Source organism: Podarcis vaucheri, assembly GCF_965113315.1.
Source record: "Podarcis vaucheri genome assembly, chromosome: 3".
NCBI classification, from domain to species: Eukaryota; Metazoa; Chordata; class Lepidosauria; order Squamata; family Lacertidae; genus Podarcis; species Podarcis vaucheri.
This window is the reverse complement of record NC_138761.1, coordinates 33364104-33435452: the sequence shown is the minus strand read 5'-3', so window position 1 is coordinate 33435452 and position 71349 is coordinate 33364104. Positions and strand designations below refer to the sequence as shown.

Genomic DNA, 71349 nt, shown 5'->3' with positions numbered 1-71349 from the left:
CTTTCCCCTATGTTCCCTCTTAAACTGGCCCAATTCCCCAAGCAATTGGGGGGGGGGGAACCTGCCTTGAAATTCATCAGCCCGCCCCCCCCCCAAGCGAGGGGAAAAACCTCGAAGGTGGCTCCATGAGGGGGTCTCCTCAGGCCTCACAGAAAGGGGCACTGCAGCCTTCCCTCTACCATCTCCATGTCCTTAGAGAGGAAGAGGCCTCCCTCCCGCCATATTTGCTTCTCCCTGGGCGGTTTCCCTCCCCTCGAACAAAATGCCGCGAGGGGCCTCATTCATTCGCCAGAAGGAGAACGCTGACCCCCAGCCAGGAAGAGGACGCGACCCCGAGACCCAGCCGGGAGGGAGCTCCCAGAAGGCCCCGCAGGCGACACTAGGCCTGGGTGGGAGCCGCCTTGCGATGGAGGCGGGCCGATCGCGGAAGGAGAGCGGGCGCCACGAGGGAAGTGAGAAGGCGAGGCCGGGGGAGAGGAGCAGCGCCCCCCTGGAAGCTCTTCAGCCCTGCTCGCCTCGGCCAAGGAAGGTCCCCCGGGGGAGTTTCCCTTGCCCGTCGAGCAAAGGGACGGGGTCGCCCCAGTGGCGTAGCGTGGGGGGTGCAGGGGGGCCGGCCGCACCGGGCGCAACATCTGGGGGTTAGGGTTAGGGGGCGCAAATCCACGGGTTAGGGGGCGCAAATTACTTGCCTTGCCCCGGGTGCTGACAACCCACGCTACGCCACTGGGTCGCCCAAGAAAAGCGCCCAGGCTCGAGGGGGTACAAGAGGAAGGGAGCTCCCGATCGGTTCTCCTCCTGTGCCCCAATCCCTACCCGACGTCCTCCCGTCTCGCCTTTCTTCCTGGCAGAATCGGGACCATCTCTCCCCCCACAACTCACCCGGATGCGATCCTCGGGGATGTCAGTGAGGCAGGCCAGCAACATCACCTTATAGTGTCCAGGCTTCGGTCGCTCCTTGAAGGTGGTTTCCAGAACATCCAGCTGGAAGTCTGAAAACTCAAACCTCGGCCTCCGGTCCGAAGAGCGAAGACGGCGGCGCGTCCTCCTGATCCCTGCAGAGGAGAAAAGCGGGGCGATAAGCAGGCTGCGCTTTCCCTAAACTGCCCCCTGCCCCCAATCTGACGCCGCTCTGGGCCTCGAAGCTGAGATACTTACTGGAGCCGGAGGAAGAGGAGGGAAGAGGAGCAGGTGGCTGCTGCGAAGCGATGGGAAGGTCGTTCTGAAAGGCGCGGAAAGCCATCTCCTGCCGCTCTCGTCGGATGGTGCGGGTGAAGTGTGGGCGCAGGGTTTGCGGGTGGTCCTTTTCTAGGCCGCCGAAAGGGCGTCGGCGGGATCTCCCAGTTCAGCCATTGGTCCTCCTCCCTGGGGAGAGGGGCGGAGACAAGGTGCCCCCTGGAGCGGAAGGAGAGCCCCCGCCCCCCTAAGGAACTCGGAGAGATCTCCTCTCCCCCCCCCCCAAGTTTTTCCTCCTTATTTTCGAGTTTATCTTGTGTATATTTTGGAATCGCTGTTGGTCGAGCGGGCCTGATCAGCATCGAAAATAGCAATCGAGAAATGTAATAAATAGCAAGGATCGCGCACACACATCCCTATATATCGCACGGACGCAAAAGCTAGGCTGTTGTTGTTGTTTAGTCGGGTCCGACTCTTCGTGACCCCATGGACCAGAGCACGCCAGGCACTCCTGTCTTCCACTGCCTCCCGCAGTTTGGTCAAACTCATGTAGCTGTAAACAAGGTGCAGCCTCGCGATTGTGCTGACAAAAGCGCCATCTGGATTGCAACGGAATGCTAAGCGAGGTTCATGAAGCCGAGCAGAAACTGTTGAATGGGGAGTTTTTATTTCCCACACACACACACACACACACGCAAACGGAGAATCCGGACTTTGTCCTTTCACTTGATGCGCCCCCGGAGTCCCAACCTGGAAGGGGGGGGTAGGACGCAGAGAACAACCCCAGGAGCCCGGATCACTCTTTCTAGGGGGTGGCGGGGCAGCCCGTGGCAGGGATGCGGAGAGGGGGCTCTCCAGGCGTGGTTGGACTAGAATTCCCATCGGGACCAGCCAGCATGACCTGTGGTCAGAGGCAATGAAGTCCCACACATCTTCAGGGCTCCAGCTTCGCCCCCTCTTCCTTAGGGATTGGAAGGGGGGAAGCCTGAGTTAAGGTTTAAATGGGGGGGGGGTTACATTCTGTGTAAAAGACGCCGTGCCTTTGACTCTCAGTTTGCTGGGAGTTGCAGGTGTGGAGAGCACGTAGTTTCTAGCTCTCTATGGGCCCCTGACTGGCCCCAGTGAGAAGAGGATATTGTTGGCCTCGATGGGTCTTTGTTATGAGGGCAGTAAGGTGTTTTTATATACCTGTCCAGGTTGGGTCAACTACTTTTGTACTTTATTCACACACTATTTAATTGCTTTGGTAAAGGTTTGAGGAGCAGCAGCTCAAAAGTTTTGAAAGTTTTCCTGCTCCAGTAAAGACCAAGGCAGCAACTGTGGGTAAAATAAGGCAGGGCAGGGCGAGGATGAGTTTTGAAGCAAGCATTCTGCCAATACTCCCACATTTGCATTATATTCCCGCTTCCCCACCACCACCACCAAAAGGAGCTAAAAATGGTTCTTCCTTCTGCCGTTTTATCCTCACAACAACATTGTGCGGTACATATAAGTGGACCTTCAGGGTAATCCTTCTACGGCATTGCTGCAAAAGTCCTCCTATACTGTATCCCCAAATTTCAGCAAGGTACAGTACAAGTTATCATTTTCCTCTTGGAAACAAACAACGCACATTGGACAGAAAATGCCCTCGAAATGCATATTGAGGTGTGTTTATTGAGAAGGCCAGTGAAAGTTCAAGGATGGCACAAACCACATAATGTTGTTTCGGGAAAGTCTTCTAAGTCACCCAGGGAACTAGTTACAGGTAGGTAGCCGGGTTGATCTGCCGTAGCCCAAACAAACAAACAAACAAACAAAAAATCCTTCCAGTAGCACCTTAGAGACCAACTAAGTTTGTTATTGGTATGAGCTTTCGTGTCTGAAGAAGTGTGCATACACACGAAAGCTCATACCAATAACAAACTTGGTTGGTCTCTAAGGTGCTGCTGGAAGAAATTTATTTATTTTTTATTTTGTTTCCACCCAGGGAAGTTCACTAACCAATAATACATTTCTTGCAGGTTTTTAAAAATGTGAATGGTAGTTTCGTTAGTTATCAGTTGTAATAAAGCTTTGTCTTATTCAATCCTGGTTTTCTGGTGTTAAAATGGCGTCGGGGGTGGGGAATATTGCCGAATCGGCTGTAGGGCAAGGCGATGGAAAAAGCAGCGGAAACAACTCAAAAAACTTAAAATCACTATTCTAAATAGGTTTCTAAAAAAGAAAAAAGCTCAACAGCCTTTTGAAATATGGCAACCCTAACTTACCTTACAAAATATTATAACTTAAATATATAGTTTCTGTTCTTGGTAATTTAAAACAAAACAATCGCTTATTAAAGGGATATAAATTGGGTTGTTTCCTTAGTATGCTGAAGCAAACGTTTACTACACAAACTTAAGCGTCTCGTCTTTTACCCCAAACAGATTTATATGGGGTCTATAATCTATATTCTAATCAGCCTCCCATATACAGGAACTATAGTGTGTGTTCTTCCCCCAGCTCCCCTCGATATTGGATGAAGGTTAAGATACTGAATAGGTATTTTGTTTTAATTTTTTGTTTAATAGATATTAACTACAAAAAAATCAAGAGTGGAATGGAGTAGGAGAGACAACTGCCCTTTTGAATTTCTGCCTATCATCCAGGAGAGAACTTCCATTTGTGGGGTGTGGATATTGTTCGGAGGTTTGCAGCCATTTGCAATGCAGTCTGCTGTTTTAAAACCACAGTTAATTGGAAGAATATCCCAAGTAGACCTCGCTGGAACTGCAAAGCGAGCGTGTTCAAGATGGTTTTGAAGAATCACGTTTCTCTTAGAAGTTCTCTACCTAGCCCAGAAAAATAACTTGCTCTTATCTATTGCATTTGGCATCCCTTATCCCATCACGGATCTAGATAAGACCCATCGCCATCAGTTCCATAGCCATGCAGATTTGGAAGATGATATGTGTTGCAGTGAGGAGTTATTCAAGTACTAATTAGCAATCAGCTGCTGAGGCTTGGCAACGGGTTGCCGGCCATTCTGATTTGATTAGTGCAGTCTTCCTCAATGAAGAGATAACAGGAGTAAACCCCTTTCTCACGTGCTCCAAATATTCATTGACACCTTTGATGTAGAGCTGGCTGAAATCTCTCCGGATAGACTCGCCCAAGCCAAGTTCATATTCAGGGCCTAGAGGGAGCAGCCTAGGGCGAGAGCCCTCAAAGGAGCACACAAAGATCTTTGAGGAGCGCAATTTTATATAGATTGGTTTTTGTTAGATCTTATAAATTTCTGACAATGTTTTACTTTTATATAAATAGCTCGAAGGCTTCGAAAGTCTATGCTGCCACAAGGCAGACTTCTCACACTTTCAATTGGCAAGTGGTGAGCGCAGTTATTCAGAGCTCAAACTTGTAAAAACTTACATACGCTCAACAATGTTACAAAAGAGGCTGATTGGCTTGGCAACCATATTAATGGAACGTGCCTGAGCATATGAACTTGAAGGAATTTTTTTTTAATTAAAAATTTTAAAATTTGGTTACAAAAATAGTGCGTTGTTCCTTTTTAAGTTGTGTTTTCTACAGTTCAGCTTCATTTGTTGTGAGACATTACTGTTGCATACAGTGTTATGTTAGGAAAAGAATAAAAAACAGGGGGAAAGAGGAGGAGGGGGGGCTACGCTTCTATTCTTCTTACTGTATGTGTGGGGTTTTGTGTCAGCGTTACTTGTATGGGTTCTTTTACTATTTGCTTGTTGTATTTCCTTGGCGGCGAGAGAGGTTGCGGGTGGCTTAGGGTGTGGTTGGTTGTCTTTGGTTGGCTTGAAGGAATCGCTGACCACATGTGCAACGGAAAAGAAAACACGCAAAGAGGTTTTGATATGCTTAGTAGTGACAGATTTAAGAGACTTGAATTTTAACATCACAACCCACACGATTATTTGAAATTATTCGTGCGCTAATACATGTTCTTTTATATTTGAGAAGTCAAATATAATCATGATCAAAGATTGTCGTATTATGCATTATTGCAATTTAAAATACATTTAGCAGTTTCAAGTTTTGTGCTTTGCATTTTTTCTGCAAGACCACTGTTTCTGAGAATTAAATTTATAATTTTTTTTGGGGGGGCAGGGTGCAAGTAGTTAACTTTGCCTAGGGCGTAAAATAGTCTGGCATCGGCATTGAGTAACCTTCCACCCTTCCTACGAAGGGACGGCGCAAACCTCAGCATTGTTACTCCGAAGTAAGTCTGCTTGAGTTCCATGAGACTTACTCTCAGGTAAGTGCGCCTTGGGTGGCGCTGCAACCTTGACTCCTGTGCTTGTCTCCTGGTTCCTGGGGGGTCGTTTTCCCTGAGGTTAAAAGGGGACGCTTTAAATGGAGATGAAGGAAGCCTTTGGGGGAGCCCTTTCTGAAGGCAGGAGGCTTTCCTTTCAGGTGAGGGAATTTGGGTCCCCAAGTGAGGAAAATGTCAGAAGGACAGCAGTATGAACCTGAAATGTCTGGCATTTGGGACAAAATGGATTTCAAGCACAGCGAGATCCAGAATTGGGGTGCAACTTATAGAGTGATCCGGTTTAAAGAAACAGAGACGGCAATTACTATTCTAAATTATTATTAGTTAACAAATTTATAAGCTGCTACCTAGCATCAAGCCATCGCAGCGACGTACAAGATAAAGAGAGAAAGGAACATAAAAAACATAAGCTCTAAAAACAATAAAACCTTTTATTTGGCTATGCCCTTAATATTCCACAAATGCTGGCATTTAAGAGAGAAGGGGGTTCTTTCTCCTTTTTAAAAAAGAGTTATCAAAAGATTTAATTGGGTAACAAAAGTACACACTGCGTCTCTGTTTTGAAATTGGTTTTCAAGCAAAGTGAGATCGAGAATTGGTAGCGGTTATTATTTTAAATTATTGTCACTTAACCAATTTATAAGCTGTTTTGTAGTGTGAAGCCATCAAAGGGGCGTACAAGTTAAAAACATAAGCTCTAAATATGATAACATTGTTTCAACAAACACATTTTCTCTGGCCATGCCTTTAATATTCCATAAATGACTGGGCCACATCGCAGGGAACGATTCCTGAAACATGAACGCAGGACCCAGGCGCCTGTCTCATTTCCGTGGGTAACTCGTTGATAAAAGGACAAAATTCTGCACACTTCTTATTGACATTGAACCTGTGGCAGCCACCTTTTCCAGCACAGTGCAGTGGCGCTCAGAGAGTCCTGCTAGGCGTGCGTCTTAGTGGTTTGAAAACATGGAACTGGGGAGAACCATCAACTTCACTGGCTGATATGGGACCATTCCTACTCTTTCAGCCAACCCGAACTTACAGGGTCGTTGAGACTCCCTGCTTAAGGGAAGGGCGAAGGACACCCCCCTACACACACACACACCCCACACCCCAATTTCTCTCTATCGCTCCCGACCCTCATTAAAACTCCTGGGGAAATGCTACAAAGCGTTTCCAATATAGAAAGATGGCAGCAGCCATCTTTCCTAGCACAATGCTGTCACCCTCAGAATGTCCTCCTGAGTTTATTTCATTTTCCTCCCGGGAGCTCAAGGAGCTGTATATTTTTTATCCATGCACCAACCTTGCAAAGGTAGGTTAGGCTGAGACACAGTGACTGGCCCTGGTTCACCCAGCGGGCTTCACGGCTTGGTGGGTGGATTTGAACCCAGTTCCTAGTCCAAGCACGCTAATCGCTACCCCACTCTGTCGCAGGGGGACTGACTGCTAGGTAAAAAAAAGGATCATATTGCAGCCTTAGTGGTTTGCTAAAGGGGAACTGGATAGAATTATAGATAAGTAGCCGTGTTGGTATGCCATAGTCAAAATAAAAAAATTCCTTCCAGTAGCACCTTAAAGACCAACTAAATTAGTTCTTGGTATGAGCTTTCGTGTGCATGCACACTTCTTCAGATGGATAGAATTATGAACCTCATAGCCTGGTCTTGACCCATTCCTGCTCTTTCAGCCAAGCTCACCTTACAGGACTCGACAATAAAATATTTGAAGGGGCTGCCCCCGCCCCAAGTTGATGGGCATTGCCATTCAAATGGAGTGCGTGTACTGTGTCATGTGATCGATTATGCGGCGCGGGGCTTACCTTGGTCCCCCAATATTTTATTCAGTTTGACATCCCTGGTGCTCCCCCACTACTCTGAATAGAGCACTGCAATCAGAGGTGCCAACTTGAATAAAATATTGGGGGGCTCAGGTAAGCCCCGCCCCGCATAATCAATCACTTGACAAGGTGCACACACACTAGTTGAATAGCAATGCCCATCAATTTTATTGGGAGGGACCGGCCCCCTCAAATATTTCTTTCTGGGCAGCGCAAACCTCTTGACCCCTAGGAGTTGGCTCCCATGACAGAAATAATTGACCCAAACTGGACAGGTATATAGAAGACGCCTGTAGAAGAAGTTGCAGTCATGGACCTTCCTGCCTTCACAGCAATCCTGCCAAGTAGTCCAGTGCCATTTTGCAGATTGTAATGAGGAAGAGAGAGGCATGGCCTGGGTCAGATAGAGAAACGTGGGGGTGCACTTTCGACTACGACCCTAAGCCTGATTAGTCAGCAGTTAATTCCAGGAAGTTCAACAGACTTTGCTTCTCACCTGTGGAAACTAGGATGCTAGACGCGCTTACGCGGGAGGAAGGAAGCCCCTGCGGCCACACCTTCAATAAACCCCTTTGGGCTGCCAAAAAGACACACCTGGGTGCAAAGACTGCAGGGAGGCGTCCAGGCCCTTTTTCATGGATTGTATGCACAACATCCCCTTAAAGCGCCCCCCGCCCCAGTCCGGGCACTCGGAGCTCTCGCAGGGGTCACCTGCCGCTTTATCTGCGTCCCCTAGAAAACTGAGGCGTCTCCTTCCTTGTCTGCTGCGGGAGGGAGCCTCTCCCGGAACACACCGGGATCCAATTTGGGTTAATCCGGTTCATCTGGACCTAATTGGGGCCAATCCGGTTCAGCCCTTTATATTCTCCAGGGTAGAAAGCTGCAGACTCAACCGGTCCTCGGTTTGCGAAGAGGCTGCTGTTGGGGCGTCTAGGTTGCTGAGTCCATCGCGAGGATCCGCAGTAAGTGTTGGTTTTTTCTCCCCGTGCTCTGCAATGGAAATGCTATAGTTGCCCTTAACATTCTGAATTGTTCTGCTTTTTGTTTCTAAAGGAATTAATTCCTCTAATCTCCAGCCCAGTCAAACTGTGATGTGATAAGGAATGTCTGTCTTTCTTTGGGGAAACGCATTGAAATGAATGGGGATGGATGATTTAGCTTTGCTAGTTGCAAAGGGTCTAGTATTGGAATACAACCTGCGTGTTTTCCCCAAGAACACTGTGGCTTCTGACCAAAAGTTGGAGTCGACAGGAGTTAGCTGTTTGTTGGGTTGGTATGGAAAGAGAGTGATTGACTTCTCCTGCTCTAGTGTTATGTGATGAGCTTGGATCCCAGAACAATATTGTTGTTTAGGCAGGTAGGATTCTAGAATGCAGTAACTTGATTGGCTCCTAGGAGCCGTCCAATCCGGCTCCAGGAGGGAAGTTTGAATCAGCCTATCAGGCGTGACTGATGGTGTCAATGAAATATATATAGCCTGGGGTTTGGGAGGGGCACGACGGACTCCTACTGGATGATTGACTGTTTTTTACTAAGAGTTGAACTAAACACAAGGAAACCGATGGCTCTACACTGAGTTTATTCCATCTAGTGTACAGCCCGTCACTCTTTAAATTCCCACTTTCCCCCATGGGCTCAGTGGCGGTGCCAAGGGGGTGAGAGGAGTGGGGACGGGAGAAAGGGGAGCTGCATATGAGACTGGGGTATTCTGGTTCATGAAGGCAGTTGTAAGCGTGTGAGAAGGGCGTGGGGGTGTTTTAGGGAAAGTGGGAATGTGTGTATCGTGGTCTGTAAACAAGGGCAGTGAGTGAGTGAGAGCAGGAGGGGAGGATGAGGGTCTGGCGTTCCAGGTTTCACTCGTGTGAGGAAAGAGGCGTGGGTTGGGGGCAAAATATAGACCCTATATTGGCATAATGAGCCCTGGACTGAGGATCTGTTAGTGGAGGAAGGGGTCCCAGGAATGAAAGAGGGCTGAGGGAGTTAACAAAAGTGCCAGAACACCTTGAGTCAATACAGAAACCTGTGGTTTGATCAGCAACTTAGTACATGTTTTTGTAAGTTTGAGCTAGTCTAGTACAACATAGGAGGTTCACAGAGAAATAGGTATATTGAGAATCTCACAGCTTTTTCTAGCTTCTATGAAACCATGGACAAATCTTTACTTCCCATCTTCTTTGGCATCTATAATCAATACATAGTAATATTTGGACATTTTGCATACTGCTTAATTAGTCATCTCTAGGGCATCCATTTCAATGTTGAGGTGAATGGAAGCCATATCTCCCCCTAATAATTTGTTTTTCCTCTTGTGCTTCTCTTAGGTGAACATGGAACCTCATATTCTCCTGGAATGTGCATTTAAAGGAGCACCAATTGATTTCTGCAACATATTCTTCTCTTCAGATGCTTCATTCCTGCTCTGCAAACTCTACTCCTTCAATTGAAGCCCAGAAGGCTGGAGACTGAGGTCTTGTGCATCTCCCAAGGCAGCAGGAGAATGAATTGCACCTCCATTCACCAGAACTGCACCCTCTGGAATCTCCACCAGCGCACTAGCCTCCCTTGAAAGAGGTTCTCCAGGACCACCTGTGATTATAGGAGGCACTCGGCTTCTGAAAAGCCCTAATAGGGCTGGCTGGGACAGCCATCTCTTCTCTCCGTTGGACAGCCAGAATCTCCTTGAATACTTCCTCCAGGATATCCAGCTGAAGTGAGACGTAGACACTGGACCTCCCGGATTCCTGTCACTCTGGCCCAATGGGTTATAGTGGCTCTCAGTTGCCCAGAGTTGCCAGGGGCAAGCTGGATTAGCAAGGTTGCCTTACTCTCTGTCTTGAGGCCCAGCAGAACTGGAGGGGACTGTGTGAAGTGGATGGAAGAGGTGCTGGACTCTCCTCTAAGCAGAGGTGGACATCCTCTTCCAGCATGGGAAAGATAGACACAGCCATTCCTAACTTCAGTGGTGTCAAAGGAATGGCAGACAGGAGTAATGTATTCTTAACTAGAAATTTTGGGGTCTGGCTGGTGAGGCTGGCTGACAGTGTGCTTCGGTGGTGCTCTTCTCTGAGGACGTCCTTGAAGGTCATTCTAAAACATCCAGCTGAAAGGGGCTGAGGCTGTCCTCTTCCTCAGGTCAGATGACCCTGATCCACAGCAGTGCAGAATCCCCTGTTGTGGGATCCCTTGAGCTGCAGAAGAGAAGTGTTGGCTTTCCTCCCTCCCTTGACCAGCCCCCTGTCTTGAGGACTAGATACTTGTCAGAGCTAGAGGAACCCTGTGAAGTGAAGGGAAGAGAAACAATGTAGAGGTGGAGAGTCTCTTCTGGAACTGGGAAGATGTGTGAATCCATTTCTTGCTCCTGTTGCCTAGTGAAGTTCAATTGACCCCTGGAGCCTAGTAGGAAAAAAATAATTTATCTGTTGGTAGTACCAGTTGAATTAGATAACTGGGTGGGCAACTGAATATTTACAGTTGAATTAAGATGACAAATAAGTGGAAAATGCACAAGGTATGCAGATATGGGTGGGTAATGGTATAGTATACAGAATTTGCATGATCACTGATACACGTTTAAAAGGGTTGTACTTGAAAGTGGATTCCTTGGAATCTCTGTACTGCACCTTCATTTTTCCTAACAACCAGGGTGTATCTTTTGTGGTGTGTTACTCTGAGATCAGGGACTGCCTCAAAGTTTGTTTAATGGCGCTAGCTTGCTAAAAGGAGGTAGGACACTTTGTATGCTGCTCTGGGTCCTTGGAAAGAAGGTCAGGAGAACAATGTAGTTGACAACAAAGGTGCTTTAGACCTTCCTGGGATACAGGAATGAGCCTCCCCTTAAAAGTTCAGCCTTCCCTCCCTGTATGCAAGATGAGGTGCTTTCTCCTCATGACCTTGTAAGTTAAGCTGCAAGCAAATAACTGCCCCAAGAGTACCCACCAGCTTTGTGACTGCATGGACCACATTGGGTAGTCACTTGTGACATTGCCATTCCTCTCACACAGCAAAAACATCAGGCTTTGGGTAGCCTAAAAATAACTTATTTTTTATTTGAGATTTGGGGGCTTGACAGGCTCCATACTGGGATCTGGTGGGTTTGGTGGCAGGTTGTAGCTTTGAAAAGGTACGCTGGTTCAAGGCTGGAGCTTAGAAGCAGATTAGATGGTGGTAGGGTAGTGTTTGAAGCCAGATGTGGTTGCAGACTGGAACTTGGACGAGTGTGGGATGGCGACAGGCTGGCACTTGAACCCAGGTGTGCTGGTAGTTGGCTAAAATAGGAAGCAGAGCAGTGGGTGTAAATAAGGGTCTGGAGGTGGACACCTCTTCCGGAGAACAATTCTCACTATTTGCCCTTTGTGCCTTTGCCCAGCAGGTCCAGAACCAGAGCTGTTGGGGATGTAAGGAGGAGTGTGAGCACAGGAGTGCTCTTATGAAACCAGGTTGGCGGACTTGAGCCCCCAAACCCCTCATGTTCTTGGGCTCTGGCTCCCACCAGAAGCAGCCAGTGTGAGCAATGTTCACATGCAGTGGGAGATCCAGCCCAATCAGTCCCAAGTTACACTCCTGAGTGTGATGCAGTTAAAATCCCTGGGCCTTTTGGCTTTTTCCCTTTGTTCCCTCCCAAAGTGCCCCGTTCCCCATGCAAAACAAAAACAAAACCTGCCCTAATATTCACCTGTGGAAAAGCACACCCCCCCCCCAACCAAAAGCAAATGCAAGCAAGGAAAAGACCACAAAGGTGGGCCCTTCAAGGGATTTCCCCCTCCTCTTTCTGGAGCAGCATGCACAGAAATGCTGCCCTGCAGACTTACCTCTGCCACCTCCATGCATATCTGCTTCTCCCAGGGTGGTTTTTTTCCGATTGCATGGACCAGTTCTAACATTGCTACCCCCCCCCAACAAAAACATTATCCCTCCGGAAGGCTAAAAATAATGAAATTTATTTTGATCTGGTATTTGAGGGGCTGACAGGCTCCTTGCTATGAACTGTTGAGTTGGTGGCAGGCTGAAGCTTGGAGGCTGCATATGTCTTGGCAGGTGAAGTGATAGGCCACAGCTTGGAGGAAGGGGTGGCAATGGTAGGCCGACATTTTGAACGTGAGAGGCAGGTGTAAAGGCGGCTCTGGAAGACACATATTCTGGAGGGCAGTTCTCGGGATTCTGGTTGCAGAACCAGAGCTGTTGGGAATGAGAGGAGGAGCATGAGCGCAGGTGTTCTCAAGAAAGCAGAGATCGCAGACTTGAGTCTCCCACCCCTCCCTGATAATGGACTCGGGATTCCCACCAGGACTGGCCGGATGGGTGGGAATGTTGTGGATAGTGGGAGAGGATATATTGATTAATATTTTCCTTCCTCACTAAATGCTACTGAGGTAGTAGCAGAGCACATTCTCTTGCATATTGCTGGAAGCAAGTTGATGGATTCGTTAGAATCATATAAATTGAGCAATCCAGCTTGGCTTGTCCAGATTCGATTGTCCCTGGTAAATTTCCCCATTAGTTTCCTCTTAAAAAATTATGACACGACAGTCTTTTTTTTTTTAAGTAATGGCAAAGTTTACTTACATTCGGTTGATTATATTGTTCAAATATCAGGATTTATCTTGTAGTTGCAGTTAATCAATAGACTTTATTTGTGTAGCCGACAGGCCATAGCATCAAAGGACAAACACATATAAATATAAATATAACCACAGAGGGATGGTCAGGACAGGGAAAAAGATAATAATAACCAGATGCAGATAAATTAATAATCTCAGTACTTAAAACTTGGCAGAGGTAATAAAATAATAATAAAACATAATGATAATGATAAGATCCTAGGTGAGGAATGCAGTTACATTTGCAGAGAAAATAAGCTTCAAAGTTACATTTGCAGAGAAAATAAGCTTCAAAGTTACATTTGCAGAGAAAATAAGCTTCAAAGTTACATTTGCAGAGAAAATAAGCTTCAAAGTTACATTTGCAGAGAAAATAAGCTTCAAACTTTCTACCTTGTGGCTTCAATCCTCTGCAAAGGATGAGCCTTTAAGAGCTAAGAGCATGATCACCAAAAGGCAACACATGATGGAAGGATCAGGAAACAAAGAGGAAATGTTGGACTTGAGTGCTCTGTGTATATATATCCCACAAGAAGTGCAACGTTGGCATGCTCTGCTTTCGCTGCACTCCTTGCCCTTGAGGGAAGTAGGAAGGTGAGGCTGGGGGAGAGGAGCAGCCGCCCTGGGCAGGAGGAGCAGTGCCCCCTGGAAGCTCTCTAGCTCTGCTCACCTTGGCCAAGGAAGGTCCCCGGGGGAGTTTCCCTTGCCCATCGAGCACAGGGGACGGGTGTCCCCAGAAAGGCTACAGGGGCTGCAAGAGGCAGACCTGGAAGGGAGCTCCCGGTCGATTCTCCTCCTGTGCCCCAATCCCTACCCGACGTCCTCCCGTCTCGCCTTTCTTCCTGGCAGAATCGGGACCATCTCTCCCCCCACAACTCACCTGGATGCGATCCTCAGGGATCTCAGTGAGGCAGGCCAGCAACATCCTCTTATAGTGTCCAGGCTTCGGTCGCTCCTTGAAGGTCGTTTCCAGTACGTCCAGCTGGAAGTCTGAGAACGCAAACCTCGTCCTCTGGTCCGATGAGCGAAGACGGCGACGCGTAGTCCTGATCTCTGCAGAGGAGAAAAGCGGGGCGTTAAGCAGGCTGCACTTTCCCTAAGCTGCCCCCTGCCCAGTCTGGAGCTGCTCTTGGCCTCCAAGGTGAGAGGAGGAAGCGGGAAGAGGAGCAGGTGTCTCCTGGGAAGAGAGGTGGAGGTCATTCTCAAAGGTGTGGAAATCCATCCTCTGCTTCTCTGATCAGGAGGAGTGGTGGGCATGAAATGTGGGTGCAGAAGGTACGGGGGCCCTTTTATAGGCATGGAAAGGATCTCCCAGCTCAGTCATTGGTGTGTTTCCCCCCTCCGGAAAAAGGAGCAGAGCCAGTCAAGAAGCCTGCATCACACACACACACACACACACACACACACACACACACACACACACACACTCTGGCCACCTGAAGGTGAGGCTTGTCTACTCAGTGATTTTTGTTTTTTCTTCCTATCACTTTTCAGGGGTTTTTGTGTATATTTTGGTTTTAATTGTGATGCTTCTATGTATCTGTCTGTATGCCGCCTTGTGATCTATTGGATGTTAGCAGGCATTGAAATGAAATCAGATAGAGGTAAATGAATAAAACATTGCTAACTTCAGTTTTCAAAAATGGGTGTCTTGTAGTAAAAAGGGAAAGCACAAAACTTGAAGCTACTAATTTTATTTTAAATTGCAATAATAAATAATGCAACAATCTTGTGATTTCCATTTGTATTTGAGAAAGATAATGTTTTAGCACACAAATCATTTTGCATAATCTTGTGGATTGTGATGTTAACATTTAAGCCTCTTAAATTTCAATTCCAGGCACATCACTTTGCAGATTTTTGTCACCAATTTCTTCAAGTCAAGTGCTGACGATTAGGCTTGTTCCGTTGATATACAGTAGTTGCCAAGCTAACCAGTCTCTATTGAAACATTTGTTGTTTTTAATAAAAAAAATTAATAATTTTCTTGGTTTACAAATGTACGTGCATTGTCTCTTTTTCTCCAGTTGTATTTTCTACAGAATAATTACCTGCTCTCTTAAACAATCCAGTAGTAGTAAAAATTGGTAGCAACTAGGCCCTTGACAACCTTTGAAAACCACCTAACAACAAAGGAACATGGCAAAGGGATGGTATCAGCAATATAGAAAACACTGCTACAAAATCCCACAAACCCCTCAATGTAATAATAAAGGGAGGATGACATAGGCTATGAGATTATCCCCACCCATTGGACCAGAATGTGGGCTAAACCTCCCTTTAAGTCCGTATCAGCGAAAAGGAAAGAACTCACTTTGAAACTCTCAAATGGTACCTAACACCATGGAAATTAGTGCTAATACACCCAGGAACCTCACAAAAATGCTGCAGAGGATGCACCTCCACAGGCACATACCTCCACATGTGGTGGGAATGTCTCAAAATCCATCTCTTCTGGACACCAATCATACAAGAACTATGCAAAATAACTGAGCAATTATTAGACATCACCCTGGAACTGGCCCCACTAAACATCTTCCAAGATAATGCCCACTCGTATCATAAAGAGCCCATAACCCACCAACTATCAGAAGCATCATAGACAAACACAGGAAAGGCCTGTCAGGAGTAAGCTTTGACCAATGGTATCAAATAGTATGGGAAACAGACTTATTAGTAAAACTAACCAATAAACCTATACTGACACGGGGACAAATAGAAGATGCCTTCACCCCTGTATAGTTCCTTTATCACAAACAGTCATACCTCTTGTTATGTTTGCTTCAGGTTGTGTCCTGCGGCGACCCGGAACGGATCCCATTTGCAACCAGAGGTACCAGTGTACACAGCCAAACAAGACAAGAATCTGCCAACAGCTTACGAATTAATCTGTAATTTGATCCAAAAATACTCACACACAAAAAGCTCACTACACCCAACCATAGACAGCCAACCACAGCCTAGGCCACCCTCAACCTCTCTCCAAGGAAATACAACAAATGAATAGTAAGAGAACCCACACAAGTCGTGCCAACTCAAATCCCACACATACACTAAGAATAGAAGCATTGGCACCCCACCCCACTCACCACTCCCCCTCTTTCCCCCACTTTTCTTCCTAACCTAACACTATATGCAACACTAATGTCTCACAACAAATGAAACTGATCTGTAGAAGACACAACTTGAAAAAAGAGACAATGCATGTATTTTTGTAAACTAAGAAATTGTTAATAAAAATAAATTTTAAAAAAAGAATAATTACATTTGTTGTGAGCCTATGTAAGATTCTTGTATGCATCTGTAGGGTGTCTGGATCTGACCTGCACATGTTACCTTTGCAGCAGGCCTGCAGTGTAGGATTGGCTCAAAGAACAGCCTGAGTGAGGCTTGAAAGCTCATTGGTCTGGATTCTTGCAGCAGGCAATGCAAAAAGAAAAAGAAGAAAAAGACAGTCACTATAAATAAAGTCATTATCTGAAAGTAAATATTGTATGTTTTCTAAGCTGGTTTTAGTGCTGTTCTTAGGGAACTGTGGAGAATGAGTGATTTATTATTTTCAGGCACATGTGCATTATTGGTCAAGCCACTCCTCCAGAAAATTCCTGTTCATTTAAAGAAAGAGGGAGCTTATTATGGACCAACAGACGTGGAAGACATTAAACTATGTTGTTAGAACGCTGCAAATGAGTACTCAGCTGTGTCACCCGAAAGTACTGCCTTAAACTAACCCAGCTGTAGAAGAAGGTCAAGAGATGGGCTACCAAATTGCTCATCCTTTCGGCATATTTTGTGATGGGGCTGAGGGAGTCCAGGGGCAGTTAAGCCATTGGTTGATGTTCACGTGCAACCCTGTTCCTCCAGTCTCCAGCCACAGTAATCTGAAGCTGCAGGTGGTTCAAGTCCTTTTCCACAGGATTTTTGCAGTCTTCTGGGGAGGCAGAATGGCTCTCACTTTCTGGGAGGACACAGTTTGGTTTTTACTAACACTCACGTAGAATCATAGAGTTGGAAGAGACCACAAGGGCCATCGAGTCCAACCCCCTGCCAAGCAGGAAACACCATCAGAGCACTCCTGACATATGGTTGTCAAGCCTCTGCTTAAAGACCTCCAAAGTAGGAGACTCCACCACACTCCTTGGCAGCAAATTCCACTGTCGAACAGCTCTTACTGTACCATGTACTGTACCGTGTACCATGACATCCCATGCCAGCCTAGTTTTGTTCTGTTTATTTGTGTGTGTGTGTGTGTGTGTGTGTGTTTATCTCCTTGAGGTCTATTTTTGTCCTTCACTTCCCGGCCTCGAGGGCCAGGGAGTCTGGCCCAGGGTGCTTTTTTAGGGGGGTGGGCGTCCCTGCTGGCCCCTCCTGAGATGGGGCTGGGAAGCCACGGAGTAGCCGGTGCCCTTAGCCCTGGCAGGAGGAATTATTACCCAGCAAGCGGGATCCTGCTCCTTTTACCTCTTGGGAAGGACAACCCCTCCTTCCCCACTTCTTAAGGGGGAGAGAATACATTTGAGGGGACAAACCGGTCCTTCTCTGCTCCTCACCCTAAAAGCCGCTTCCGCAAGGAAACGGAGGGTTCAGACCTCGCGGCATAGCTGTCAACTTTTCCCTTTTCTTGCGAGGAATCCTATTCGGAATAAGGGAATTTCCCTTTAAAAAAAGGGGGGGGGACGTTGACAGCTATGCTGAGGTGGAGCTCCCATCAGCTGCAACCATTGGTAGTGATGGCTGGCTCTGAAGAAATCTCAATTCCCCTGCGCCGTCTGGGTGATTTATTGAGCACACCTGAGCTGTTCTTCTCTTTCTCGCTTCCCAAACAGAGGTGGTTCCTAAAGGCGAAGAGGGCACAGGGTCGACAGATCCCTCCCGGAGATCCCTCCAACGCGGCTCCGCTGGGATGCAGGATGCGACCGGCCGCTCCTTCAAGCTCCTCCCCAGGGGTCTTGCTCCATACCGCTCTCCCATCAGATGTCGATTTGCATGATTGGTGTCTTTCTCCGCCCGGCCGCTTCTCCTGCGCAAACTCTGAGAAATACGACCCAGGTAGAAAAACAAATTTGCAGAGACGCAGCAGTTTGTCCTTCGTGTGAGAGCAGAGGGAGTGAGAAAGAACTCTACACCACTTTTAGAGGACATCGAAAGGCAGCCTTGTATCAAGGAGTTTTAAAATGTTTTTATTATGTTTTTATATATTTTGGAAGCCACCCATAGTGGCTGGGGAAACCCTGTAAGATGAACGAGGTATTCTTATTCTTATTTATTAAATAAATGTTTGAATTTTTTAAAGCACACTGCAAGATTCCGTGCTGCTTCTGTTGGGTTCGGGAATGGCAAAGCTGCAAGTGGCAACCAAATTAGTAATAATAATAAATCACTTAAGCAGGTCTTCCTCACAGGAAAAGACCTAGAATATAGTGTAAGAGGAGATGGGGGAATCTATGCCTGGAAGACCTAAGACCACTCAGTGAGTTGACAGCAAATATCATGAAACGTTTATATTTCTTTCTTTCTTTTTTTTAAAAAAAAGTTTTATGTCATACTTTTCCTTCAAGGAACTCAGCTGACATAGTCTTCTATCTATGGTACGCTTAAAAAAACCACCAAGGATGGGAACAGGACTTTCTGGGCCCAATACACTATATGTGTATTGCCCTCCCATAGTCAAAGAGAATACAGATTTGCACAACACATGCACACATTTTGGGCCGTATCCAAATCTGCGTTCTCCTTTTACAGAAATACTGTACGGTAAATAAATCAGTAGGGACACGAAAAAGAAAGGTATGCCAGAGAATGTGCTCAGTGAAACCATTACCTCCTTTGTAGATAAGCATCCTGGAAAATTGATTTTTCAAACTAGGTTCCAAGTGCCTGCAGCATTTAAGAGAAATGGCTTCTGGACTTAGGCGGGGCACCTTTATAGTTTATTTTGGAGGGGGGAAGAGAGAAGAGTACGAAAAGGAATCCACTTTCTCCCAAAGGTGGTTTGTGTTCGGTGGCATTAGATTGTTGTTGTTTAGTCATTTAGTCGTGTCCGACTCTTCGTGACCCCTGTCTTCCACTCCTGTCTTCCACTGCCTCCCGCAGTTTGGTCAAACTCATGTTCGTAGCTTCGAGAACACCGTCCAATCATCTCGTCCTCTGTTGTCCCCTTCTCCTTGTGCCCTCCATCTTTCCCAACATCAGGGTCTTTTCCAGGGAGTCTTCTCTTCTCATGAGGTGGCCAAAGTATTGGAGCCTCAGCTTCACAATCTGTCCTTCCAGTGAGCACTCAGGGCTGATTTCCTTCAGAATGGAGAGGTTTGATCTTCTTGCAGTCCATGGGACTCTCAAGAGTCTCCTCCAGCACCATAATTCAAAAGCATCAATTCTTCGGCGATCAGCCTTCTTGATGGTCCAGCTCTCACTTCCATGCATCACTACTGGGAAAACCATGGCTTTAACTATTCGGACCTTTGTTGGCAAGGTGATGCCCCCAAATGGTAAGCAGCTATTTGAGGAGTAGGCTGGCGGGGCATTGGCAAGCCCCGCCCCCCCATCCTCCCCATTTCCCTGCTGCTGAAGCTGCTTCTTTTGGGTGGGGAAGATATTTGCTTTGCTTCTCCTGTCCTGCCTTGGCTTAGCAAGAGGGACTCGGATAAATTGGAGGCAGGGATTCAGCTGGAACCACGTCCTCCATCAAGCCTAGAAGTTTGAATAGGGGGTCGGGAGGGAGAGATTGGGGAGGAGGGCTCCTTCGCCTCTCAATCTGCTGCAACCAGGTGTGTCTTTTTGCAGCTCCCAAAACGTGTTTGCTGCTGGGGAGATGTCCCCTAAGGGCGCGCCCTGGAACATCTGAAGCTGCCATTCGAAGCCCGCTTAATAAGGGAAGCAAGCTCTGTTGAACTTTCTTGGCCCAAGCAGGCTTGGGATTGGCGTGGGTGGCCTCTGCTGTGCTCCGCGGGGCTTGGAGCTGTGTTGGAGGGGGAATTGGCAGCCCCTCTCCTTTCTGTGGCCCCAGGCCACGCCTCTTCCCCATGCCCAACACATTCAGGGCAAGCCTATTTCAAAATACATTGGACTACCCAACAGGACTACCCTGCTGTAAAGGGCAGGAAGGTCCAGTTTGCGTTAACTATTGCTTAGTTTTCTTCAGACTAGGAGACACACACACTTATATTGCTTTGGGGAAGATCTGAGCAGCAGCTCCAAATTCTTGAAGGTTTTCCGACAGGACGAGGATGGTTTATGAAGCAAACCTTCTGCCAGTACGCCAACATTTGCATTATATTCCCGCTCCCCTCCCCAGAGGAGCTCGAAATGGTTCTTCCCGCTGTCATTTTAACCTCTCAACGACCTTGTAAGTTAGGGTTGGTTGGAAGAGCAGGAATGGCCCCAGATCAGCCAGTGAAGTTGATGGTTCTTCCCAGTTCCATGTTTTCAGACCACTAAGACGCATGTCTAGCAGGACTCTCTGAGCGCCACTGCACTGTGCTGGAAAAGGTGGCTGCCACAGGGTCAATGTCAATAAGAAGTGTGCAGAATGTTCTTCTTTTATCAACGAATTACCGAAGGAAATGAGACAGGCGCCTGGGTCCTGCCTTTATGTTTCAGGTATCTTTCCCTGCAGTGTGGCCCAGTCATTTATGGAATATTAAGGACATAGCCAGAGAAAAGGTTTTGTTGTCCTGGGAGTTGGTTGAAACAATGTTATCGTTTTTGGAGCTTAACTTTTGGTCTGTTCGTTTTCTTCTTCTTCTTTAAATTTGGAACCCCCCTTCGATGGCTTCACGGTACAAAGCATCTTATAAATTTATTAAGTAACACTAATTAAAACTAATAACCACCGTCCGGCCTCTCCTCTTTAAACCCGATAGAGCTTGTAACCCAATTCTCGACCTCGCTTTGCTTGAAACCCTTTCTCACAACAGAGACGCTGCCTGTAATAAAAACCATTTAAAAGAGAGTGGCACCCATTTTCTCTCCAGCGCCAAAAATTTCCGGAGATGTCAGGTTCACACAGCTGCTCTTCAGCTTTTTTTCTCTTCCTGGAGGATGTGGTCAAAGGATCGCGCTAGTGTGAGCTGGTGGACGCAAGAGAGGACTTGTACGCCAGAGGGGCTTGCTTCCCTCCATTTACTGAATTCAAGTTTAGTAGTTTGTTTCCTCAGACCATCACATTGTAGCAAGAGTTTTTCTCTAACGTTGCGCACTATACGTAAGTGGACCTTCAGGGCATTGTTACAAAATTTCACCTACACTATGTTCCCAGATTTCAACAAGTCGCAATTTACCACTTTCTTTTTGGAAACGAAAACCCCCACATTTGGCATAAATTTCCCTCGAAAGTGCATCTTGAGGTGTGTGTATTAATTCGGAGAGGGTTAATAAAACACGCCGACTTTTCTTCATAGAGAGATGATCAGTGAAAGTTTAAGAAAGTGTCGGTAGGTTAGAACAAACCATATGCAAAGTTGTTTGAAGACAGTTCCCTAACAAATAGCACTTTCCTTGCAGTTTTTTTTTTTAATGTGTACGGTAGTTTGTTAGGTCTCAGTTGTAATACAGCTTTGCCATTTCAGTTTACAGAACATTAATTAAATATATAGTTTCTGTTGTTGGTAATTGAAAATAAAAATAATCGCTCCTTGAAGGAATAGAAATTGTGTCGGCTCCTTAAAACTGTGGGAATGTTTAGGAAGGTAGGAGAGGATCTAGATTAGGCAAATTCAGGCCCTTCAGCGCCAATTCCATAGCCATGAAGATTTGGAAGTTGGTTTGTGTTGCAATGAGGAGTTAATCAAGTATAATTAGCAAGTTTTCAGTCAGCTGTTGAGGCTTGGCAACGGGCTGCCAATCATTCTAATTCGATTGTCTCCCTCAGTGAAGAGATAACATGAGTCAAGCTCTTACGTGCTCTAAATACAGGAGGCTGAAATAACCCCGGACGGACTCGCCCGAGCAAAGTTCAAATTCATGGCCGAGAGGCAGGCGCCTAGGGCGACAGACCTCAAAGGACCACACAGAGACCTTTGAGGCGCACAGTTTTATATAGATGGGCTTTTCTTATATCTTATAAATTTCTGACAATGTTTTACATAGATATAAATAGCTGGAAGGTTTCCAGAGTCTATGCTGCCACAAAGATTTCTTCTCACACTTTCAGCTGGCAAGTGGTGGACGCAGTTTCTCAAAGCTCAAACTTATAAAAACTTACACACGCTCAACAATGTTGCAAAAAAGACTGATTGGCTTGGCAATTATATTAATAGAACATGGCTGAACATCAGCACATGAACTTGTTGAAGGAATTGTTGGCCACATTTGTAAAGGAAAAGAAAACACTCAAAGAGTTTTTTGATGTGCTTGGAATTGAAGCTTTGAAGAGACTTAAATTTTAACATCACAGTTCACAAGATTGTTTGAAATTATTTGTGCTCTATTACATGCTCTTTTATCTTTGAGAAACATAATCAAAGATTGTTGCATTATTTATTATTGCCATTTAACATATATTTAGCAGTTTCAAGTTTTGTGCTTTGCATTTTTTCTACAAGACAACGGTTTTTTGGAAATTGAATTTTGCCATTTTTGGGGCATCATGGTGGTGCAACTAGTTAGTTAGCCTTGCCTAGGGTGCAAAATAGCCTGGCATTGACACTGAGTAAACTCACACCCTTCCTACGAGAGCTCTGTTTGTAACAAAATACTCTGTGACCCCTTTGATCTGGGCAGGCTGAACTCTCTCTGTACAGACTCTTCCAGACGAAGTGCATTGCACAGAGACTAGCTCACTGAGCTCTGAAATCACCTACATTTCTATAGCCAATTAGCCCCCATTGCCAATTAGCCACCTATTGAGACAGTTGCTGGAGGCATTTCACACTCATGACAATGCCAAGGGAGAGGGCCATGTGTCTCAGGTTCCAGGTTAGGCTGCCTTCCTGGCAGAGTTAAAACAGAAAGATGATACTCAGCCAGGGCTGGGCTAGAAAGATTTTAGTACCTCTCTATAGGCAATTCAAAATAAACTCAGTACTAAACCGTAAAAAATAATAATACATGATTTGTTCCAACACATGCCAGGTTCTGATTTCCACACATTATTTTTTTAGTAGGATACCTCCTGGTTTAGGATACATTATAAAAAGAGAACAGAAAAATAGTGGAAAGAGTGTGTAATGACATCTAATGAATTTCTGATTTTCCCCAATGATGACTTCTCTTTCTTTCTTTCTTTCTTTCTTTCTTTCTTTCTTTCTTTCTTTCTATCAGATTAGTTCAAAAATAAATTATCATTTTCTCAGCTGCTCCTGCTTTGCTTGGCACTCTCAGCATGTGCTTAGCCTGCCTACTGGATAATCCAGTGCAGGACTCAGAAAAAGGAAGAGCTTCTGCGCACTCAGAGCTTCCATGCACATTACTTCAGCTTCCATGTAAGGGAAGCAATGGGGATGGTCAAAGCTCAAGGGTACCGTATTTTTCGCCCCATAGGACGCACTTTTTCCCCTCCAAAAATGAAGGGGAAATCTGGGTGCATCCTATGGGGCGAATGCAGGCTTTCGCTGAAGCCTGGAGAGCGAGAGGCATCGGTGCGCACCGACCCCTCTCGCTCTCCAGGCTTCAGGAAGCTATCCGCAAGCCTTGCAAGCCCGGTGGGAGTACCCGCGGGCTCACAAGGCTTGCGGGCAGCCGCCTGCAGCCCCTGCGAGTGTCCACAAGCCTTGCGCGCCCGGCAGGAGGTCCCACCAGGTGCGCGAGGCTTGGGGCGGCAGCCTGTCGCCCGAAGCACGGGGAGCCCTCCGGAGGGCTCCCCCTGCTTCGGGCGAGTGTCTGCAAGCCTCGCACGCCCGGCAGGAGGTCCCGCCGGGTGCGCGAGGCTTGGGGCGACAGCCAGGGCTGGGGGGGAAAATAATTTTTTGAAATTCATTTCCCCCCCAAAAAATGAGGTGCGTCCTATGGGCTGGTGCGCCTTATAGGACGAAAAATACGGTATATTCCCTGCTAGGCCAAAGGGCCCAAGGTGAGGACAGAGCTTTGATCTCAGATTATTTCCTTTACAGCTTCCAAACATGTAGGAAAAGCTTTTGGTGCAATGCGATGCTCTGCAGCAAACTACTGAACTTGAATTCCATCAATAGAGAGAAGCGAGTCTGTAGCTGGAGGGGAGCTCTGGTGTGCAAGGTCTCTCACCAGCTCACAAAATGCAGGCTCCAAGCCAGGGGCATAGCCTGCGTTGACAATACCTGGGTCAGGGCAAGGATGGTGCTCCCTAACCTATTTGCGGGGATCATGCGGAAGACAACAGGATACTTCTTTGAGCCCCTGCACCATTGTTCCTCATGGAGGTCACCTGCCAGTCATTGTGTTCTCCCTCTCAGGTCAGTGAGCTCCCAGCGTGAGCTATGGCTGGTCTCCTTGCTGGGCTTGGTGATGTCCCAACAGCGCCAGAGCTGCAGCTGCAGCAGGCCTAGGAGGAGGGTGGTGGAGAGCAGCTTGAGGTGCCAAGCGCAGCCCTTCCCCAGCTGCCTCTCCTTGGCTGCACAGTGCGAGGGTGGGCACCAGAGGGTCCTGGTCAAGCAGACAGCTCTCCTTTCCATGCTCTCATCACAAGGTACATGCCATGCCCAAGGACACATGCTGGAAGGGAGACCCTGGAGTTCCACCTATTGGTGAGTGTCTCTTTGCTGACTGTGTCTCCGAAAATTTTTACACATCACTTGGGAAGACAGGTGAGCTAATACAGTCATACCTCAGGTTAAAGTTGCTTCAGGTCAACCGTTTTCAGGTTGCACTCTGCGGCGACCCAGAAGTAATGGAACATGTTACTTCCGGGTTTCATCGCTCACACATGTGCAGATGCTCAAAATGACATCACACACATGCGCAGAAGTGGTGAATCGCGACCCGCGCATGTGCAGATGTGCAGATGCACAGATGCGGGTTGCGATCTCTTCAGGATGCAAATGGGGCTCCGGAACGGATCCGGTTTGCATCCAGAGGTACCACTGTATCAGTGTACTGGAAGAAGCAAAGAGCACCAGTGTTGAACCAATGATTCTTCAACATCAACTTCGTTGGACTGGTCATGTTGTGTGGATGCCTGATGATCGTCTTCCAAAGCAACTACTCTATTCCAAACTTAAAAATGGAAAGCGTAATGCTGGTGGTCAACAAAAGAGGTTTAAAGACTGTCTTAAGGCAAATCTTTAAAAATGTAGTATAAACACTGACAACTGGGAAACACTGGCCTGCGAGCGCTCCAGTTGGAGAATAGCCTTTACCAAAGGTGTAATAGACTTTGAAGGCACTCAAACTCAGGACACAAGGGAGAAACGTGCTAAGAGGAAGGCACATTTGGCAAATCCACACTGTGATCAACTCCTGCCCAGAAACCAATGTCCCCACTGTGGAAGGATATATGGAGAAGAAGAAGAAGCTGGCTGTGAGGAGAAGGAGGCACTGCTGTGGCTCTGAAGGTCCAGCCCAGGTGCGGCCTGCCTTTCTGCAGTACTTTTAATAAATACACCTTTAATTGAGTTGAATTGATCTTTACATTATCTTTTGCATGATTTGGGACAAAATATCAGGTGCAGAGTCAACTTTTGTGTTCCGCTCCTACCTTGGAGATTCATGTTTTCCCAAAACAAAATTGCTGCTTGGGGAAACTTAAGTTTTATTCTGAACAGACCCACTGAAATTAATGGATGTAAGCTAGTGATGCACATTAATATCAATGGGATTACTTAGAGTATGACTACTACAGGATAATATGATGGTTTCTCTGGGAAGCTTATTTATCAAACTGCTTTTGGAAAGAACACTTGATAGAAATATAGGGAGACAGTGTTATCTCACAATCCAGGACATGTCTACTCAAAAGTAAGCTCCACTGAGTTCATTGAAACTTCCTCCCACGTAAGCCTGCCCTGATTTGCACTGTAGTAACTTTGTAAGCCTGTCTGCCAATGAGTTGGTTCTGCCTTGTGGTTGGTCCTTCTCACTGGTTGGAGAAAGAATGGCTCACTTTGGATGATGATGGAAGAAGCTTTCTGGGGAAGCATCTTGAGCCCTTTCTCAATGCAAGAAGCTTTCATTTGATTAGGAAAAACAACCTCTAGGAGGGGGAAATGGCTCAAGGGCAGGGGTGCAAATGGGACGGTCCACACATTTTTAGCATTCTATAAAAAATTATTTCACACAAAGTGAGTTCTATAATTGGTGTGCCCCCACCTAGTGATCTAGTTTAAAAAGAGGGGCCTGACCAAAGCCCTCCTCAGCCCTGTCCCTGACACTTCTGGTGCTGATCTCAATTCCTCTTCCTCACTTCTTTGTCATTCTTACCTTGAGAGATAAGGCATCTTTGTTTCTCAGCAAGTGTGACATGCAAAGAGCAAGCATGGCTCTTTGCATCTCCATTTTTGTTAGATCAAACATGCATCTATTTCCTTTCATCAACTTGGCTTTCTTCTTTTCCTGAACTCCGAGTCTCCACGTGATTGCATCTAAGGATAAAGTGTGATCCTCCAAGCAAGTATTTACTGTGAAGTTCAATGTCTGATGATGCATTTAAACTGCAAATGCCACCACAGGAATTTGAGGGAGTAAAATGGTTGGGTGGGAGGTGGCCCTGCTCTTGATGGGATTATACTCTCTCTCAAGGAGCAAGTAGGTAGCTTAAGGGTATTTCTGGACCCTTTGTTGTTGCCGGACACTCAGGTGGTCTCAGTGGCACCAGGTGTCTTCTATCAGCTTTGGCTGGTGGCCCAGCTGCATCCATATTTGGACAGATATAGCTTACCTTCTGTCTTCTGTGCTATGATAACCTCTAGGTTACTGTAGTTTATTTCACTGTGTTCCACATAGGGCTGCCTCTGAAGATGGTTTGGAAACTTCAGCTAGTGCAGAAGTCAGCAGTCAGGTTGCTCACAGAGGCAAGACAGTTTGAGCATACAGTGGTACCTTGAGTTAAGAACTTAATTCATTCCAGAGGTCCGTTCTTAACCTGAAACTGTTCTTAACCTGAAGTGCCACTTTAGCTAATGGGGCCTCCTGCTGCCGCCACACCGCCGCCGCGCGATTTCTGTTCTCATCCTGAAGCAAAGTTCTTAACACGAGGTACTATTTCTGGGTTAGCGGAGTCTGTAACTTGAAGTGTTTGTAACCTGAAGCATCTGTAACCCGAGGTACCACTGTATTACACGGATCCTGGCCCAACTGCACTGGCTGCCAATTAGTTTAGGGGTCCCATTCAAAGTGCTGGTTTTGACCCATAATGCTTTAAATGGCTCAGGATGACAAAACCTCAAGGACCACCCCTCTCTTCAACCTGGACCCTGCAATCATCCTCTGAGGCCCGTCTTCATGTGCCTCCTATGCAGGAGATCTGGAAGGTTGCAGCAACATGAAAATAGGCCGTTTCTGCAGTGACCCCCCATTTGTGAAATACTCTCCCAGGGAGGTTCACTTGGTGCCTTCATTGTACCCCTTTAGGTGCCAGGCAAAAACATTTCTCTTCAACCTGGCCTTTGGATGATTAACATATTCTGCCCCTTTTACATGTGTTTGTGGGAGGGGGGTTATAGAGGGGTTTTATGTTCTTGTTTTTATTATGTATTTTACATTTTTATATTGTATTTTTATGTTGTGAACTGCCCTGAGATCTACAGGTGAAGGGCAGTATACATATTTACTCATGTCCACTTTATATCACTCCGGCTGTAATCCTGTACTCACTTTCCTGGCCTTAAGCCAATTGACTTCAATGGGACTGACTTCTGAATAGGCACATATACATTTTATTGCACATGCTGGGCGTTGGAAGCATTTTTACAAGACATTACAAAGCATTTAAATATTTAGATTTTGGAATTTCAATTTGCTCTTGAAATCTGAATGTTGCCATTCAGCTGTACATAGTATTCCAAGTGCAGGGGCACGATAGATTTGTATAACGGCATCATGACACTGGCAGTTTTATTTTCCATTCCATTCCCAATGATCCCTAGTATGGAATCTGTCTTTTCGACAGCCCCAGCATACTGGATTGACATCTTCACTGAGCTATTAGCTATCACTCCAAGATCTTGTTTCTGGTCTGTCACTTGGAGTCTGTATTCAGTAGCAACAGCTAGAGAAGCATCTGCAATGCCTCCCATTATCCACATCGGGACCAGAGTGGCAGAGAAGTGGACCTGAATTGTTTTTATTATCACCATTTCACAACTATGTTAAAGTCAAAGGGCTTGTGTTTCTTTTAATTGCTGCTCATCAAACTGTGGTTCAACAGCTGAAAACTTTGGATGATTTGCATTTACAAAGGGAAACATCCTCCCCCCCCCAAAAGAAGTCATTTTTTTACAGCATGCTCGCTCTTTGCCTGTCTCACTTGCTGAGAAAACATTTTTACAGCATTTTTCTTTTTTAAAAAATCGCCCTAGTTGCCATACGTCCAGGTTATCCTGGACATTTCGCCAATTTGGTAAAAATCCACCGAGACGCCATTTTGACAGTCCGATTCCGGACGCATCTGGGAAATCCCGAATGTATGGCAAACCTATGTAGGAACATTTGGACTACAGCAATCTTGCAAAGAGAAACCACAGTCATTCAGCGCCATCTGGCGGAGTTTTATTTTCTACACTTCTACCTCTGATGTACAATCTACAACCAGCAGCTGCCAAAGCCATTTGGGCAATATAACATTTCTTTATGAAAGAAGTTAGATATGTGTAGCATATACTTGTATGAATCTTTTGTGACATGTGCCTGATTCGATGCTTGGGATGTTCTTATGTTCCTTAATTCCTCTTTCTTTTGCATTTTGTTTTCTCTTTAAAAAACAAAACAAACCCAGGCAACTCCCATAATCGTTGACCGTTGTCCAGGCTTGCAGGGGCTGATAGGGGCTGCAGTAACACCAGGAATCCCCAATGTTCCCCACACCTGGTCTAAAGCGTACTTCTGTTTTAAATAAACAGTGTGCCAGGGGAACTGTTGCCCTTCAAGATTCCTGTTACATCTGTTTGGAGTACTAAGCAAGAGAACTCTTGCTAGAGGCTGGAGATGTCCCAAAATATTTTTTCCCCTGCCCCTGCCCAACACACTTCTTCCTTTCAATGCTGAACTCTGTAGTCAGCATCTATCAGCTAAGCAGACAAACGACGTTGCCTACAGATAACACAGGTGGTTTCTGCACAATTTGGGGACTCTACAGTCCCCAAATTTGGGACGCGGGTGGCGCTGTGGGTTAAACCACAGAGCCTAGGACTTGCCGATCAGAAGGTTGGCGGTTTGAATCCCCGTGACAGGGTGAGCTCCTGTTGCTCAGTCCCTGCTCCTGCCAACCTAGCAGTTCGAAAGCACCTCAAAATGCAAGTAGATAAATAGGTACCGCTCTGGCGGGAAGGTAAACAGTGTTTCCGTGCGCTGCTCTGGTTTGCCAGAAGCGGCTTAGTCCTGCTGGCCACATGACCCGGAAGTTGTACGCCGGCTCCCTCAGCCAATAAAGCGAGATGAGCACCGCAACCCCAGAGTCGGCCACGACTGGACCTAATGGTCAGGGGTCCCTTTACCCTTTACCTTTACAGGTAGGCAGGAAAACAATTCATTTGTAAATTAAGGAAAGAAAAAACCAGAGGAGCATGATGTGGGCTGAGCATGCTGCTGGAAGGACTGAAAAATAAAGGTCACCCTTAAGAGGTGGGGTGGGAGGAGGGAAAGCTGGGACTTGCTCCTGTCCTGTAGTTGTAACCCCTGGACTGGTTGGAATTATTCTCCAAAGCCTTGTTCCCTAACCTCCCCTACGCCCCTTGCCTTATTTTTTGGACCTGTCCTTTCTCGCTTAGTGTCAGCGGCAACAAGCAAGAACACTGGGCAGACAGTGGATAAGAATTGTCACATTTGGGGTGTGTGGGTTGCCTGTTAGGATATTGATGTTCTGTTCCACCTAAACAGATGTGTGGAGCTGTTGTATGTCACATGTCTGTTTACATTCCAGCACAGCTTGCTGGGAACTTCCATTGTGTTTATGGCTTTTGCCTTATGCTTTTTGCTTGGACATGAAGGGGAGCAGACATGTTTTTCCTTTGTCCTAATGCTGAATAAAATGCCTGTAAATACGCTTCGCCAGTATTTTGTAGCAGAAAACAGGAATATTCTTGACTGTCTTAGCTGGTGCTGGCCTTTTGAAAAAGGGAACAGGGTTCCTGTAGCCTTAAGGGTGGTGTAGAAGAGGGAATTTCAGCAGGTGTAGGGAATCAAGGCTATCCCAATGCATTTTGCTGCCTCCCGCAAATGATAGAACCTGGGAGACCAGGGTTCAAATCCCCAAACAGCCATGAAGCTCTCCGCCCAAACTATCTCACAGGGTTGTTGAGGAGATGAAATAGGGAAGAGTGGGGACATCATATGCCATCTTGAGCTTCTTGGAGGAATGGTGAGATATAAATGAAATCTACTCTACATATATAGTTGAAAGTTGTTTGTTTGCTGTGCATTTGGACCCCTCTTAAGATATTATAACCACATTTTGTTTGATGATGGTTCCTGACCTCAAGGTGCAGGATTGAGAAATAAGGGCTATTTTAGTTGGAACATATGCAGAAAAGCTCTGTGATTCAGTCTTACTGAAAATTGCACCAGCTGCAAAAGCCAAGCTACTTCAATAGTATCTTCTGGACATCATACCAACGATATTTGTCTTTTGTTTGCCATATACCCTAGTCTAAATGGCCACTCTTGGAATAAAGAAGGCCGGCCTCTTTAGCTTCTAAAAGCCAAGGGCCCAGATATGATCAGGAGTATGATCAAATATGCCTTATGTACAACAAAATGTGTTGTTTCTATAACATCCTGTGGCCCACCAAATGTTGTTGCACACCAACACCCCTCAGTCCCAGTTAACATGGCCGATGGTCAGGGATGATGGAAGTTGTAGTCCAACACTCTCTTGTAGGACCACGGGTTCCCAATTCCTGTTCAGTGGGCTCAACATTTTCTACCAGCATCCATACAAGTTCAATTCAAATGCTTCCATTATTCTCACACAATATTAATTTCCAGGTTTTGAGATCTTGCAGAATGGGGCGAGTGGGTTGCACAGTCCATAACCCAGCCAGGCCAGGCATTTGAGGGCATTCTGCCTATCAGAATGACTTTGTAAAAAAGTCTAAAGAGAAAAATTGTTCAAAGAATTCACTTGCTAGAGATTAGGCTTGCCACAAGAGGGCAGCCCCTTTCCAAAATCCAATCAATTACTTTGCGAAGAACTGTACTTTTAAGAATAATAGAAAGCATAACTTTTGCTATCAAAAAAGTGCCATGTGCTCTGCCTGTTTTTATTGGAAGCCTTGTCTATTCATATGAATGTGTATAAAGTTATATCCAATTGTATAAATTGTATGTAATTTTTTATTCAAACAAACAAGTTCAAAGTAATAGTAAAAACAGTCATAAAAGCAGGAAGAATAAAATTACAAGATAGTAAAATATTATTAGTATTTTTTATGTAAATTTTATTTCACCAGTATAACTGCAGTATGAGACCTGTAGCTTAAGGAACTCGTTTCTTTTCCCTCCTCCCTCCCATTCCTCTTTCCTCATACGTCATGTATTTTTAGGCTGTGTAAATACTATACCTTTGAAGCACCTTTGAAGCACCTCCCCCCTTCAAAACATTCTGGCCACTGTAGTTTGTTAAGGGTTTCTGGGAACTGTAACTCTGTGACCAGTAAATTACAGTGCCCAGAATGTTTTTTAGGGAAATAATGTGTTTTGAATGTGCTTTGAAGTTGTTGTGTGTTGCAAATCATAGAAGCATAGCGTTGGAAGGGAACACGAGGATCATCTAGTCCAGGGGTCTGCAACCCGCGGCTCCGGAGCGGATACTAGCAAGGGGAGGAGGCGCATTGTGCACCCCGACACTCCCCACTGTGGCGGGTGCTGTACTGGCTGTGACGTCACATGGGGGCGGTGCGTGCGTTAGTCACGCACCGTCCCGACGTCACCTTCCCGCCCGCTGTCAGATCGGAGGGCAGTGGCGCGCATGCTTTAAATGTCGCAATGGTTTTGCGGCTCCCAGTTTTTTTCCCTTCGGAAATGGGTCCAAGTGGCTCTTTTTGTCTTAAAGGTTGCAGACCCCTGATCTAGTCCAACCCCCTGCAATGCAGGAATCTTTTGCCCAATGTGGAGCTTGAACCCAATACCCTGAGATTAAGAGTCTCATGCTCTACTGACCCAGCTATCAACAAGTCCATACACATCACATTTTATTCTAGAATCAATGTAGAAGAAGAAGAAGAGTTTGGATTTGATACCCCGCCTTTCACTCCCCTTCAGGAGTCTCAAAGCGGCTAACATTCTCCTTTCCCTTCCTCCCCCACAACAAACACTCTGTGAGGTGAGTGGGGCTGAGAGACTTCACAGAAGTGTGACTGGCCCAAGGTCACCCAGCAGCTGCATGTGGAGGAGCGGAGACACGAACCCGGTTTCCCAGATTACGTGACAGGTACAGTGGAATCATAGAATCATAGAATCATAGAGTTGGAAGAGACCACAAGGGCCATCGAGTCCAACCCCCTGCCAAGCAGGAAACACCATCAGAGCACTCCTGACATATGGTTGTCAAGCCTCTGCTTAAAGACCTCCAAAGTAGGAGACTCCAACACACTCCTTGGCAGCAAATTCCACTGTCGAACAGCTCTTACTGTCAGGAAGTTCTTCCTAATGTTAAGGTGGAATCTTCCTTCTTGTAGTTTGGATCCATTGCTCCGTGTCCGCTTCTCTGGAGCAGCAGAAAACAATCTTTCTCCCTCCTCTATGTGACATCCTTTTATATATTTGAACATGGCTATCATATCACCCCTTAACCTCCTCTTCTCCAGGCTAAACATGCCCAGCTCCCTTAGCCGTTCCTCATAAGGCATTGTTTCCAGGCCTTTGACCATTTTGGTTGCCCTCCTCTGGACACGTTCCAGTTTGTCAGTGTCCTTCTTGAATTGTGGTGCCCAGAACTGGACACAGTACTCCAGGTGTGGTCTGACCAGAGCAGAATACAGTGGCACCATTACTTCTCGAAATAAATCTGGTTCAGAAGTCCGTTCGACTCCCAAAACGTTTGAAAACCAAGGCACTGTTTCCGATTGGTGCAGGCACCCCAGAAACAATAGCCAACAACTGCATCAGACGTTCGGCTGTCCAAAAGCGTTAAAAAACCGGAACACTTACTTCCGGGTTTTCGGCGTTCGGGAGTTGATTTGACCATCAACTAAACCGTTCGAGAACTAAGGTTCCCCTGCACTTGTTTTTTTCTATGTGCTCCACAGACAATCTAGATCACTTTCCAAACCCACAAGAATCTATTTTTTAAAGGGAGGAGGAATTCTTCTTTGAGGCTGTGTACACACTATGTCTTTAAAGCACATTCAAAGTACATTCTTTTGCTCAAAGAATTCTGGGCACTATATCTTAGTTCGCACAGAATTATAATTCCCCCTGCTTTAAAAGTATAGAGTGCATACAGCCTCAGACTGTTTTAGGACCAATCTTTGTAAACCACTCTTGAGGTCATTTTGGGATACCGGTAAATGATGTGGTACAAATGTGATAAATAAACAAACACATAAAGTGGCTACAAGCATCCCCAGAAGTGATAGGTGATACGTTTTCTTGTGTCGAGAGCAGGAAGTAGGAAAATGCATTATTATGTGTCATAATAAAAATATCAAAAAAGGAAGGGGAGGGAGAAAGAGAGGGAAGGAGATGTGTGGCAATCTGCCTGTGTAAATACCTGCAGGATTGTTGGGCAAGTCATGGCAGCTTAGAGTTTACTCTGAGGGCAAGCCAGGAAAAAGCCAGTATTCTATGGAGGCAGATAAAAGACTGTATTATTTGATTCTAATTTCCGGGCTTTCAAGCCAACTTTGCACAGGACTGAGCACCACCAGGGGCTTATTGCATCCAACAGTAGAGATAAAACATAGTCAGTTTGGCTAGTGGGCCTCCTCTCTGCAGCGGCGTAGCGTGAGTTCTCAGCACCCGGGGCAACGCAAGTAATTTGCGCCCCCTAACCCGGGGCAAGGCAAGTAATTTGCGCCCCCCCCTAACCCGCGAGTTGCCGCTGGCGCTGCCGCCCAAACGACGCCGCTTGCCCGGAGGAGGAGGGGGGCAGAGAGGCGAGGAAAATGCAACTGCCCAGCAGCTGCAGCAGCACCGGCGGAGGCGGGGCTGTGAAGAGGGGCTGCCTGGTGCGTCCTCCGCGGTGAGCGCTGAGAGCCACTGCCTGCCGGGCGCCTTCAGCCCGGACGCGCGCACAGCTCGGCGGTTCCGCGAGACATGCGGCTCCGCTACAGCCTGCGCCCGAGGCTCTTCAGCGACTCCGGAGGCAGCGAGCGCGCCCCCCCAGATGTTGCGCCCGGTGCGGCCGGCACCCCTGGCACCCCCCACGCTACGCCACTGCCTCTCTGACCACTGGTCATGCTTGCTGGAGCTGATGGGAGTTGTAATTCAGTAATATTTGGAGGGCCAAAGGTTCCCTGGCATAACAGATCTTTACGCTTGAACAACTGAAGTGGATTCAAGTGTGTCTGTTGCCCGAAGGCTGCATGCCCACTATGCCTTTAAGACACATTCCAAGCACATTCTTTCCCTCAAAGAATTCTGGGCACTGTAGTATAACCCTCATAGAGCTACAGTTCCCAGCAACCTTTAGTGAAGTACACTGCCCAGAATTCTTTGAGGGAAAGAATGTGCTTGGGATGTGCTTTAATGGTATGGCGTGTGCACAACCTCAGTCTCCCCCTCTTGTGGAACTAATTGGGGATTAAATGAGAATTAGTTGCTTTGCCATTGGTTCTGGCTCCATTACAGTTGGTATCCCTGCCTTCTGCACCAGCTGTCCCCAGTGGGCACCAGTCACAAACTGGACACAGGTTCCCCCACCCCTACATTAGGAGGACTCCATGAATAAAGGGAAATAATAATAATAATAATAATAATAATAATAATAATAATAATAATAATAATAAATTTTATTTATATCCCGCCCTCCCCAGCCGAAGCCGGGCTCAGGGCGGCTAACAACAATAAAACAGTACAAAGGTACAACATAAACAACATTCTAAAATCATTCATTATAAAAATTAATTAATTCAAGCCACTAGCAACCATTGGGCCAGAGCTCTGCGAAGATTGCCGAGGGAGGGAGTCAGGCTGTGCCCTGGCCAAAGGCCTGGTGGAACAGCTCTGTCTTGCAGGCCCTGCGGAAGGATGTCAAGTCCCGCAGGGCCCTGGTCTCTTGTGACAGAGTGTTCCACCAGATCGGAGCCACAGCCGAAAAAGCCCTGGCTCTAGTTAACTATTAAAGTCATTCCCAAAGTTACATCTAAGGAAGGCTATCTGTTGCAAGAAATGTGGGTAGATAAATCAGGGCCTCTGCTCCTTCATGTTAACTTTTTTTCTCTTCTTTAGAAAGCAGTAGATTGTGGTTTTAGATAGAAATCCAATCAACCAGAAAGCGTTTGAGGCTGCATGCGGATTTGAACCAGAGTCCTAGTCCTAGATCACACACCACACTGTCTCTCTTTTAGAATCGCATTTAGCTCTTCCAACAAAAATACATGAGGTAGGAATTCCTACCTCATGTGACTTCAGAGGCCTGGGTTTGATGATCCACGAGTTCCTTCCCACGTTTTGTCACAACCATATTGTTAGGTACAGCAACAGCCACCTTTAACATAGCTTGACAGCAGGTGATGAATCATCAGTGCTATTTGACAGCAGTTTCTGTCAAGTCGCCTTGGAATGGAGTGTGAGCCACACCCATCTGCAAGGTGATGGAACTGGAACAAGTGTAAATGTTCTGAGCCTAGGGTGTGCAAACAAAGAGGCCTGCCCAAAGGCTTCGGTTTTGATGGACATAGCTGGTATCTGGTTTGCAGATATAACTTTAGGACTGGCACTTCCTGCTTGTGCACTTGCTTCTATGTCCTTATAAATGCCTGATCGACATGCACCTTTGTACGTAATCACTACAAAGACACTGCAAGTCACAAGAACAAAATACTTGCTTATTAGATCAAAGGCTCATCTGGTTCAGTAGTCTGTTGCCCAACCATGGCCTGGAAAAAATAGTGGACAATCAGTACTATTTCCTTCAAAAGACATTTGCCCTGTAAAGTTTTCACCACTTAAGAGTAGGAGGAGTGCCTGAAGCACTATTATTCTGTGACGTACACAGAACACCTTTAACTCTCACAATTTATGGTCAAATGTTTCATCTGTTTCAGCAAGTGGAGTCAATAATTCCTTATATAGCAGCATTGTCAATGGGGGCACAGCTGTAGCCTGAAAGAATATAAGATTTGGAGTAAGTGTGTGCCTCCCTGGTGCCACCCATTTCAGCTGTTCTGCTAGTATATCTTCACTGGCAGAACAGTTCCATGGGTGGAATGTTCCACCGACACTTCTGAACTGTCCTGCCAAAAAACCTGACGTGGCCTCAGTATACCCTGCATACTGGGTCTTCCATCAAATCATATCCTGTGCACTAATGCATTACTCTATCATACAATTGCATCCTTAATCTCTCTTTAAAAAAATAAATAAATCTATCTTCCTATGGTTCTTCCTTCAAGGATGGCATGTGGTTCCCAGGCAGTCAACATCCATTCTAACTTCAGCAAAGCAACAGCATCATGGACTGTACCTTGGGACCATTTTTAATTCAGTGGTAATCAGATCGGTTAATTGGATTGTCCTTACAAAACAGACCTCTTTTTGATTTTGTTTCCTCCCCAACCCCCGTTGTGCACAAATCAACTTACTTCAAAATAAAAAATATATATACTCATCTTTTATTAAATATTCCCCCTTTCAAATTTAGAGTTTGAACAACACCAACCAGGCCCGCCTTACCCATAGAGGCTGGTGGCGCAGGGCACCAGGGAGTCAAGTTCTGCAGGGTGACACTGAACGAGTGCGCTGAGTGAGCGAGGGTGCGTGCGCCACTCCTGCCAAGCATCGGCTTGGTTTTTTCCCTTTTAGCCTGCAGGCGCCGAATTCTGTGGGGCGCCAGAAGGCTAAAAGAGAAAAAACTGAGCCAATGCTCAGTGGTAGCGGCGCATGCGCCCTCGCTTGCTTGGCACAGGCCCGTTCGTTCGGCGTGCTGCCTGCCGTGGCCACCATGGCATGAAGTGGCCAGCTGAGCCAGGAGGCGCCGCGTCCAGCCTCCGCCTCTTCCCCGCCAGAGGAACCGTCCTCCAGCCTGCTGCCCGCCTCCTCCAGCCCTTAAAACTGGTCGACAACTATGGGAAGGGGGGGCGCCGGAGGGATCTTTGCACCACAGCGCCGGATATGCTCAAGACGGCCCTAACACCAACAAAGGAAAGCAGGCAGTATCTAAGAAGCGTACATGTGGCTTTCTGAAAATGTTGGGCAATTTTAACTCTTTTTGCAAAATATTGTGTACAGCCCAGTCCTTAGTTCTCCTTAGTTCTCTCCAGGAGGTGGCAGCCATTTCTGTTCCTCTTCTGAACTTCTAGCACCACAAGAATCACCAGACTCTTGGTAATACAAAACAACAACAACCCAAAACCTGATGAAAGGGTAAAGCATTAGAAGCACATCTGAAATGCTGCTACTTATTTCTAAAATAAATTGCATGCCTAGCTAAAGACTTAAAAGTGCAGCTTGGTAGGATATTTGCAGGCAGCTAGTGCACTGGATATAGCATAGCACCGCAATGGTCATTAATCTTGGCAACACTGACCCCAAACTGCTCCTCTTGTCTCTGAAAGTCAACCATGAAGAAGGTATAATCCAATTCTAATTAAAAGGGGAAGAGCCCAAAGAGCAGCAGCTGAAGACAAACAAGGAAAATGTAAGGGAAGCCACAGGGTAGGCAGGAGCTTAAAGGGTGAAGCATTAAATATTTGGCATCATGTGTTGGTGGAAGCGCCAGACTTTCAAATGAGTAATTTGGGTAACATTTCTTCCACTGTGAAGTTTAGGACTTCAGTCTGGCTGACACATTTCAGGATAGCCCAGCAATACATCCAGAGAAACAATTCATAAACTGGAAGGCGGTGGCTGTAGATTTTCAGTCACAGGAGAGTGAAGTAGTGTAAACATATTTTTGTCTGAAACATCTGCACTGCCATTTTTGTCTCCCTCATTTCCTCCCTTATTTGCTTTCATGCAGATGGTCCAGGATTAATTGCATGAGATATAAAGGACATATTTCCTGAATCATAAAACTGATACTACACAGAAGACTTAATAAACTGTCCCAGAGGAGCTGAAGATGGCATTACATCACCTCCATAAAGCCTGAAGCTTGTTTTTGTACAAAAGTGAAAAGGGGTGGGAGAGACTCTTTCCCCAGGCACTGCAGTATCACCCAGAAACAATAACAGAAGCTGTAGCTTTCTAGAGGATTGCCTTCATATCAATGACAAACCGGCAAGAATGAAACTGGAAACATCAAGCCAGTGGTTTTATAGCTATGCTGTAATTGGGGAGGGTTTGCATTTAACTACCAGCAAGATCTGTTCCCATGGGATGCATGCCACTGCTCTCAACTTGGAAAGAACTTGGAACAACAACAAAAATAAAATCCTGTCAAAATTGAAACTGGCTGTGTGGTTTAAAGACCACTGGTCTTTCCACACAGTAAGTACAGTGGTGCCTCGCAAGACGAAATTAATTCGTTCCGCAAGTTTTTTCTTCTTGCGAGTTTTTCGTCTTGCGAAGCACGGTTTCCCATAGGAATGCATTGAAAATCAATTAATGCGTTCCTAGGGAAACCGCCTTCAGACCAGGTCCGGGGACAGTCTGTCCCCCGACCTCTTCTGAAGGCTGGGGGGGGGGGGGACAAGGGCTTTTCTTCCCACTGCCAGCCTTCAGAAGGCTGTTCTGAAGGCTGGTGGTGGGAAGAAAAGCCCTTCTTCCCACCTCCCGCCCCGCAAGCTCCAGGGACAGGAGGGCTTTGCTGCCGACCGCCAGCATTTTAAAAGCCCCTGCTGTCCCGGGGCGATTTTAAAATGCTGGGGGTCGGCAGCGAACGCTTCGCTCCCGCCCGCCAGCATTTTAAGATCGCCCGGGGCAGCGGAGAAGTCTCCATTGTCCCGGGAAGGTAGGCGGGGGGGAGCAAAGACTTTCGCCCACAGCCGGCCTTCAGAAGAGGTCCAGGACCTCTTCTGAAGGCCGGCTGTGGGCGAAAGTCTTTGCTCCCAACCGCCAGCAATTTAAAACAGGTCCCCGGAGATTTCCCTATGGGCTTTCGTCTTGCGAAGCAAGCCCATAGGGAAATTCGTCTTGCGAAGCGCCTCCAAAACAGAAAACCCTTTCGTCTTGCGGGTTTTCCGTCTTGTGAGGCATTCGTCTTGCGGGGTACCACTGTACTGTAGTTTTTGCTCTGTTTTTGCATGAGGTACAGATTCCCTATGCCAATAGATCACCATTTGCTGGAAACCACAGGAAGGAGTGCAGATGCTCAGGTCCTCTTTGCAGTTTCTCATAGGCATCTGGTTGGCCTGATCCAGTGGGCTTTTCTTACATTATTATAGCACTTCTGTTGCTTGAATACAGGACGGGCGTCAACACCTGATATTCTTGGGCAACTGCTAGAGCCCAGAGCCCACTGCTGTTGCCTGTCCTGGGTTTCCCTTCATCCCCCCCCCCGACCCAGACCTCGAAGCGGTCAATACCAGGTAGCTGGCTCTAGCCACATTTTAAAGTTTACCAGCATGCCCTCCATCTGGCATGCATCAGTTTTAAAACAGGAATGGGGAACTGGATCCTTATCTCCTCTAGCCTCTGTGAGCTATGTCTGAAGGCCAGATGCACCTAGCCACCCATTTAATTTCTTCCAGGCCAAATTAGGCCCACAAGACCATCATGTGTAGAGTGGGTGGGCATGGCCTGGCCAAAGGCCTCACAGGCCAAACAGAGAGGCCTGGCAGACCTAACTAAGGCCGCAGACTGGAGGTTTCCCTGCTCTAAAACATTGTGGGGAATGAAGAGATTACTAGATGCATCGAAGCTACAAACATGAGTCTGACCAAACTGCAGAAGGCAGTGGGAGACAGGAGTGCCTGGCGTGCTCTGGTCCATGGGGTCATGAAGAGTTGGACACGACTAAACAACAACAACAACAGATGCATCTATTTGGTGCTATCAAGAGTTGCCACCACAGCCAGTTAAGACCAAGGGCGGTCCATCAACAGAAGAGGGGACCCCCTCTTTACCCAGGGCATCTTCAAAGCTGGAGTTGGCCTGAGTAGGACATCTCAACTTCCAAGAGCTTAGAATCATAGAATTGTAGAGTTGGAAGTGACCCTGAGGATCATCTAGTCCAGCCCTCTGCAACGCAGGAATATGCAGCTGTCTCATATGGGGACAGAACCTGCAACCTTGGCTTTATAAGCACCACGCTCCACCCAATTGAGCTATCCACTTGGATGATATTTGAATGTATTCACAGTAATTGCCAATCTGCTTCTCACTACTCCACAGCATGTTTTAGCATGGCTTTAGAAGCAGAGAACTAGAAGGCACCTTCGTGGTCATCCAGGCCAACCCCCTCACTCAATGCAGGATCTGCAGTGCAGGTTGTTAACAACACCCGTCACATGGATGATATACGGCCAGTGCCTAAGCACGGAGTGGTAAAAGGATAAATATTTTAAGTCCCAGACTAAGAGATGTGTAGCCTGGGCTGTAAGCTTTTATCAGTACTGGGTGACAGAGCAGGGAGACAAAGGTTATTTATTTCATTGTATCTAGAAGTCGGGAATGAAGAATGAGAGTGCTCCTTCCCAGATGCTGCTGCAGTACAACTTCCATCATGCATTACTATTGGCCCTGTTTACTGGGATTGATGGGAGCTGACATATAGAAGGAATGCAACATCTGGAGGGCCACAGGATCTCCCCATCCCTGGGAGCATCCAGCTCTTGCAAGATTTTTTCTGAAGCAAATCCAGTGTTAAGATGTTGCCCCCTCCTCAAAGGAAGCTGCCTTACACTGGAGTCAATTTCACTGCCCCTCTACCTCAGCTTTGCCGCCAGTTCCAGCCCTACCTGAATATGCGTGTGTGCGTGTTGCACCAGAGCATAGCTGTCAACGTTTCCCCTTTTTTAAGGGAAATTCCCTTATTCCGAATAGGGTTCCAAGTAAGAAAAGGGAAAAGCTGACAGCTATGCACCAGAGACATTTGGCATGCAAAACAGGCGCCCTGCCGCCGAGCTCCCTTTCCCGGGGCTTTTGCGGAGCAAACCAACAGGTGCTGCTTCCCTTTCTGCAGAGCCGGCGAGGGCAGCAGCAGCAGCACCTGTTGAATGCCCGCTTCTCACGCGGCTGCCGGACGTCACAGAGACGCCGCCGCCGCCGCCTCCCGGAAATGAAGAGGGCAGCCCTGCGCGTGCTTACTCGCAAGCAAGCCTCGCCGCGCTCAGCGGAGCCCGCGCCTCGCTAAGGCCTCTGGCGCAGCAGCCTCTGGAGCAGGTCCCTTGGGGAGGCCGAGGCCTTCTCCCCCGTCTTTTTCCGAGGCCCGCCGGAAGCCTCGGCTCCCGCAGCCGCGACTCCTGCTCCTCCCCTGCCTCCGCCCCGCCAGGCCCTTTCGGGTGCCGGAAGATCCGGGTCGCCGGGCGGCAGCAGGAAGTCGAGACGTGGCCGCCCTGCGGAGCAGCGGGGGGCGAGGCAGGCGATGGCGGCCGCGGCGGCGCTGAGTTCCGAGCGGCTGGAGGTCTCCATTGACGGCCTGACCCTGAGCCCGGATTCGGAGGACGCCCGGCCGGGCCAGGCGGAGGCCAGGCCGCTGCTCGCCCCGGGGGGCCGCGGAGGAGGAGGAGGCCGGGCGGGGGCAGCCGGAGCCCAGCCGGGGCGGCAGCAGCAGCACCGGGAGGACGAGGCCGGCGGCGGGGACAGCGACGGGGAGGTTGGCGGCGGCGGCGATGGCGACGACGAGGGCGGGGTGCTGAGCCTGGAGCGGCGCTGGGGCTTCGGCCTGGAAGAGCTGTACGGCCTGGCGCTGCGCTTCTTCAAAGGTGACCGCGCAGGAGGCGGGAAGGGAGCTGGAAGTCTGCGATCCCCCCCCCCCATCCCGACCCCCGTTCCCGGCCATCCTTCAAGGAGCGGGTGGTTGGGGGGGGGAAGGAGGCTTGGGAGATTTCTCTCTCCTCCCTCCTCCCTCACCACCCCGGTCCCCGAAGCCTGACAGAGTCAATTTCCAAAGTCTTTTTTTAAAAAAATCTTTCTTTGCAACCTCGAGCCCTGGTTTGCAGGCTCGCCTCGTTTCTCTGTGCCTTGTGCAAATTTGAGGTGAGGAGAAGGCCTGCTTCAAAGGGTTGCTGTGAAGAAATGACAGCGTCTTAGTTTGCAGTAAAAGGGGAGTTGCTTTCTGTAGAATGAGTTGGTGGGATATTTAAAACACACACACACACACATCTATTTATATCTATGGGGCTGTTAATATGAGGTGAGCTGTGGTTGCAAACCGTGTTTATTCTGTGAAGGAGTAGCCTTTGGAAATTAGGCTCTGGTATGTTGAGTGGTATGTGGAATATGAACTCTGTTTTAGGAGACGTAGTCTATTCTTAAAGAAAGATGGTAGCTTAGGGCCTCATAACATTCATTCATTCATTCATAGAGCTTGATGGCTGTTTGCCTGAAAACGTCATCAAAGGTGAAACTGGTTCTGTATGGTCCTGGTCAACAACTCAGTCTCCCCAGGATGTTTTATGACAAAGTATGCCCTTAAGTAAAGCTGAAGGAAACCATGAGAAGTGCAGTGGGTAATATAAATATGAGGATGAGTTAGATAAGCACATGTTTCAATGACAGAAGGGATCGCTTACTTACTGATTTTGTTTGCTCAGTTTAGCTTTTATTCGAGGCACTAATGGCAGTGATTTGGACTACTTAGTGTTAAAGCACTTAAGATTTTAGTGTGAAATGGAAGCATCTTTGTGCTAATCAAGAAAATATAAGGTGCTATGATGCTCTTAATAAAAGCACTGCTTACTTACATCATGCTTGTTCAGATTCTGCCCTCAATTAAACTAACTTGCCATGGGGAGAAATATCATTTTGTCAGTGGCAGCTTAAGTTTTTAAAAAACAAATTTCTTGTACTCATGAGCCTCCTATTTTGCATGAAAAGCAAAAGAGTGTTACTCTGCTGAAGTGTTACTGCTCTCCACTTCTCCCACAGTGAGGATGAGCTGATCATGAGGAAAATAAAGGCAAGGTGAGTTGCCTTTTTCAGACTGAGTTTGCCCATCTGATGGATGGATAAAAGAACCTAAAATAAAAAACCCTTCTCTAGGCCCTGCTTTGTTTTAATTTTAATAACTTCTCTTCCCTTCTCCTTTTACATAAAAAATGGACCCAAAGCAGCTCACAGAATCAAAAATGAAGCATCAAAACCACAAGTACAGCATACCTAACAACAAATTACTGTTGTGGACCCATTTCTGCAACTCATATTACATTTGCAAGCACAGCAGTCTTTTCTGCTATATTGCTGTTCCTGGATGTTCTCTTGGAAATAGATTTTGTGGCTTTCACATTAATAGTTGTCTTCCCAGGAGATTTGATTAATAGAATGCACTTGTAATATCTAAATGAAACCCAAGAAAGACTCTTTCTAAAGGAATGGGGAGTCAACATCTTGTTGTCAAGTGATCTGCAAAATCTTTTTTTAAAAAGATGCCAGTTTGCAATATCCTTCAGAGAGTACTTCAAAAAGAAAAAAGAACTATTGGTGTTGGGGTGGGTGAGTGGAAAGGGGTGTGCATGTTTGTGTATGCATGCATATGAATATATGTGTGCAAGAATGTGGAGTGGCCACACCCACTGGCATGTGGCTTCTAGAAGGTTGACCAAGGTCCTGGGCCAAAAAATGTTAGGCATCCCAGGTTAAGACAGTCATGAGTACACTCAAGAAATATGAATTGCCCTTTTTATCTTCTTTCTAGATAGTGTTCTTCTGTGAGGCAGCACAATCCTGTGCCTTTTCACTTGAAAAGCAAATTACCAAAGAATGGATATAGGATTGCCACCGTGATCTAGCCCTAGACAGAAAATATGCTATTTCTTTAAAAATATGGTTTTAAAGTGCATTTATTTAATATGTCAATATTCCACAGATGGTCACATTTGGGATATTGTCTTTTGTATAAATGTTTATGATCTTGCCACAACTGTGACTTGCTGAACTCAAAAAAATAGTTTTGCTTGTCCTAACCATTTGCACAGCAATAGTCAGCTGCCTCACTCTCCATGATGAGAGTTTTGGATGCATTAGTATGTATTGTTCAGAAGCAGCATGGCCTGAGCTGTCATTTCAGATCATTTGTCATGAATTAATTAATACTATAATTCAAGCAATATAAGATCCTACCCTACTATCAATATAGCAGGGTGGGATCTTATAAGAAATGCTATTGCATTTAATCAAATAGGCTATTGCATTTGAAACTTCATACTTTACTAAATTAATTTAGTATCCTGTGTTGCTTTTACAGAAATTAATATGAATACTTTTCTGGTGTGAATATAGTTACAGTGGTACCTTGAGTTACAAACGCCTCAGGTTACAAACGCTTCAGGTTACAAACTCTGCTAACCTGGAAGAGTTACCTCGAGTTGAGAACTTTGCCCCAGGATGAGAATGGAAATGGTGTGCCAGCGGTGAAAGCACAGTTTCAGGTTAAGAACAGACCTCCTGAACAAATTAAGTTTGTAACTAGAGGTACCGCTGTATTTGAAAAAGACACAGTCCTCTGATACCTTGTTTGTTCCTTATCAATGCTTTAACCAACAGTGTATGTGTGGTCATTGGGAGTTTGGAAATGCATTAGTTTAACTTCCTTGATAACATATTATCAACACAATGCAGTGTATGTATAAAACATTCCTTATCTTCTCTTAGATAGTTTTGTGTACTAAATAGACACTTGTCATTCTATTTTCATACAGAGCCAAAATTGGATTTACAGTTTGTAGCCAGGGTAGTTTTCCATGACTCAGCAGTAAAGTCCCAAGTTTAGGCACTGTGCCATTTCCACTTTGAGCCGGGGGTAGCCAAATGTGGTGTCCTCCAGTTCTTAAGGATTACAGTTCCCATTCTTTGTGATCTTTGGCCATGCTGGCTGGAGCGTCCGACTTAGAAAATCTCTGGTACTAGGGCAAGGAAAGGAGGTAGGTGGGGGGAGGCTGCTGCCATCATTCTCCCAGAATTGTCTTGGGGCGTTTTCTAAATTCATCTGACCTAGTTCCTAAAAATATTGAACTAGGTATAAAGAGCTCCCAACATTTTGAGAACACTCTATACTTTGTGGAGACAGCAAAGTAAACCTAGATTTGGACAAGTTGGATAAATCAGCACAAGGCCTTAATACACAAACCAGCTACAGCGTAAGCAAGCTTGAATAGATAACGCATGGTCACTGTTCAGTGAACACAATAGAATATAGTGGTACCTCGGGTTACATACGCTTCAGGTTACATACCCTTCAGGTTTCAGACTCCACTAACCCAGAAATAGTACCTCGGGTTAAGAACTTTGCTTCAGGATGAGAACAGAAATTGTGCTCCAGCGGCGCAGTGGCGGCAGGAGATCCCATTAGCTAAAGTGGTGCTTCAGGTTAAGAACAGTTTCAGGTTACGAACGGACCTCCAGAATGAATTAAGTACTTAACCCGAGGTACCTCTGTAAGTGGAATGGCACTGATGGGCCATTCTTAGATGGGGCTGATTTTTAACAGCCAAGGTAAAGCTGGTGTTTCTGTAAATGTGTGAGTGAGAGGCCTGACTCTGATATTTCAGTTTAGTTTTGGCATCCTCAGTTTTTGGGGAAGACCTGAATGGGACTGAAATGAAATGTAGGGAAGAAATTTTTCCACTGGCTGCTTTATAAATATGGATTGCTTCATAATGTTAATAACAGTGAATGGACTCAGTACCAGCGAAATTGGGCAGTTTCAAACTTGTAACCTTTTAAAGCGGATTATGCCAATGAAACAGTAGCCATGTACGATGCTTTGGGCATCCTAAAACCAGTATGTTAACATATCTCAGTGCCTTAGTTTATTATTTTTAAATGTAACAGCATTATTTGAGGAATTGTGCCTTAAAATATTTACAAGCGTTCTAATGAAACCAAATTTCCAAAGAAAGCTTTACATGTACGGTAATTCAGATTTTTTTAAAAGACATGTTATCAGATATTTCATTTCTACTACGTAGTTTTGACTGTTTGAAAAATTACTCAAAATTTATATAAAATAAGCATACTGTATTTTCTTTCTAAATAAAATACATATTCTAGATGCGATCAGAGTCAGTTGTAGGACATGAGGATATTTTCAAATTTGATTCCCCTGTCCGTCCCCTGCAAAAACCCAATGCAGTGTAATGTCTCCAGAAACACATGAGGTGTCTTTGCATTAAAATGTTGAACTTTTGGAGACAGGAGCATTTAGGAGATTCATGTGTGTTAATGAATTCAAATAATATACAGTGGGTTGTAATCTAGAAGCCTCTTCTCCTAAGGGGCACAGAAGGATGCCATTTAGAAAGTACACTTTGTTTGATACAAGCCCTTGAACTTTTCATTCTCTCTCATCAGATTACCTTTATCTGTTCTCAGTGAAGGTCTTCCTTTCTTAATTGATTCTGACTCTTGTTTCCTCCTCTCAAGCATCTTTCTGGTGAAAAAGAACCTGAACCTCACATTCTTTGTAGAGCTTGTTTACACTGCAACTTTCAGTTGTGTTGGTTCTGATGATATTTATTCTTCGAAAAATAAAACTTTAGTGAGTTAATCCAAATTTTGTTTAAGCAAAGAATTCAATAGAGGACATGATGCAGGCCAAAGAGAGTGAAGCCTCTTTATTGCCATCCAAATCCTAATTTACTGTTCAGTACAAGCTTTGTATGACAAGGTTATTCAGGATCTCATGTTGGTAGTCATCCTGTAGTTAACAGTTATTTTCAAATATGACTCAAGACAAAATGATAGTTTGGAGAGTTTCTTCAGACTGGTGAAAATTCCTACAGTCCTGTGTTTTAATTTGCCTGATTGAAATAAATGGCTGCAAACTTGTAAGTAGCTACCATATTTTATAGATCCTTCCTAAGCCCTTTAAAGCCATCATAGCTTGAGAAAATTCTGAAACTCTGATTGCAGTTGCATTGTGAACCTTGACAGCTTGTTTCCAACCTGAGACCAATGCAGGAGGAAATGGCTTTTCTTTCTCTCATCTCTTGCTTTTCTTTTACATCTAGCCTTATCAAGGGTTCTGGAGTACTTAGAAGCTTGCTCACGATTTATTGACATTTTGATTGGCCGAATTAACGTATTGCCTTACTGTGGATTTTGTAATTTTACCAAGCCCTCACCCCAGAATCACTTGCTTAGTTCTTTCTTGCATTTTCCACAGCATCCTTGAGCAGATAGATAGTCAGGCTCTTTTTTCCACTGAGCACTGGAATCTGATCTACGCCTAACTTGGTCATTACAGAGAACTCCCCGGTTGAAAGCTTGACACCATATGACAGAAAACGAACTTCTGTACAGGCACACTTTTAATCTTGATTCTTACGCTGAATCTGTAATGTGGCATTTGCATTTAGTTATTATTATTATTTTTGGTATCGTTAATGGGCTTGTGCGTCTTGCCACAAGGAAATTACCATCTGGGTGACAGCAAACACTGTTCAGGCATATGTCCCAGAAAAGTCTGCCTTAATTAAGCCACATCATCTGCAGCTATTAATGCATTTTAGCAGGTCCCCATCTAAGATGGTAAAAACAGTTGCTGTTTTCCAGGGATGGGTGGCTGTGTTGTAGAGCTGCCCTTGCCTTTAATGTGTGCTTTCATTCTTTTCAAGTTCTTGTAATTCTTCAAGCTGTTTTCTAGAAACAAGTCACTAAAAGTATGACCAGCACTACCCGAGCAGATTTGTGCCTGTTTCTGACAGTTATATGCACCTCTGCCCACGATGAGCAAGGCACTTGCTTTTCCTCTCCTTATACACCAAAACAATTCTTAGAGGAGCTTGAGGAACAGTTCTTAAAAAATAAAAAAATTAATACATGAAAGTATTGCCAAATGCTTATATGTGTTTGTGTGATCTTTTGATAAAAATAAAAAATGTAGTCTCTCTTGGGAACAGAGAGGGAGTCTGTAAATACAGTACAACCTCTGTTTACGATCATAATCCGTTCCGGAGGCCCGTCTGCTTGGCGAAACTGGATGCTAGTAGAGGGGCCATTGTGCACTCGTGCACATGCATAGATGGTGGCAGCCGCTTGTGCGCACGTGCAGATGGCAGAAGCTGCATGCACGAGTCACAGCAAACCCGGTCTTTGACCGGGTTTGCCGTGGTCGGAACTTGGAACGTCTGCGAGAAGAGGCAGATGTAAGTTGAGGTTCCACTGTACTGAGGGGCAATAGATCATACAATGCATTGGGTTCCACTGTTTATCAGTGACACTTCCATGTAGAGCATAATTTATAAAAGATAAGAACAGCATTATTGCTTGTATTATTGCTAGTGTTATCACTACTAATAATATTGTGATGCATACTCCTGTTGCTGGAAGGGACCTGCTCAGTGCAGGAGGATGCAGTTGCAGCGTGGTGAATGCTGCCCTGGTGAATGAATCTGCAATGTTACTAGGTCTTGTAAGAATGCTGCTTGAGTGGGTAAGGTACAGAGTTGGCATCTGGGTTAGCTGGGAGGACCTCCTCTCTAGGGCTGTCTGTAAAGTTGTCCTTTGGTGGTGGTGAGTTTGAGGCTCACTTGAGGAAGGACATGCATCTGTCACCGGCCTTGAATTATATCTGTTTCATTTAGGTTATCATTGATACATTTGGGATTATTTCAGATGGTAGCTATAGGAGACCAACTGGTAGCTATAGGAAGCCAGTTGTTTGTGTTACTGATCCATGTTTTGTGGTCTTGGTCCATTTTTACCAGTGTTTGCTTCTGCATGTACTTTGGGGGCTCATTAAATGTGCTAGCATTGGTTTTAACGTTCATCAAAACCAAAGTTTGTTTTTCTTACAGCTGGGCGAGATTGACTGTTGTTTCAAAGTTGAGCCCAGATTAGAGTTTAAAATAGAACTGAAACTGAATTATAGCATGCTTTTTCTTTTCTGGTGGAGTGTAAACAGTTTCATTTGGTGTACACTTGCGGGAGGGGGGTCAACCTTTTGAGGCTGAATTTCTAATTCTGGGACACTTAAGAACTTAACGGGTGGCATTTCTTTTGGTCCTGGTACAGAAGAGCGAGGTTAAAGTTGCAGAATGGGTTGTTATTTATTATTTATTTGCTGTGCAGCTTTTAATAAAGCCCTTTCAGGCCTGCCCGTCTCTGACTCTCTGCAACTGAATTAGCAGCCATTTTTGTGAATAATTCATTAAGCTGCTTTTTAATAATTGAAAGTAAAAACCACTTGTTTGCTCCACTAGCATTTTGGTAATTTTACTATCTATATCATATTCTGGAACGTGTAATATAAAATAACATGAAGAATTAACTTCTGGGCAAGCTTCAAGTGTAGCCAATAGTCAAAATCAGGGTTTAAGTAATGGAAACCATAAAGCAGCAGACAGGTACCTTTATAGAGAACAAAAATGGAGAACCTTTATAGAAGACAAGAGCTCATTCTTTATGGCCCTGTCTATACAATGTCAATCTTCTCTTTCTATTTTTATCATGTTTTTATCCCATCCTTCCAAGAAGCTCAAGATGGCATACATAACCACCACCACCCATTTTTTATCGTTGCAACTATCCTGTGAGGTAGCATAGGCTGAGAGTCACCCTGTGAGCTTCATGACTGATTGGGAATTTGAACCCAGGACCCCCTGTTCTGCTTTATTACGCCATGATGACTCTCTTTTGTCGTTGTGAAACAGTACTTCTGTTCAGCACAGACAGCATAAGATACAGGCTACTATTATGTGTACTGAGGCTTTTGGCAACTCCTTTCGAAGGCTTCCCACGAAGCTCAGTGAGGTTAACTAGCAAGTGTGTCAGGGTAGGAATTTCAGTCACATTTTCTGCATATTTACTTGAGGTAGATCCCAATGAGTTGATTTATTCCCTCACAGGTTTCTGTCCTAGGCCCATTGTTGTTAAATGTCTTTATAATCTACATGGATGAAAGTATCAAGGGGACGCTCATCAAATTTGCAGATAACACTAAACTGGGAGGGGTAGCCAATGCCAGAATTGGGATTCAAGATGGCCTTAACAGATTGTAGACCTGGGGCAAACCTAACAGAATGAATTTCAGTAGGGACAAATGTAAGATTCTATACTTAGGCAGAAAGAACCAGTTGCACAAATATAAGATGGGGGACACCTGGATTGTCAGTAGCAGGGCTTTTTTCATCTGGAACTCACCGGAACTCAGTTCTGGTACCTCTCAGGTTGGCACCATTGCCATTCTAAGAGAACAAGGAAGGTGTTCATGATGAGTTCTGGTGCCTCTCTTTCTAGAAAAAATAGCACTGGCCCAGTATTATATGTGAAAAGGATCTATGGGTCTTAGTAGGCCATAAGCTTAACATGAGTCAACAGTGTGATGCAGCAAATAATAATAATAATGCCATTCTAGGCTGCATTAACAGAAGTCTAGTGTCCCAATCTAGGGAAGAAATAGTCCCGCTCTATTCTGCCTTGGTCAGACCACACCTAGAATACTGTGTCCAGTTCTGGACACCACAATTTAAGAAGAATATTGACAAGCTGGAACTTGTGCAGAGGAGGGTGACCAAGATGATCAAGGGTCTGGTACACAGACTTTGGCCATATTTGTCTTTAAAGTAATATTATCATTTATCTTCAGAAAAAGATGGCAAAGCTTTTCATCCAACATATGAAGAAAAACTCAGACTTGTGGCGCTGCATAAGCAGGTTCTTCTGGGGCCTTACAATCCAGACACATGTCCTGAAGTTGGATTCTTTGATGTCCTGGGGAATGACAGAAGGTAAAAAGCTATTGGATTTTATGGATCTATCTGTAGAATAGAAATTTTGGCTTACTTGACTGGAATCTTTTTTCCAATCCTCTCTGCAGATATAGCTTGTGTGTCAACTTTCTGTTGGGTTCTCTCCCCTTTGGCTAAACTAAGGAGAGATTGCTATTCAGTTCACATAGTGCAGGATTTCAGAAGCCAAGCATAGTTCCCGTATTATCTCCCAATTTGATAAATCAGTGCTTTCATTCTGTGTTTATACATGATGTTTGCTAGACAAAATGCAGTGTTACTTGCCTTCCTACCTGCAGGAAAGAATGGGCTGCCCTTGGAAACATGGCAAAGCAAGACTCCATGATAGAGTTTGTCAAGCTCCTAAATAGGTGCTGCCATCTCTTCTCAACATATGTTACCTCCCATAAAATAGAGAAAGAAGAACAGGAAAAGAAAAGGTAAGCTCTTGTGCCTCTCTGAAATTGGGTGGGAATTCATAAAGTGTGTTTGTGTTCCAGCTCTCATATCTAACAGTCACTTAGTTGGATCCCTGTAGGCCATTCTTATCAATCACTGAACATCACAGTGATGTGAGGTGACCCAGAGTTACATTTATCCATTGTGGGTAAAGCTCCAGCCATGTCTGCAGAGCGACATCCTTTATATCACCAGCTTGAATTCATACTGGTAAAACAAAGGAATATTTGTGCTTACAGCAACCCTTGCTCTGGACTTCCTGTTAGTACCAATCCCAGTTGGGCCTGCTGTCAGTGCTGACAGCAAGCCCAGTTTGGACAGGGATCAACTCTGCTATGAAACTCTGTAGTGTAGTTGTGAACTCTGTCATGCAGCTGATCCCATGGCGCTTGCTATAACTGGCGATCAGCTGATTGGCGCTGATGGCAAGCCTCCCTTGCCAAAGAACAATCAGTGCACTTTAAGGCTCCCAGTTGTTTCACTACAACCACATCTCTACTTGCTCCACATCTGATGTCATGTATGACTTCAGATATGGGGTGGTGGGCATGTTTTGGGGAAGACAGCCTTGTGGACCCAATTGGGACCTGCGTTAAATAAGTTTGTTAAAAATAATTTGGCCTGTGGACTGGAGATTCCCCATCTCTGATACAGTTCTTCAACTGTTTTCAATTCCTTTTTAACAATCTTTTTATGGAGCTGTGAATTGTAGTGCAGTTTTTCCTAGCTTTGAAGGCAGATAGTTTCTTGTCTTGAAAATAATAGTTTTACAGGAAAATGCAGGGTAAAAGTTTTTACATGATACCCGGATATTTTACTTTTTCTACCATTATGGGTGAATCTTATCTAACGTTTACATGTGGTTTAGATTAGGAGCCTCATCTGTTTAACTGAAATTCTAGGAAGATATCAGTATATGATTTGGATACTTGTTGAAAAGTTGAACTTTGTGCCTTACACTGTACCTCCTGTCAGTCATGTTCCTTTGCTTACATGCTGGTGCCACCCTTCACAATATTTCATATTGCGTGGAAACAGTTCCTTTCTATAAGAGTTTAGAACTGGGGTCACCAACACTTAATTTCAAAGAGATGTCAAAGAGAACAACAAATACCAGACTTTTAGAAGATAACTGAAGGCAGCCCTGTTTAGGGAAGCTTTTAATGTTTGATGTACCACAGTATTTTAATATTTTTTTGGGAAGCCGCCCAGAGGGGCTGGGGAAGCCCAGCCAGATGGGCGGGGTATAAATTATTATTATTATTATTATTATTATTAATGAATTTTGGGGTGCCAGTTACAAAACGGCTGCCATGGGGTGTGGCATGAGAAAAGGCTTAACTTTTTCAAATTTCTGCCTAGAAGATAAAACAGAAGCAAAAAACTGCATTAAATGGGAGGGTAAAACAGCAGCTCTTCGCGATTCCTATTGCCTGGTGTCCAAATGTCTGGTAAACATGGCTGTTACAGGAGGGAAGAGGAAGAACGTAGGCAACGTGAAGAAGAAGAACGAGAGCGTTTGCAAAAGGAGGAAGAGAAACGCAGACGAGAAGAAGAGGAGAGGCTGAGAAGAGAAGAGGAAGAGAGGCGGCGGATAGAAGAAGAGAGGATCCGAATGGAGCAGCAGAAGTAAGGAGTCAGCAGGACTCATCCCTTGTTCATTTATCACCCTTCCATCCCATCTTGCTGACAATAACCTCTGTACATGGGGTTATCCCCTTTTATTCTCACAGTAATCTACTGCTGGGGATGTGGTGCCTTGCCCAAGGCCACACAGTAAGCTTTACAGCTGATTGGATTTGAACCTGTATCAAATTTCGCTGTCTGTGCAATATACCCTACACCAGTGGTTTAAACATCTGCCCTGCCTCCATATCTTTGTAGTTTAAACCGAATATCAGAAGCTTAACGTTCCCATCTAGTATAGCCAAAGCATTTCCTCGGTGATGAGTCCAGTTGTTCCCGCCCCTTAAATCCTAAAAGGGGCATATTACTTGCCTACATGGCAATTTGCTTATAAAAATGAGTATTTAATTAGGGCTATAATTATATGAAAAATCACACGCTGAAAAAGTAATGAAAGTTGTAGGTTGGATTACTTATGAAGTAGAAATTCCTTATCTGGCTGGTTACAAGAGAACTTTCCAAATGATGGATAGGACCACTTATGGAGTGATACACTTTCTCATGGTTGAGTTGTCTATTCCAGAAGTGGGCCCTGAAATGACTGTAATGCAGAACCTCAAGGGAGTTTCATTTTGACAGAAGCTGGAACCACCAAGTGAGTGTTAGACAGAAGGCGCATTCTGGCAGTAAGTCCCCTTAGAATCCGTCTTGTTTAGAAACCAGCCGTGTTTAGAAAATTTGATCTGTGGATTTGCATTGTGTAGGAAGGAGTCTTTCATAGCTAACGAGGCTCTGCCTTATGATTTGGTGTCCCCTAGCACTCCCCTCATCCTTGTCATGTTTACTCAACTATTGTGTTTCCCGAAATAAATGCCAAGTGTTTCATAGTTAAATTGCAATAACAATGTGTTATGTTTGAAAATTTTACTCCTCAAATAGGCCTTCAGAGTTGCATTTCAGGGTAACTTTGTCCCTTATCTAGACAGCAGATCATGGCAGCACTGAACTCTCAGACGGCTGTTCAGTTCCAGCAGTATGCAGCCCAGCAGTACCCAGGCAACTACGAGCAGCAGCAGGTCCTGATTCGGCAGCTTCAGGAACAGCACTATCAACAGTACATGCAGCAACTTTATCAGGTCCAGCTTGCACAGCAACAGGTATATTGCACAATCTTGGCAGTGCAGCTTATGAAATGATAGATGTAGAGCTGACTTTGGAGACCTCAGTGAGACCATTTGTCTATATTGCAGTTAATGGTGAAGGTGGGAATACAAATTCTAATGGTGTATCGGGTCTATAAAATTCTTTCTGGAAAATGTATCCAGTGTTTCTGCATTCTTTCTGAAGAAGGTTAAGAATCTATTAACACACACACAGTGATTTGTCTGTGCTGACCTTATTACTCAGACCTTTCTAGAAATCTTGAAAGCAGGTATCTTGTACTAGAGTGGGGGTCTTTTCTGAGCGATCTCTAGGGTGATTTTCAGTAGATTGGCAAGGGTTATTGATTCCCAACTGCTAAACAGTAGCAAACAGCAAAGTAACTTCCCTCACAAAATAAAGTTTTGTGTGAAAGTACTGTTGAACTGGTTCTTTCGCAGAAAACAATGTTCAGAACTCAGAATATTCTGAGATGCACCCTCTTCTTTAATTCAAATTTCACACCTGGTTCTGATTAGTAAATCTTGGGGTTCTAGTAAAAAGCAAAATAGACCTGGCAAGACTAAAGTCTGCCCACCCCTCTCCTAGAAAAACATAGTGAGATCAGAAATAAAATACCCCTCTGACTGCTGTTTAGAGAGATTTTATGCGCCCATCAGGAAATAGAACACCCTGCCTGCTCTTTAGTGATTGCTCTCTAAAGAGCAGAGAGAGAGATAGCATTTATCTCCTGATCAGATCAGGAAATCCTGCTATGGGACTTTGAGGGCTACTTCATGTGACTTGAGGGGCCCAAGCCAGCCCATGCGCCACAAGTTAGCCGCATCCCAGATGAGGTTTGGTTGACTTCAGTGTAAAATAGGCACTTTCCAAGACTAGCTTGAACTATATATTGTTCAGAAGCAATTCAGGCAAATAAACACATAACACCTTGGACATAACAACTACTGGAGAGATTGCTTTTAAAAAAAAAAAGCATTCAGAGATTGGAGTGGATCACTGTTATGCTATGTTAAACTTAACACTCAGGCTCAGTTCTCAAATGGAAATCCAGCTTCTGCTACTCTGCATAGCAATAAACACTGCTACTCTTATCATCAGGGGGTTTGATGCTTCATCTCTCAGTCCCATATGCCTCAAACGATCTGACAAGTCATGCTCCTGCCTAGTGTTTTAACTCTGCCAGTGTCCCATCCCCTTCAAACTGACTTACTGGAATCTGGCTGTCTCATTTTGTTCTGTTAAAACACAATAGTAGATTCCATGCAACTTCCACCTGCATATTTTCCACTCTGCAAACTTCTCCAAAATGTGCTCTGCATCTTTCATTGTCCTTATGTTTTGCTTTGGCTTTTAATTTGCAGGCAGCTTTACAAAAGCAGCAGGAAGCGGCAGCCACAGCGGGGACGTCAGTTACTTCTGTATCAAAAGCAAGCCCACCTAACGTAGGGGAAATCCCATCAGTTAATGGACAGGCTAGTGCACATACAGACAGCCCTGAAAAAGACCCGGAAACTGATGCTTTAGAAGAAGCACTGGAGAATGGACCAAAAGGTAAGAGTAAAGATTCTTCTACTCTGAAAGAAACTACTTCCATGTTTCTGGCTGAATCTTTTGTAGCATTCTGCCTTTGGCAACTAATGACCCCAACTTAGTATGGGCATGCAAAACACACTCTCTCATCTCTGAACCAGGGTTTCCCACTGCTTAACTAAGGAGCATTGGAAGAAAAATTCGGGTATTGCACTTTCCTGTTGTGTCCACGTTGTTGCAGGGCTGTAAGGTAGCATATATGGTATAGGGTGAAATATACAAAAGCAAACTTGGTTAAACCAGCCTTCAAGGGAGAAAGGCTATGAGATGGTGGCCAGATGAGGCCGATTTTCCTTGGCTTCAGAGTAATCTGCAAGGAGCCTCTTTGGGAAGGAGGCCTTGCTGTGTTGCCCCTTATCTGCAGGAGGCGTTTTCTAGGATGCTGCAACACAATTCTCTGTCCGAACTATAAAACTGAGCATTTTTTGGTCTCCCTCCTTTTTTTTAGAATCTGTTCCAGTCATTGCAGCACCATCCATGTGGACACGACCCCAGATTGCAGACTTCAAAGAGAAGATCCGCCAGGATGCAGACTCTGTGATTACGGTTGGCAGAGGAGAAGTCGTGACCGTTCGTGTACCAACTCATGAAGAGGGCTCTTATCTCTTCTGGGAGTTTGCTACAGACAATTATGACATTGGTTTTGGGGTATATTTTGAATGGACAGACTCCCCTAACACAGCAGTCAGCGTACATGTTAGTGAATCCAGTGAGGACGAGGAAGAGGAGGAAGGTATCTTTATTTTCTATACCTCGTAGGGGTTTTGAGTCATGAAAGAAGCTGTAGCAGGCTTTGCATTACATTTTCTGTCATCTTGGAATTTAGAAAGGTGGTGTCCAGTGTGTGCAGGCAAGTGAGACATAGTGATGGAAAACCCTGGAATGTTGGCGGGTTAGCTAGTGTAGGAAAAGAAATATTTCGTAGGAGCCATTTAAGGTAAGTTAAATGGCCTTCGCTGTGTTTTTATGCAGCCTTGATTGACAGCAAGGTTCCAGGATGGTGGTGGTTCTCCTGCTATATAGCCTTAACTGGAGACCTCTCAACTTGGAGGGAATTTCCAAACCACTGCAGAATTAAAATCAATTGGAAAGTTGTTATTGTAATACACTTTCATGTATGTCCCTGACAAACATGAAGTCTCAGTGCTTAGAGCTCAGTTGTTCTAGTTGCCATGACACTCCTGGCTCTAAACTCAAAGAATACAGGTTTGTGTGTAGGCCCTTAATCTGCTTCCAATTCCCACTTTCAGATTTTACTGTCTTGTAATTGCCTAGTAACTTTTCTTTCTTACCCTTTGTGGTTATGTGTGACTTTGCAGATATTCTGTTTCCTCAGCTTTTACTCAAAGGGCCTGTTTGGCATCTCTTCCTTGTAACTGGGGAAGATTGCATTGCGGGACCATTATCCAATGCTGTGCTTTGTTGCCTCCGTACATTGCTTAGATTCTAAACCTTTGACTAGGAAGTATTGGTCCTTGTAGTGTGGGAGGAAAGAACATCTGTGGATGTTGGAGCTGTACACCTGTTTTTTGCTCACTCCAACTTCATGCTAGGATCTTATCAGCTTCCATATAACATGACACTTGGGCTGACTGACTTGCTAGCTTTGACAGTAGCTCTTGTGTACTTCATGTCCCAGTTTAGTTACAAATAAAGTGTTGAAATTAATAGTAGCCCATTTTCAGCTATTTCCTAGTGGGAATAACAGGCTATGATTTATATCTACAAGCTGTAGGATGGACCAGTTCTGTCCAAGTGATTGAGGACCTCTGTTCCTATTGACATCAAGTTGGTCTTAGAATAGTAACTGGGAGTTTGCTGATAAGTCACCTAAGCAATTTTTTAAATTCCCCTTTAGCATCAACTATTACAAAAAGTCCACCATGTATGCAAAGGTGTGGTACCTCTTAGCAGTAAAGGAAGATGCAAAGCCATGACCTTTAGAACATAATTTTATTGCTCCCTGATAGTGGTAGAAATGTGTGATTTGGAAGGGAAAAATAAGCTATGAAGTGATGGAACAAAACTAACACCTCCATTCTCAGGGCATGTTGGCGAAGCCTGCAGTACAGAAGCCTAGCTTGTTCAGGATGAGGTTTCCCAAGAGGGGAAAGAAGGGATTAACCTCAGTTGCTTCTATCAAAATGTTGATGTGTTAGCATTGTGCCTTGGTAATCTTGCTCAAAATCCTCCTTGTGAACAGTTGGTCATCACTGTTTTCTTGATAGTTGTAGCCCAGATGAAAATGGGCTGTTTTGCTTTTGTTAAATTAAACAAGTTGCTCGTGTCTTTGCTGTGCTTCCTGCGGATTAATCCGCACTGACCATGAAGAATTGATTGTGGAGTTTGTTTGGCCTGCTGCATTTAGTGACTAATGCTTTGTTTCTGATTCTTTTTCTCAGAAAACGCTAGTAGTGAAGAAAAAGCCAAAAAGAATGCCAACAAGCCTCAACTAGATGAAATCGTGCCTGTGTACAGACGGGACTGTCATGAAGAAGTATATGCTGGCAGCCATCAGTACCCAGGAAGAGGGGTCTATCTCCTTAAATTTGACAACTCCTATTCATTATGGAGGTCAAAAACAGTTTACTACAGAGTCTATTATACTAGATAAAGATCATCATGTCGTGTTGGAGGCTGGGCAGAGGACGTCATATTTGTTTGGAACTTCGGTCAAGCATACTGGACTTTTTGACTCTGTTACTCTGTCTGATGTATATCTGTATGGTGTGTGTGTGAACTTGGAAACTGGGAGTTGAGCTTTCTTCTGCAGCTCAGTGTTAATGCAGCTAATGAGGTTAGGATCTCCCCCACCCCCACCCCGGTCCTCTGGTGACCTGGTTATTTGCCAGAGCTTTCAGACAGAAGGTCATGCAAAATGGCATAGATGGACTTTTTTAGAACTCTTAAACACACACAAAGGAGGAAATGTTTCATTGGGGGCAGTCGGTATGATGTTACCTGCCCTAGTAAGCATCGACCGTTTGAAACAAAAAAATCTGTTAGTTGTTCATTTGAGGGTATCCGCCTTATTTGTGGAGGGTGTGTGTGGAGGGGGAGCCAGATGCAATCTGCACTGTAGCAAGCAAGTTTCTTAAAGCTGTATTTGAATGTCCAGATTTTTACACCATTAAACTTGAAACCTTTAGTGGATGCAGTTTAGAAACTGATTTGTCTTGTGTTCTCATTCAAGAAGTTATCTGGCACCTCTCTGGCCAAACATCATGCTGCTGGATGAGACATAGAAGGTATGTATGCGTGTGCAAGCAAAGAACAAGTCTGTATGTACACATCAGGGAATTACTATTTTTTAATTGCAAAATTTGGAGAAAAGTAACAATTTAGGGCGCCAACTACACAAGACTTTGTTTCTCCAATATCTGCTGCAGATCCTGAGACCAAGTTATGTGCAGGATTTTGACTTCTGAGCTGGATCATAAGTACCTTGACATTTGGATAATCCCCCAGAAGCGTTCCTGTACATATCACATTCAAATAAAGGGGTTTTCCCTTTGTGTGCAATTTATTATTGAGTTGGTGAAAAGTCAGGTATGTGTACAAGACATTCTGTTGCCGTACTTATCTCTTGCAATCATATGGGTAGGCTTCAAATTAGAACCAGTTATCTGCACAGCTTTTCAAGTTTGTCTGGGGCCCTTCTTTGTAAACCCGAGTTGGCACTTTGTGCATCTACATAATTAAAGAATGTCTGAACTGTTGTAGGAATTAATGTTGCACTAATGTTATGGAAATCACTGCCAGGAACACACTCATTTTAGTTTTATTCAGGTTGCATTTGTGCACTCATTCTAGCACCCTTTAATCCTAGTTGGTAATTACGTGTTGAAAAGAAATGTAAGATGTTCTTTCAGATAAACAAGTAGCTTTGTTCTAATTTGCATAGTGAGTTTAGAGCGAAACTGCAAAATTGTGTGTTTGCTCAGCTGTGACTAAGGTCGGTGGGGGTTTGGGCCTTTGCAGCAACGTAACTTTTGTATAGAACCATGTTTCTGAGAAACAAGGTGGAGTTCAGGTATTTCGGAAATGACTTGTGTAAGTGTGTAATGCATGAGGAATGCAAACCCCTCCCCCCAAAAAAAAGTTTGTTTTGCAGCAAAATATCTATGGATTAGCTGCAAGCATATATATTCTACTAGAAGTGGATCTGTTGGGACTCAGCGGGGTTTATGTTTGAATATTTGTACATACATTTATATTTGAGGTTCCTTCCCCCCTTATTTCACCTTATGGAGGTGGTTCTCCAAAAAGCACTAAGTTGCTCCAGCTCATTTGATTTTAGCATTGCCTTACAATCTTTTGTCTTGTTAGTGCTGCTCCAGTCAACTCGGATCAGTTCTGCTCTAACATGTTTCATTCTCACATGTACATAAACACATGGAGTTAGGATGTAGCTTCTTTTTTAAAGCTGTATTTAAAGGTTCTAAAAAATAATAATAGAGGAAGGCACTAATTCCATGTAACACATTAGATTTCTTTTTTGTCCATACAAAATTATGATTTAACAATCTGTTGGGAAGCGGTATATGTTTTCTTGTAAAAAGCAGTAGTTTTTACTGTCAAGCTTTGGGTATCCAAACTCCAGAAAAATGCCTCTGACTGTTGATTAGTACAGAAAAAGTGCGCTTTCGAAATACCTTGGAATAATATATTTAATCTGAATTAAAATTGCTTATATGGAATCGCTTGGCTTCTTCTTAGCACTACCAGCATCACTACAGTTTGAAGAATAAGATTTGGAACATGGAGAGTTTACAGAAGCAAAATTTTGACCTCTACTGAGATGATGGGGACTAGTGGTTTCATCGTTTGCAGACATGTGTCTAGTATCAACTTTGCATGGTGTATTACAATTGTGAATATTTTCCTGCTTCCATAATTCAGATTACTTCAGGGAATATGGAACCTTTTCTGGGAGGGGGAGGCAGTGCAGCAATTACACTTTTAGCAGCCCATGCCAGCGTGACTGGTGATCAGGGATGATGGGAGTTGTAGTCTAGCAATATCCGGAGGGCCACCACTTACTCTCTTTTTTAATAGCTGAGCCACGGTGGCCACATCCTGAAAAAGAGGTGCAGAATAATAGTGGGAGCGACAAGAGGCACTGTGGCCAAGCCTGTAGAAAGGAACAGCTGTGTGTACATTATGCTTTCTGCAAGGATTATAAGTAGGCACGTAGCTCCCAGGCGTGCCTGGAGGGGGAAGGGATGGTGATTTACATGCTATTGCAAGTTGCGGCCTGTGCCTTCAGCCACTAGGTGGTCTCACGAGTGAATTGCAATCCACATACTAATGGAAAATTCATGAAAAAGGAAGAAATGGTAAAAAAATCCAAAGCTAGGAGTTAAGAAAGAGCTCAAAACTCCCAGCAACCACGAAAGCAGCAGACCAAATCAAAGAGTTTGCCAAGGAATGGCTTCATTTTGCTCGGTGACAAAACGTGACCAGAGATTAAGCGGGAGAAGCTTCAGGGCATCAGAAGGATAAAGCATTCTAGGGGGTGGGTGCCACTGCAGAAAAAATACTGACCCCTCAAGGGTCTTTGCAAGGACTGGGCGGGGGACCTCCGGGCTGGAGGCTGAATGTGGCCCTCCAGGCCTTTCCGTCTGGCCCTTAGGACTCTCCCCAGGATTGTCTTGATGGAGGATAGAGAAGTCTCTGTATGTGCCAAAAGCAGCCTACTGCGCCAAGGTGAAAAGTACATTCATTGCTCTGCCTGCTTTTTGCCTCTGATGCCAGCAGCACGTGGCCCACACAGGGATGCTCAGAAGGCAATGTGGCCCTTGGTCTGTACAGTGTTCCCCACCTCTGAGCAATGTTGTGGAAGAAAGCATCTCTGAGAACAAGGAGGTTCACACAGAAGTAGACCCCCTTACGATGGGTCCTCAACAAGACCACCTGCCTCTGCCGGTTAAAAAAGAAAGACATTAAACTTTTTGTTTGTGACCATTTATATTTTTTTGGAGGGGGTGCAGGTGTGTTGCCTATTGGGTCAGGGGAGATCCTGAGCATCATTTTCTTCTGTGAGATGGTTATTGTACCAAATGTGCCCCAGATCCAGAAAGGCTCAGGCCATTGAGGGCTTTCTAGCATCTCCACTTCAAAATGAAAGCTAATAGGCAGCTGAAATGGAATAGGTGTAAAATGCTCCTTGTGGTTCAGCCTTGCCTGGGAAATTTAGCTTCAGGGAATCTTCACTAGCCACAGCTTCTGGGTTGCTTTCTGAGGCAAACCCAAGCAGAACACACAAGCAGCCGTCGATTCAAGAGGTTACTGCAAACTGAATGTGCTGGCAAGAACCCTCTCTGTCTCAGCCTTGGTGGGGGAAGAGTAGTTTTCCCATGCAGAACGATGTTTCAGGTTCACAATTTTAAAAAACCCATCGTACGGTACAGTACCACGTTTAATTCTCTTGCAAACACAGTTGAGCTTGTCCTAAAGTTCTTGCTAGTACAGTGGTACCTCGGGTTACATATGCTTCAGGTTACAGACTCCGCTAACCCAGAAATAGTGCTTCAGGTTAAGAACTTTGCTTCAGGTTGAGAACAGAAATCGTGCTCCGGCGGCGTAGCTGCAGTGGGAGGCCCTATTAGCTAAAGTGGTGCTTCAGGTTAAGAACAGTTTCAGATTAAGTACAGACCTCTGGAACGAATTAAGTACTTAACCCGAGGTACCACTGTAATAAAGTTCTGAAACGTGTCTCCTTCCGTCTGGGTTGCTTCTCATTTTGTTGCTTTCTTGTGTCTTGTTCTCCCCCTCTTCCATATACCCCCCTCCACTACTTAACGAAACATGCCGAGGGCTAAAATGTATTCATTCCGTTCAGCTTTGCAGAGATTAAAGTTACATAATAATGTAAAGCCGGCAAACGACTCCATATTCTCTCTCATCTGAATCAAGCCACGCAAGGACAGTTGGTGGCTAAGGGAACCATTGGGCTAAAAATGGCCAAGTGTGCTTTAAAGTCTCTCTCTCTCTCTCCAGCTGATTCTTCCCAGCATGTGACCCTTTCCCAATTTACCCCATCTGTATAGTGGCCTTAATTTACAGAAGCCGACTGCTGTTCAACACGCTTACCATTTGGTGGCAAAGAAAAAACAATTTTGAATGCAATGATGTAATAAGGAGTGGGAACCGCTTAGAACAGGGTTTCCCAAACTTTGGTCCCCAGCTGTTTTTGGACTACAACTCCCATCATCCCTAGCTAGCAGGACCAGTAGCCAGGGATGATGGGAATTGAGGTCCAAAAGCAGCTGGAGACCAAAGTTTGGGAAACTCTGGCTTATAAGCTGGAGCCATCTAACTCAGTATTGCTTACGTGAAGTGACTGCAGCTTTCCAGGATTTCAGACAAGGGACTTTTCCAGTCCTACCTGGAGACGCCAGCTGTGCTGGTCCTCCCATGAGACAAGGTGAGGAGATTGTTAGCCGCTTTGAGACTCCTTAAAGGGAGTGAAAGGCGGGATATCAAATCCAAACTCTTCTTCTTCTGCCTCGGGCGGAAGATCCCAATGTAGATCCTTATTCCTTCACCCTTGTTCCTGATGTAGATCTTCACTCAGCCCTTCTTCCCTGGTAGGGAGTGGGGAGCCATTCTGTGGTTTGCCTCAGGTGCCAAAATGTCTTGGGCCTGCCCAGGGTGCCAGAGATTGAACTTGGCACCTTCTGCATGCAAAGCAGATGCTCTATAACTGAGTTACAGTCCCTCCCCATATGCTGGATTTGTTAGGATATTTCCGTTCTACCTTAAAAGGGAGCAGGATGTTTGTGTCACAGCCTGCGTATTTCCTGTTTTCACAGGATGTTTCTGTTGTGTCTTTGCTTTCGTTTTCTCTCTGTGCTGGAGACACTGACACAGGCAGTCATGTCTTTCTTTGTTCTGATCAACGCTGAATAAAACTTGTAAATAATGCTCTCCTGAGTGCGACTTTTGCTGTGCATTATCTGCTGATAAGAGTGTGCATGAGCTCTGGAATGTGGCAAGATATTTTCTAGAAACTCATGTCACTAATTGCTGATACTGCGTGCCTACGGGAGATCGATAGATCGTCCGGCAGACGGCTTGGGGCCATGATGGACTTTGTCTCCCTGGCAGTATCCCAACAGGATTCTCTTGTGGGATGTTGAAGGAAATTAGAAAGGGAGCTAAGATGTTAATATTAAAAGAATGAATGGAATCAATATGGTAATAGGAAGGAATATGTAGCATTGTGAACCACTTTGCATGCTCTAAAAGAATGACTTTCAACCGGTGAATCAGGACCCACAACAGTTTGGAGTCAGCCCTCATATGGGGTGCAACAGTAGCATGATAACCATACATCTATTTAGGGTTTGTTGGGTTTTTTAAAGGAACCTACAACCTAAACCCCAGATACTAGATGAACTTAGGATTCAGCAAAAATTAGACCAGTGGACATGTTGTGTGCCAGGTTCCTATAGTTTGGATTGCTGTTTATGTAGGTCTTCAAATAAATGTTTGGATTCCAGATCTGAAAAGGCTGAAGATGACTGCTCTTAAGCACTTATAGAATAAGAATAAAAAAGGAAGGACCCCCAGATGGTTAAGTCCAGTCAAAGGCAACTATGGGGTTGCGGTGCTCATCTCACTTTCAGGCCGAGGGAGCCGGCGTTTGTCCACAGACAGCTTTCTGGGTCATGTGGCCAGCATGACTAAACTGCTTCTGGTGCAATGGAACACTAGCATGGAAACCAGAGTGCACAGAAATGCCGTTTTCAGTACCTATTTATCTACTTGCACTGGCATGCTTTCAAACTGCTAGGCTGGCAGGAGCTGGGACACAGCAATGGGAGCTCGGTCGCAGGGATTCGAACCGCCGACCTTCTGATTGGCAAGCCCAAGAGGGGGACGTGGGTGGCACTGTGGTCTAAACCACTGAGCCTCTTGGATGACTTATATAATAAGGTGATGGGATCTTAAAGCTAGGCGTATTGCAACAGCAGCTCCTGATTCGTGTTTGTACAGTGGTGCCCCGCAAGACGAATGCCTCGCAAGACGGAAAACTCGCTAGACGAAAGAGTTTTCCGTTTTGGAGGTGCTTCACAAAACGAATCTCCTATGGGCTTGCTTCGCAAGACGACAATGTCTTGCGAGTTCCTGCTGGGGTTTTTTCCTTCCCCCCCCTTTTTCTAAGCCGCTAAGCCGCTTATCAGCTGATCCGATAAACTGATAAGCCGCTAAAAGCCGCTAATAGCGCTAATCCATCAATAGGCTTGCTTCCCAAGACAAAAAAACCGCTAGACGAAGAGAATCACAGAACGGATTCTTTTCGTCTTGCGAGGCACCACTGTATTAATAAAACATTCCTAATATTGTGAGATGCTCTAACAGCCGTATTTTAGAGACATTACACAAAACAAAACAAAAAATTACCGTGAAAATCCCTGAAACAAGAAGTAATCGACTATAGAATAACAATAATCAAAAAATAAACTAGACTTAAACAAAGACTTTACGAGATGCCGGCTACAAAACTCGTTTCACTGAATTAATCAGTTTCCTCAGAAGGAAATAAAGAAAAAATTAAGTGATATCAAACAAGTTCAAGAGCAGGGCTGAAAATGCTTCCTCGAGTTTACACAAAAGGTATGAAAACCTCAATGACAAGTTTTAAACATAGCCCCATTTAAGAGAATCCAGCAGTAGTGATAAGAAATTGAGGTCTGAGGTTTCAAACAAACTCAAAAACAGGGCTGAGGCGCTCTTGGCTGCTGATGTTAAAGAAAGGTTTGAAAACCTCAATGACAAGATTTAAACATAGCCCTGTTAAGGAGGACCAAGCAATAGTAATACAAAATAAAGGTTTGAAGTTTCAAACAGACTCAAAAACAGGGCAGAGACTCAAACAAGTTTTAAACATAGCCCTATTAAGAAATTGAGGTTTTAAGTTTCAAACAGACTCAAAAACACGGCTGAAGCGCTCCTGACTGCTGATGTTAAGGACTCTGTATTTTAGAGAGGTGGCAGGAGCAAGGCAAGTAGGATGAACACTTTGGCTGGAGGTGTGGTTATCTTCTGCTTCAGCAGGTGACCTGACATTATAACCTGGTTAGGGGGATTATCCTTTCTCTCCCCTCTCCCCTTAACACATACAATGTGGAAAGGCTGAAGCCCTGCTGGGCAGAGAGCTACTTTGCCTCTACAGGCCCCAGAGAGGTTGTGCCCTGTTTTTCTTGGCACTTGAAGTTCAAGCATTGTGCAGGCGCGCACACACTCACACAGCTCTCCTGCAGTTAATCCAGGAGCCCAATTTCCCTTTCACTTCAGCTTGCCTTTGTTCTCCCTCCACGTCCTGAATGAAAAAGGACCCTTTCTTCTCCTCATCTTCCCCAACAGAATCTGCATTTCCGTTTTATTAACTGGCCTGCAGCTAAAGGCTTTTAAAACGGGGCTCGTTAGAAAAGCACACAGGCACTAAACTTATTATTAGAGCTTACAGAGGCCTTGGCTGCCCCCCTCCTTGCCCAGTGCTAATTATTGCTAGACCTGAAACAAATTACGATTTTCTGAGTCCATCAAGAAATTGATCTTTGTCTTGTTCTTATTGCAGCTGATTTCATACCTGTCATAATTATGAAGAAACTCTGGTTTCAGCTAACTTAATTGCTTTGGCATTTAGAGTCTGTTATTTATATTTTTCTCTGGGGAATTTTGTAAGAATGCTTTGTATGTTAAAATATCTCTAGGTGGTCAACAATAATGAAATAAAAGAACCACGTAGAAAACTGTAAAACACAGAACACACCAGTTGCTGATGTAATACAATTTATAGAGTTATCAGAAGCATTTGTTATCAAGATGTTATCAAGCCAGGAATGTCTGGCTAAACAGGAAAGTTTAAGCAGGCTCTGAAATGGTAATGTAGTCTGTTCCTTCCTATGGGACATTTACTAATATAGAAGAATTGTTGTTGCTGAGTACACACCATTGTCACTGATAATTAATTGGGGAGTCACAAATCCTTGCTGATCTACTTCAAACCAACGCGAGATTTACCAGTACATTCTTATCTACCTTCTGCTGCCCCTGATTTAGCCATCATAGTATATATAACTGTTAGGCTATATCTTCGCCCTTATTAATCATTTTTTAATCTGTTTTTCATTTGGTTTTGCCAGACACATTTTCTTTACATTAAAAAAAAATCACCACAGAAACAACACACATTCTTTACCATCACAGGTTTCTGATTTGATCCCGGGATGTCCCGGTTTTCCTTAGGATGTCCCTATTTTCATTGGGAAAATGTTGGAGGGTATGGCGTTATCCAATACTCGAGCCATCTGAAGGCAATCTTGTATAGGGAAGGTTTTTTTAAAAAAATGTTTTATTATGTTTTATATATGTTGGAAGCTGCCCAGAGTGACTGGGGCAACCCAGTAAGATGTGTGGGGTATAAATAGTAAAATTATCATTATGGAATGGGAAGTCCCTATTGTCATCGGAGAAATGTTGGAGGGTATGTGAACTAGCAGATGATGCAAAAGGGATCCTGTTTCTGAGATGCTGGAGAGCCACTGCTTTCATTCATTCATTCATTCATTCATTCATTCATTCACTGCCCTTCACAACATTAAAGCACAATTTTAAAAACAGCTTCACCAAACTGGCACCCTACAGATCTTGTCAGAGTTGCAGTCTGACAACATCTGGAAGGCATCAGGTTGGCGAAGGATGAGATGCTTTTCCACGGAGCTCCTCTTCTGTTCTTCCTTTGGTAGACTTTGGTCTATCTGCACTATACATTTACAATGCTATGATTACAGTGGTGCCTCACAAGACGAAATTAATTCGTTCCGCAAGTTTTGTCGTCTTGCGATGCACGGTTTCCCATAGGAATGCATTGAAAATCAATTAATGCATTCCTAGGGAAACCGACTTCAGACCAGGTCCGGGGACAGTCTGTCCCCCAACCTCTTCTGAAGGCTGGGGGGGGGGGACAAGGGCTTTTCTTCCCACCCCCAGCATTTTAAAAAACCCCGGGACAGCGGAGGACTTCTCCGCTGTCCCGGGGCGATTTAAAAGCCCCCGGGAAGGCAGGCAGGGGGGAGCAAAGACTTCCCCCCCCGCCGGCCTTCAGAAGAGGTCCAGGACCTCTTCTGAAGGCCGGCGGGGGGCAAAAGTCTTTGCTCCCCCCCCCCGCCTGCCTTCAAAAGCCGCCCGGGATAGCGGGAAGCGCTTCCCTGCTATCCCGGACTGCTTTTAAAATGCTGGCGGTGGGGAGCAAAGCCTTTCGGCCCCCGCCGGCCTTCCTGGACCTCTTCTGAAGGCCGGGGGGGGAAGGCTTTGCTCCCCACCACCAGCATTTAAAAGAGGTCCCCGGAGATTTCCCTATGGGCTTTCTTCTTGCGAAGCAAACCCATAGGGAAATTCGTCTTGCGAAGCAACTCGCAAACGGAAAACCCTTTCGTCTTGCGGGTTTTCCGTCTTGCGAGGCATTCGTCTTGCGGGGTACCACTGTATAACACTTCAAACAGTCATGGCCTTCTCCGAAGGAAACCCCTATTCCCCACACAGAGCTACAATTCTTAGAGCTCTCTGAGAAGAGAGACTGATTGTCAAACCACTCTGAGAATTGTAGCTCTTTGAGGGGAATAGGGGTCTCCTACCAACTCTCAGTGGGATGCGGGTGGCGCTGTGGGTTAAACCACAGAGCCTAGGGCTTGCCGATCAGAAGGTTGGCAGTTCGAATCCCCGCGACGGGGTGAGCTCCCGTTGCTCAGTCCCTGCTCCTGCCAACCTAGCAGTTCGAAAGCACGTCAAAGTGCAAGTAGATAAATAGGTACTGCTCCAGCGGGAAGGTAAACGGCGTTTCCGTGCACTGCTCTGGTTCGCCAGAAGCAGCTTAGTGACCCCGGAAGCTGTACACTGGCTCCCTCAGCCAGTAAAGCGAGATGAGTGCTGCAACCCTAGAGTCGTCTGCGACTGGACCTAATGGTCAGGGGTCCCTTTACCTGTACCTTACCAACTCTCAGAACCCTTAGCAAACTACATTTCCCATAATTACTTGGGAGTGGGGAAGCCATGACCATTTAAAGTGGCATGATACTGCTTTAGATGTATAGTGCAGATTGGGACTTATCCAATAGCTTTCTTAGGTTCCATACATTAAATAAACTCAGCTGTTGAATCTTTTGGCATTCTTGAAAGCAGACATTTCCCACTCATAGATCTTAACCATATTGCCAGGAATGCAATATTAAAAGCCACCATTTCCTGAAATTGTGTCACTGCTATGGAACCAAGGAGGAGGGGCATTATCATAATTCCTTGAGATGATGAAATGAGGCTGTGAACACTTGGTGGATAATAAAAATTAATAGTAACAAAACTACATTGCGACTCCAGTATGCGGGGAGGCACAATTTCTGACCTCTGAGCCCCAATAGTTTATATCATGCCAGAATGCACATCTTTCACCAGGGGGCCATCAACCTGTACGCTAAGACAGAAATGAGCAAAATAAACAAGTTTGGGACACTGCAAAGACAGGTACCTTCCTTTTGTTCCCCATTTATTAAAACCGTTCCTGCTATGCAGATTGTACATCCCTCTGCCTCCACCATCACCACTCACTGCATATGTTACAAATTGATGGTGGACAGCTGGGATGGAGAACATAGGAAGGAAAGGCAGGGGAACCAAAGACACATTGCCTCCTCAAGGACATTTAAAGTTTAAGGTGCTGGGTTTGACCTTTAAAGCCCTATGCAGCCTAGGACCCACGTACCTACAGGACCGCCAGTCCTGGTATGTCCCACAGAGGACCTTAAGGTCCACAAATGACAACACCTTGGAGGTCCCAAGTCACAAGGTGGTTAGATTGGTCTCAACTAGGGCCAGGGCCTTTTCAGTACTGGGCCCGACTTGGTGGAATGCTCTATCACAAGAGATTAGGGCCCTGTGGGACTTGACATCTTTCCACAGCGCCTGCAAGACAGAGCTGTTCCACCTGTCCCTTGGTTTGGACTCATTCTGACCCTTACGTTTCCCTCCCCTTATGGTTTTGATCTATGAACTACTTTTAAAATGAGACTGCATTTTAAATTGTATTTTAACCTGTATTTGTATTTACTTACCGTGTATTCCTCCCCACAGCTGAGAATGTATAGGATATGGTGACTGTTTCACCAGCTTATTTCCACCCCGCAACATAATTGGTGCATAGGACTGCTCTGCCTGTGCCTTTAAGAATGACATCTATCCATCATGATAAAAAGGAGAATATTCCTAATGAATGTACTTTAAATGTATGATGATGATTGAATGTTCTGCTAGATCAGTGTTTCACAACCATTTCCCAACCACGGCCCCCTTCCAACCTTGTTTTCTTCCTGTGCTCCCCCAGGCATAGCCGGGGGGGCAGCTGCCCCCCAAAAGTAAAAAATCAACACGAATCAATATAAATCTGAAGTTCTGCCCCCCCTAACAAAAGTCTGCACCCCGTAACAAAAATCCTGGCTACGCCCATGTCCCCCATCCTATTGGTAGAAAGGTAGCTATTTAAAGGTTGTGTTTGTAAATATACAAAATACAATTACATCAAATGATAGGAACATAATGAAATATTGTTGAAGCAGAAAAACGTAGAATCGTGGACAGAGGTCCACCCAACCTCTGCTTAGAATCCCCCAAGGAAGGAGAGTCCAGAACCTCCAGAGGGAGATCCATCTTCCATGTACTATAAAAAGTAAGCAACATTTATTTGACCCCAGTTATTTGACACAGAGCATCTTAAAAAGCAGAGACATCACCTTGCCGACAAAGCTCCGTATAGTTAAAGCTTTGGTTTTCCCAGTAGTGATGTATGGAAGTGAGAGCTGGGCCATAAAGAAGGCTGATCGCTGAAGAATTGATGCTTTTGAATTATGGTGTTGGAGGAGACTCTTGAGAGTCCCATGGACTGCAAGAAGATCAAACCTATCCATTCTGAAGGAAATCAGCCCTGAGTGCTCACTGGAAGGACAGATCGAGAAGCTGAGGCTCCAATACTTTGGCCACCTCATAGAATCATAGAGTTGGAATAGACCACAAGGGCCATCGAGTCCAACCCCCTGCCAAGCAGGAAACACCATCAGAGCACTCCTGACATATGGTTGTCAAGCCTCTGCTTAAAGACCTCCAAAGTAGGAGACTCCACCACACTCCTTGGCAGCAAATTCCACTGTCAAACAGCTCTTACTGTCAGGAAGTTCTTCCTAATGTTTAGGTGGAATCTTCTTTCTTGTAGTTTGGATCCATTGCTCCGTGTCCGCTTCTCTGGAGCAGCAGAAACAACTTTTCTCCTTCCTCTATATGACATCCTTTTATATATTTGAACATGGCTATCATATCACCCCTTAACCTCCTCTTCTCCAGGCTAAACATGCCCAGCTCCCTTAGCCGTTCCTCATAAGGCATCGTTTCCAGGCCTTTGACCATTTTGGTTGCCCTCCTCTGGACACGTTCCAGTTTGTCAGTGTCCTTCTTGAACTGTGGTGCCCAGAACTGGACACAGTACTCCAGGTGAGGTCTGACCAGAGCAGAATACAGTGGCACTATTACTTCCCTTGATCTAGATGCTATACTCCTATTGATGCAGCCCAGAATTGCATT

At 45.2% G+C, this 71349-nt stretch overlaps 2 protein-coding genes across 3 annotated transcripts in view; one reads left to right on the top strand and one right to left on the bottom strand.

The window, feature by feature from the left end:
- Positions 1-1369, bottom strand: part of MIXL1 (Mix paired-like homeobox) — a 2265-nt gene extending 896 nt beyond the window's left edge. The window contains exons 1-2 of one of the 2 annotated variants that reach the window (XM_082214898.1): positions 1156-1369; positions 880-1052 (exon numbers count right to left, since the gene is read on the bottom strand). In XM_082214898.1, coding sequence (XP_082071024.1) covers positions 880-1052; positions 1156-1240 — 258 coding nt within the window. In that variant the 5' untranslated portion in view covers positions 1241-1369. Of the gene's footprint in view, positions 1-879; positions 1053-1151 lie in introns of both variants that reach the window. The other variant, XM_082214899.1, reaches the window with a different exon arrangement.
- A 39931-nt stretch (positions 1370-41300) lies between these two features.
- Positions 41301-60416, top strand: ACBD3 (acyl-CoA binding domain containing 3). Its single transcript, XM_082214854.1, has 8 exons — positions 41301-41913; positions 50736-50877; positions 51177-51317; positions 52807-52965; positions 53945-54119; positions 55488-55677; positions 56165-56449; positions 58119-60416. Exons 1-8 carry the CDS (start codon positions 41574-41576, stop codon positions 58328-58330), a joined length of 1644 nt encoding a protein of 547 aa, XP_082070980.1. The 5' UTR covers positions 41301-41573; the 3' UTR covers positions 58331-60416.
- The last annotated feature ends 10933 nt before the right edge of the window (positions 60417-71349 follow it).

Excerpts from the sequence above, each read along its gene's own strand:
- ACBD3 (XM_082214854.1), top strand. The coding sequence starts at position 41,574 with ATGGCGGCCGCGGCGGCGCTGAGTTCCGAGCGGCTGGAGGTCTCCATT. Across the intron at positions 50,878-51,176 it reads GTCCTGGGGAATGACAGAAG|GAAAGAATGGGCTGCCCTTG; the intron begins GTAAAAAGCTAT and ends TCCTACCTGCAG. Across the intron at positions 52,966-53,944 it reads ATCCGAATGGAGCAGCAGAA|ACAGCAGATCATGGCAGCAC; the intron begins GTAAGGAGTCAG and ends TCCCTTATCTAG.